Source organism: Panthera pardus, unplaced genomic scaffold (assembly GCF_024362965.1).
Source record: "Panthera pardus isolate Hobbes unplaced genomic scaffold, ASM2436296v1 HiC_scaffold_26, whole genome shotgun sequence".
In the NCBI taxonomy this organism is placed as follows: Eukaryota; Metazoa; Chordata; class Mammalia; order Carnivora; family Felidae; genus Panthera; species Panthera pardus.
In genome coordinates, this window is record NW_026526832.1 from 8,756,977 (window position 1) to 8,817,924 (window position 60,948).

The 60,948-nt window shown below is 40.0% G+C and overlaps 1 protein-coding gene across 4 annotated transcripts; it reads left to right on the forward strand.

Moving 5' to 3' along the window:
- The first annotated feature begins 17,650 nt into the window (after positions 1–17,650).
- THUMPD2 (THUMP domain containing 2) lies at positions 17,651–53,388 on the forward strand. 4 transcript variants are annotated; one of them, XM_019446628.2, is made up of 10 exons: positions 17,651–17,805; positions 26,285–26,420; positions 28,054–28,481; positions 29,637–29,714; positions 32,148–32,200; positions 33,984–34,071; positions 40,854–40,925; positions 41,435–41,549; positions 49,015–49,123; positions 52,092–53,388. In XM_019446628.2, exons 1-10 carry the CDS (start codon positions 17,680–17,682, stop codon positions 52,414–52,416), a joined length of 1,530 nt encoding a protein of 509 aa, XP_019302173.2. In that variant the 5' UTR covers positions 17,651–17,679; the 3' UTR covers positions 52,417–53,388. The 4 variants fall into 4 exon arrangements, with proteins under 4 accessions (XP_019302173.2, XP_019302183.2, XP_019302190.2 ...); XM_019446638.2 differs by having other exon boundaries at positions 28,054–28,463; XM_019446645.2 differs by lacking the exon at positions 29,637–29,714 and having other exon boundaries at positions 28,054–28,463.
- Positions 53,389–60,948: the final 7,560 nt, after the last annotated feature.

The window sequence follows — 60,948 nt, forward strand, 5'->3', positions numbered from 1 at the left end:
ATTAGGACAAAAACAGAGAGCAACAGGAGCAGATAGGAATGATTAGGAGAGATTGAGAAGAAGAATTGGTTAATATAAAATTTCAGATGAAATATAATTCCTCCAAGGCTGTATGTCTGTCTTAACCTACATCCCTTGAAAAATATCATTAGCACAGAAGCGCTTTTAAAGAAGGTGCATTTTTCAGCTAAAATTGGACAGCAGTTTCAATCAAAGGACTCAAACAGAGTTAGAAGAGATATCACCTCAATCCCTCCATCTTTAAAAATAACCCTAAACTAGACACCTCAAAAAGCTAAAAATGTACCCTATATGTAAAGACCTCCAGAGAAAGATTTTACACGCCATCTCGGTGATTAATTTTAGCACTTAACACAAATTCTTTTTTTCAACTAAATTATCATTCACAACTTGAACAGGAATTTCTTTGAAAAAGAAAACAAACCCAATTAATTTAACCTACATCTTAAATCTAATTACTTTTCCTCCAGGAAGATAAATATTGTATGAGTTCTATAAGGCTGGTGGTAAGATGCCCTGTGGAACTCTAAGGCAAACCTCCCCACAAGAAGACATAAAAGTAGAAAGCGGCACAAAAACGGAAAGAATCGCTCTTCATCCTTATTGCCTGACAGATCCGGTGTAGTCGCAGGATTTATAATGCTGAAGTGAATTGCTTGACTTTGTGGAAATCAATGAAAGTAAAATTCAATTTAAACTTTTTATTAAAATAACATAAATTTTAAGATGTGACTTTCCTGTCAAAGTAAATCATCAAGACGTAGTAAGGATTGCTAGAGGTAGAACCAGAGAACCATCGTTCGAGCACATGAATTATACCCTGAGGAGCAGAGTGTTGGCCCTTTCGGGCCTGTCACAAAAAAAAGAAGTTGGGTCAAGTCCATATACTCCAGGCACACCATTCTTTCCATGTCAGTAGTCTCTAGAGATAGTGATTGATATTGCCAAGTCCATTATACAGTAATCACCAGAAGATTAATTATTAAAATTACTGCAATTCCTAAAATCGCTGAAATTCGGGAAGGAGCCATGGTATACACCGTCCTTTTCAAGCACCGTGATAGAGCTTGAAAACCGGCAATGCTATAAAGAACTTACACTTGTAACATGACATTGAACTAGCCCAGGCTGCTGGCTCCCTCTCCTGAACCCTACCCTAAAGAAGCGAAAGTAAAACAAAGCAAAAAACAACCAAGAAGGAATCAGATGTACTTTCAAAAACTAACATAAAACTCCTAAGATACCCCTGGAGACACTGAAAATGATTATGACTGTGAGTGGACTGGAAACGGTAGTCTCACCAGAAGGTTTATAAACCAGGGCCTGAGCTTCAGACTCCTCTCCCTGGATACTCATGAAAAGCCCACGTAGCAAAGACCCCAGGCAATATAAGCTCGGAAGGAAAAATGGCATACGAAGAACATAAATGCTATAAAACAAAAGACAATGAACAATAGCAAACAGCAAACAGCGAATTAACGGAAGGAGCAGATTAAGAGTTTAAAGTAGGCAGAAGATCAGGTATTGGTGACGTGATGCAGAAATAAGAATCTTAAAGAACCAATGAAGAATCATGAAATGCAGTATATAGATGGAGTGGAAAACTAATTTAGTGAGCTGGAAGACCAAGACTAAGAACCAGTCTAGAAGGATTCAGGGATGGATTAACAGAATATATGTGGGATATTATGAGTGTATGTTAGAGATATGAAAATAAAGCATCACTCTCTGCTTAATAATATGATGGGAAAATAAACAGAAGGAAGCAAATATCTGAAGAATTAATGACTGATAGTTTCCCAGAATCAAAGATGAAAAGACTTCAGGTTAAGAAGGCATACAGAGTGCCAAGGGCCAAACGGGAGAGACAAAAGGAGAAGAAAATCCAAAATCCAGATATCAGTGGAGGAAAACCAAAGGACTTCAAAGTCTATGGGAAAATTCTAAAAGCTTCTAGAAAGAAAGAGTAATTCAACTACAAAGAATAAAATTCAGATTATTCATTCTCTCAACAGCTACACTAGAGAAAATGGAAAAATACTTTTAAAGTATTTCAAGAAAAGAACATTAAACTTAATATTTTAAGTCCAGTAAGTCACATTTAAATAGAAGGCAGTAAGAATATCCTTTACATACAAAGCCTCAGATGGTTTTTTTTTTAATTTTTTTTAATGTTTATTTATTTCTGAGACAGAGAGAGACAGACAGAGTATGAGTGGGAGAGGGACAGAGAGAGAGACACACACACAGAATCAGAAGCGGGCTGCAGGCTCTGAGCTGTCAGCACAGAGCCCGACACGGGGCTCGAACTCACAAACCGTGAGATCATGACCTGAAACGAAGTTAGTCGCTCAACCGACTGAGCCACCCAGGTGCCCCCCCTTTTTAAAATTTTTATTAATGTTTATTTCTGAGACAGAGAGAGATAGACAGAGCATGAGTGGGAGAGGGACAGAAAGAGAGGGAGGCAAAGCCTCAGAAGGTTTACCACACAAAGACCTGCTGTGAAAACATTCTTAGAAAGAATATTTTAACAGAAAGAAAAAATAAATAAAGCCAGATATAAAGGAAATCAGGGTGAGCAAATAACTTAATAAGGTTTATTTTGTCTAAAAAAGGAAGGGGGTATGTATATTATGTATATTAATACATAAAAATCCATAACTAAAACAGGATGATACTAAGTACCTTGCTTCAGAGAAGAGGGAAGTAGAGGTTGTAGTCAGAGAGAAGAAAGATTCCATTTTACAGATGAGGAAATGAGTCACAGAGAGGTTAAGAAACCTATACAAGGACACACAGCCAGTAAGAGGCAGTGCCAATCATTCAAAGTCAGGCCATCTGGGGTGCCTGGGTGGCTCAGTCAGTTGAGTGTCCGACTTCAACTCAGGTCATGATCTCACGACTCGTGAGTTTGAGCTCCATGTCAGGCTCTGTGCTGACAGCTCAGAGCCTGGATCCTGCTTCAGATTCTGTCTCCCTCCCTCTCTGCCTCTCCCCTGCTCATGCTCTGTCTCTCTTGCTCTCAAAAATAAATAAACGCGGGGCGCCTGGGTGGCGCAGTCGGTTAAGCGTCCGACTTCAGCCAGGTCACGATCTCGCGGTCCGTGAGTTCGAGCCCCGCGTCAGGCTCTGGGCTGATGGCTCGGAGCCTGGAGCCTGCTTCCGATTCTGTGTCTCCCTCTCTCTCTCTGCCCCTCCCCCGTTCATGCTCTGTCTCTCTCCCAAAAATAAATAAAAAACGTTGAAAAAAAAAATTTAAAAAAAAAAAAAATAAATAAATAAATAAACGCTACAAAAGCATTTTTTTTTAAGAAGTCAGACCATCTGATTCAGAGTACAGTCTTCAAGGGGGAAGACATAAGTATTGACAAAATCAAGAACTATAAAAGAAAAGATAAACATAAGAGAGGTCTTAGTAAGGTTTAAGTAACCATCAGATAATTAAAAATATAAAATGTAACTGTCTTATGTCCAGGGTAAGAATATTTGATTTACTTATTGGAAGGAAGGAGAAGAGAAATAAATTAACCATATAAAAGTATGATAAAGAAATAATTTTAATTAGATGGCCTCAGTACCTCTGAATATGACCATAACTAAAATAAATGTAAATGGTTAAAACTAATCAAGAGAAATAGAGTGTCAGATTGGCATAAAAATAAACAAAAAGTAATATGCAAAAACAAGTCATCTACAGAGATAAACTTAATACAGACAAGTTGAAAATGAAAAGGAGGAAACAGATATAATAGGCAAGTACGACAAAAAGAAAGCCAGAGAAGAAATTTTCATGTCAGATAAAAGTAAATTCAAGGCCAAAAATGGCAGGGAAAAACATGAATATGATACATGGATTAAAAGATATAAGCCAGGGGCTCCTGGGTGACTCAGTCAGTTAATTTCTGCTCATGTCATGATCTCGTGGTTCGTGGGATAGAGCTCCACACTAGCGCTGATAGTGTGAAGCCTGCTTGGGATTCTCTCTCTCCTTCTCTGCCTCCCCGCCACTCATGCTCTCTCTCTTTCTTGATACATACATACATACATACATACATACATACATACATACATACAAGCCAAAAATGTAAAATGATTATATCCCTTCATTTAGTGCTTATCATATTCCAAGCACTATTCTAAGACCTTTAGATGTATTAATTCAACTAATCCTTAACAACCCCACGGGATAAATATTATTATCATCCCCCATTTTGCAAAGAAGGGAGCTGAGGCACAGAGGGTTAAGACACAGAACATGCTAAGACTGTCTGATTCAGAGTTCACATTCTCAACCTCTATTTTCTGCTAATATTCTAGATTGTAAAGTAACAACTGACAGGTTTTAAAGGAGATATATCAAGAATAAATGATAAATTTGGAAATTTTAACATACCCTATGGAAATTGATAGGTCAGGTAGATAACAAAGTAATAGAACATGGGTCAGCAAATCATGGCTTACGGGCTGGCCACCTATTTTTGCAAATAAAATTTTATGGGAACACAGCTATGCTATCTATTTGCATATCATATACGACTGTTTTTGCATTACAAAAGCAGAGTTGAGTAGTTATGACAGAAATTGTATAGCGTGCCAAGCATTAAATACTTACTTTCTGTCCTTTAGGAAAGTTTGCTAGCACTTGCTATAGAAGATTTAAACAAAATTAACCCACTCAACCATTGATATAAAGAGCATTATACCCAAAGAAGAGACTCTGCACACCTTCCAAACAGTGCATTGGTTACCATAAAGCTCTAATTCTACCCTCCTTGCACAATAACACAGGTCTCCAAAATATAACCCTAATCACAATATTATAGAATAAACAAACATGAAGGCCAAATAAATAAGATGAAAACCACTGCCTTAAGAAAAGGCATTTGAATGTGACAGTGAAATGCACAGATCTTTGGGGCTAATTTAAATGAGCGTAGAGGTATGGACTAGTAAAACATCTCAATGCAACTGTGACTATTAGTCAATGAATTTTTAATAAGCATTTACTATACAGTTACTTGAAGTATCTACTGCACATCTCTTGAAAGAGAAAGCCAGTAAGAGCCTGGCATTGAGGTCAAGCAGCAAGAATTTTCTTCTCAGTTCTGCCCCTTAGCAGTCAGTGTATCTATGGAGAAGTCACTTAACCACTCTGTGCCTCAATTTCCTAATCTGTAAGATGAAGCTAATAATAACACCCACCTGATTACAGAGTTATTGGGAGTAATAACAAGATAATGTAAACGAAAGGGGACTAGTATAGTTCCCAACACACAGGAAGTTTTCTATGATACTATTGAATAATATCTACTGATAAATGGGATACCACTCAATTGATAATTGGGAAACCACCATGACTCCAGAAACAATGTGCTGTGAGATTACTTCCTTCTACTTTTTTTTAAATCTTTTTCCTGTTTTAGTCACTGAAGCAGCCATATTTTGAGAGACCAGTTTGCTGCTATCCACTATTTTCTCATTTAGTAAGAATATCCAAGCATAGAAGCAAAGAGGTTGTGGGAGAGGAGGCAGGGAAAGAGCCTGACATGTATAGTAAAGGGAGAATAGATTCAAAATGTAAGGAAATCCAAGTTTAAGAGGCTATCTTTTATTTAGTTCTGTGAATATCTCCTAATAATGACTGTCATAAATGATGGTCAAGGCAGAGATGTTTTTATGATCAATACCATAGAAAGCAAGATGTTTGTGGCAAGGTTCTCTCTGATAGGGAATCAATTTTAAGAACAGAAGTACAAAGAATATATTCTCTTAGCTCTAACCATGATGCTGTTGTTCAAAAAGCTCTAACTCATTCTGATCAGGGGTGAAGAGATATAGAAACAGGGTTATCAGACTTCACCACAATTTAGAGAATCCAATTCTTATTACACAGGCATCAAAAATAAAGGCAAAGCAAGAAAAACTGGCAAAGCTCACAACTCAAAGATTGGGTTTAAGAGCAGAACTTGGACCCAGAATAGGTCATTAAAGACGCTTGGGGGAAAGTTCAACTTTACATACCTCTTGAAAAACACTTTAATTTGTATACTCAAAAAATAACCATAACCTTTGTAATGAAGGAAGCCTAGGGAGGAAGATTAGAGTATGTCTATCATTTCAGATAAAACTTCTTCCAAGATTATGAATCTCTTTTGTAGGAAATTTCTAACTGCGAATATTATCCTTTATATAAATAGAACCAATGGATTCATGGCTGACATTGTGTATCATGGGTTTCATGTGATCTGAGACCCTTTATATAAAATGTGGGACCCTCATAAATGATCACTGGAAACCCTTAAGGCCTTCTTTTTTTCCAAAGCCATTTTTTTTCTCCTATGCCTGTAAGTCCTTGTAGGGCAGTATGCTGATTATCTCATCAAGGCTCAGCCATAAGGACCACAATTGGTCATTTTCATTGAGACTGTTTTTTAGAAATACCCAAAATAAACTCTGAAAAATCAATAGTTTGAGTTGTATCATTGTCATAAGGTTTCACTGGTAGAATTAAAATTTTTTATTTAAATAAATTAGTATCAACTCCAAAGGAAAAATAACTAGAACAAGTTTATAGACACTCCATCTACTGATGTGCCTCTTCCTAGAGTATATTGAAAAAAGATTTTTTTTTTGGTTTCTAAATATTTTTATTGAATGATGCCTAACCATACACAAAACATATAGCCTTGCTGATTTTCAAAGTCAAAGCAGCAACACTAAGCAACTTGGAATTTGATTCATTTTTCATTCTGACATTTATCTACTGAACTTGTTGAACAGTAAAAAAAAAAAAAAGAGAGAGAGGGAGAATAATGTCACTTCATAAAATCTCATTTCTATAGGCAGTGCTAGTGTTAATACAATCAAATAGCACAAACAGGAAAACACTTATAAAAAATTGTTTCCCGTGATGATTACTACTTTTTAAATTTGTTCCTCAGGTCATATCTTATCACACTTCTGTTTACACTTAATCCAGGATGCACATAGGATGATTTACCTCTGCCAGATATTGAAGCTTGGATAAAATAAACAGTTTTCATTTGGTGCCATAAAACTTGAGACCAGAAACAAGGCCATCACAATAACTCAGGGAGGCAAACAGAACAGCGCAGTCCAAACAGAACGTTGTTTTTCTCCTCTCACTTCATAAAACCGAACTGGGCTAAAACCATGCAGTCACAAGGCATCGGGCAGCCTAGACCACATCTCTTGAAGGCCCTGACCTCTAGAGACTTCTGTTTCTCCTGCAAAACTATTTTATGAGCAAAATTTTATGATTATCGGTTGCCCTAAAGAGAACATGAGGACTCCCATATAGTGCTACAGTTTGGCTAATGGTGAAGCTATCTCCCTTTTCATGGATATTTTTACAAAAAAAAAAAAAAAAAAAAAAAAAAAAGGCGTTCTTCCTGGTTTTTAGTGTTTGCTCTATTCCTTATCCCCCAAGTACATTTAAATGAGTACTCTTCTAGGGCGCCTGAATAGCTCAGTTGGTTAAGCGTCTCACTCTTTTTTTAAATTTCTTTAATGTTTATTTATTTTTGAGAGAGAATGAGAAAGAGAGAGCGTGAGCAGGGGAGGGGCACAGAGAGAGGGAGACAGAATCTGAAGCAGGCTCCAGGATCCCAGCTGTCAGCACAGAGCCTGATGCGGGGGTCGAACTCACAGACTGTGAAATCATGACCTGAGCCGAAGTTGGACGCTTAAACGACTGAGTCACCCATGCGCCCCAAGCATCTCACTCTTGATTTCAGCTCAGGTCATATACTCATGGTTCGTGAGATGGGGCCTTAGATCAGGCTCTGTGCTGATAGCACAGAGGTTGCTTGGGATTCTCTCTCTCTTCTCTCTCTGCCTTTCTCTCTCTCTGTGTCAAAATAAATAAACATTAAACATTACTTTTCTTTTAAAAAATAAGCCAAGGTGTAGCTAGTGAAGAATTTTCCCCACTGTGATCCCTACAAGAACCTCTATGTTTATTTATTTATTTATTTATTTATTTATTTATTTATTTTTAGAGATGGAGAAGGAGGGAGGCGCAGAGAGAGAGAGAAAGAGAGATGCATGAAGTTTGACGCAGGGCTCAATCCCATGACCCTGGCTGGCATCACGACCTGAGCCTAAAGCAAGAGTCAGATGCTTAACGGAGTCACCCAGGCACCCCAGCCTCTTCTAGAACTTCCCACCTTCTGATATACTACATAGCTTCTTTATTATGATAATGGTTTCTTTGCTTGCCTCCCTCACCCCCTAACTAGAATGTAAGTGCCACAGAGGTATTTTTAAAGACAAAGACACTTGTTTTGTTCATTGGTGTTTCCTTCCCATGTGCTTAGCTAAAATCATGCCTGGCACAGGGCTGACTGATACTCAGGAAGATTTTTTTGTTCAATGAATGGATATTATTTTTTAAAAGTAGATATGCCATTCTACCACGCTTATGTTAATGACTAGAAATATAAAAACATAAATGTTAAACTGAGTAAGAATTATACCAGCCATGGTCTGTTTTTGATCATTTTATCCCAATATATTTTATGGGAAATATCATGAGCTTTTGTGATAGCTGTTACACATTTAGACAAATTGTTTTAGAGTTTTAGCCAGGTTTTCTGAAAATCATTTCATCCTGGGGATTTATTTGCATGTAGTTTGAGTTTGGTCTAGGATACCCTTTGTTTCAGTTCAGGATGCTTTTGTAAGCAGATAATTAAGGAGAGAGCCACTGTTAGGGAGATTGAACCATAAAGGCATTTATTGTTTACTTAACAAGAAAAGTAGGTAGTCCAAGAGTTCAACAATGTTATTCCGGATCCAGATTCTTTCCAACGTTCTGCTTCCCCATGATTAACTTGTTGGGTTTTTGTTCTTAATACTTGCCTCGTGGTTGCAAGATGGCTACCAAAGCATGAGGCATCATATCTGCATTCAAGACAGAAAAGGGGAAGAGGCTACACCATTGAGTTCTCTGGTATCTGTTTCTTTTATCAGGAAGGCAACAAGTTTTCCAGAAGACCCAGCAGAATTCTACTGGCCAGAACTAGGTCACATGGCCATCCTCAGGGAATAAAAAGCTGGGAAAAGCAAATAGCTAGCAAAGAAGAACAGGATAGCCTTATAATGGTTCTCTATCCTAGGAGACTTTTAAACTCCTAGTGCCTCGGCCCCACTTCAAACCAATTAAATCAGGATCACCGAGCGGGGGGAGCAGGAACCTGTATACGCAGGTAGGGATGAGAGCCACATACTGGATCATTCAAGGGTCTAGGATGAGGCAGCTAGTCATCACAAGGGAAATCTGGGTTTTGTCAAAAAGAGAAGAAATAAAGAGGATAGGTTAGGAAAGGAAATAACAGTGCCAGCCACAACCTTTTACTATTAGTCCCATAACTCTACCTGAAAAGACTCATTCTGATGTTCTTTCTGACCTTCATTAGCAGACATTTATTAAGCTCCTCCTAAGTGATGGCCCCTGGAAACAAAATATGAATAAGTTCCATAATTTAGAGACTAGTGAAGGGGGCAACCATGTAAGGAAAAAAATAATCTATCAAAACCCAACATGCCAGGGGCTGGGGGAAGAAGGAAATGGGAAGTTGTTCAGTTTTGCAAGATGAAAAAGTTCTAGAGATCTGTTGCACAACAATGTGACTACAGTCAACACAGCTGAACCACACAATTAAAAATGGTAAATTTTATGCGAGGTGGTTTTTACCACAATTAAAAAAACAGAAACGTAGCAAAAAAAACCATTCTGGTAAATAAATCCAAATAGAGGGATAAAGCTAAAGAGCTAATGGGAGAAGAATGACTTTTTTTCATTCATCAACATCTTTGCAAGTGGGTAATGATCCAGCTACCTTTTTCAGCAACTGTCTCTGCCCTGTGATTTCAGGCTTTGTGATCTGATCTGACACCTACCTTGCTTAGAAAGGGATCAACAGAGATAAACGTCAGTCGCTGCCCTCTGGGACACCCAGAAACACCATAATGGGAAAGGAATCGGCAGGCCAGACAGCCAGAACATCAGACCATGGCATGTACGAGTTCCAAAAATCTTTAAAGGATTGAGCCTGCACCATTTTTCAGTCCTCTTTATAAATAAGCCAGTATCTCACTGATGATTCCATTCATATATTTGAAGATACTGAAGGCTTTTCTTAACCTTCCTTCATTTCAGCAAGCTAAACAATTTTAATTCCTTTTAAGCTTTCATGTAAGATTTATTTTCCTTAGCTCCTTCTTTAATTTTTCTCCCTGAACTTCTCCACTTTCATATCCATGTCAAAACGAAATGATTATAATAGTCTGAAAACTACCATGCTAAATCATAGTTAATAAATATAAAATTTGTGGTTAGCTTATAGTCTACTTTAGCAGTTAGGCTTATAACAGCTAGATTTGGATTAAACTTGTGCCCACTCTTTCTCCATATTTTTTCCTTGAATTTGCTCCCATCAGATTTATCTTATTATAAAGACATTCTTTTCTCAAATATTTGAATATCACTGAGAGTACCTGGGTACAAGGCGAACCATAATTTTTGGGACACCTGGGTGGCTCAGTCAGTTAAGCATCAAACTCTTGATTTCAGTTGGGGTCATGATCTCATGGTCGTGAGATCGAGCCCTGCATTGGGCGTTGTGCTGAGCATGGAGCCTGCTTGGTCTTCCCTCTCTTCCTCGCCCCACCCCCCATTCTCTCTCTTTCCCTCTCGCTCTCAAAATAAACAAATAAACTTTTTTAAAAAGAGATTTCTTGGGGCACCTGGGTGGCTCAGTCAGTTAAGCATCTACTTCGCCTCAGGTCATGATCTCACATTTCATGGGTTCAAGCCCCACATCCGGCTCTGTGCTGACAGAGGAGGGGCGGAAGGCTAACCATAATTTAAAGAAGAGAGAAGAGCAAGAAATTTCTAAATCAAGTTATCACCTAATGCAGTTTTCAACAAAAGTTATGTGTAGGAATATTTTTAATTCTGTGTATGGCCAGTCTGAAAGAGCAAATGTGTATCACATTGCTCCGGAATTATTTGGATTAATGATGGTTTTGAATTATTTGTTATAAGTGCTCTACCTTCTGAGGAAATCAAACCCTTTAGAAATGTCACTGCTATTCTTAGTCCACAGACAAAGAGCCTCTAAGTTTGTAACAGCATTTCCCCCCCTCCTCCAACACACACACTCTTTCACAACTTTAGAAACTCATCATTTAAAAGAAGCCAAACTCACTACCACAGTGAGGAGAATGCTGCCAACTTAGAGAGCATGTGTGTTCAGCCTAAAGTCTGGGAAATCCACACTAGCATCTAACATCCAATGCAGACAACCAATATAACATCCAGCACAAACTATGTACAAGGTCCGGATAACGGCTTTACACAAGTCTGATTAATGTGATTAATCTATGTGCTAGTGCAAAGCTAGTACTATTTGAAATTTTATAGAAAAACTAGCAGAAAGTGAAAATCCAAAAATATAAAATTGAGAATGTTAGGCTCAACCCCTGATCATAATCCCCCTTAGTTAACCTGCCCTGGGTTGCCCCAAGATTGCAATGTCTACCCATGCTTAAATATTAGACACTTGGTTTATATCAAATTTATTGTTCCAGGTGAGGGACAAATTCAGCTGCACCCAGCTGTCAACAGCATTTTCATTATTTGCCATTGGCCTGCAGCACCCCTCTCTGCACATTCCTTGTTAATAGACCCACACACTTAGGTTTCTCTTGGCAGCTCTGCTCTGAGTTTCTGATTCTGCTGAATTTTCTGACCAAAGTCAACCAGGGTCCATGTAAAGGGTGCTGCCTCTTTTCCATATCACAACACCCTGACACTATGAATCCTAAAATACCTCAGGCAAAAAGCTATGTTTTGTCTATTTGTTTTACTGAAATTTGGGGTCACTGAAGACAGTTCATGGCAGCACCAGAAACAAATTTCAATTGAGTATTGAACATCCTTAGAAGTCCTTCAGGTACCATACTATAGGCCATCTCTCATTGGTTGTTTAACCCCACCGGCCTCAGTTTCCCACACTGTTGCCCCATATGTCCCCTTTCCTTATCAGGTCTTTCCCCCTCAGGACATTCCCTATCTTCTGTTGACTTTAATGCAGAACAGTTTGATAATTTCTATATTTCTCCGCTTGGTGACTTGAAGCCTTGCTGAATTTCATCAAGGATATTTCTTAAAGATGATTTGGTACCTAAGATGAATTCTGAGGCCAGCTTTTAATATTTTTCCCAACTTGGCTACATTTAGATCTTTTGAACTGTGTGAGGCAGATAATCTGTATCGTTTAAGTTGACCAAAGTGACATGGCAATAAAACAACACGTCTTGATTAAAGATGTGAGTATTACCTGCCTATAGTCTAGGCACTCAGCTAGTACCAAATAATTTCCAGCATCATGCCCTACTCTGAAGGTATTTCATGGAGGAACCAAATGATAGCCTAACCCTATACTGCAGGTTGCATGCTTTTATATTGTATCTATACTGTTTTTCTGGTTAGCCAAGTAATTCATATTATAAAAAATTATAACATTAAATATTAATATATTCTTAATTATTAAATTTCAAACTTTTTTTTTTTATTTTAGAGAAAGAGAGTGCACGAGAGGGGGAGAGGGGCAGAGGGAGAGAGAAGTAATCGTAAGCAGGCTCCACACTCAGCATGGAGCCCAACGTGGGGCCCGATACCACAACCCTGGGATCATGACCTGAGCCTGTATCAAAAGTCAGATAGATGCTCAACGGACTAAGCCACCCAGGCACCCCATAATCAAACGTTTTGAGAGACAATTGTTGAAAGGCAAGCCTGATTATATTTTTCTGGTATGTATCAGAAAAAAATTTTCAAGGGTGCTAAAATCTATTTTTCAAAATAGCACAAAATGTTCACGGGCAGTGAAAAATTATTGCCCCTCAACAACAACAACAACAAAAATACAGAGTTGAAAACATAATAAGCTTGCTTGCTCCACAGTCCATTCTCAACAATCATGCCAACAATAGAAGGAAAGTTGACTGAATTAGGCCAAAATTCTAATAAAATCTTCAGATTCTATTCTGCCAAATACCATTCACATTAAAACAAGGTACTCTGTCTGTATTTCTGAAGAAATAGAATCTGTACCTTGGTTGTTTTTGTTTATTTGTAGATCACATTTGCTTGAGTTTTAAGGTGATTCTGTTTAAATTGCACTGATAAAACAGGCAAAATAAATGACCATCTACTAGAAAGGAGGGAGTCTTACCAGAAAATGAGAGAAATTTCAAAATATGGGAATCCTAGCTGGTTTGGGATATTTGAGGGGCTTTCCTCATACTAAGAAATAGGATGATTGTTAATAACAAGCCTCTAATGGAAAAGAATCCATAGTAAATATACACATAAATGCAGTACAAGAAAAGGAATATTAAAACAACAGTCTGAGTGAGGTGAACATAACTGCAAGAAAATGGCTTTATTTTATTTAGGCAATATAGTTCATCCAAGTAAATTAAAGAAAATTGTATATTCAGTCATTTGTTCAGTCAGAAAATGTATCAAAGAAATAACTTCCATACCCCCTTCCAGATGGGATGTTATAAAGGTCTATCAGATGTGAATACAGTTTTATGAGCTCAAAATATATTTAAACAAATAAAATCACATCGAAACCCCTAGTGTTTTGAAATATGCGTTAAATGCATGTCGCATTTTTCCAAAAAAGCACTGGATACCTAGACTCTATTTGTACATCAAAATAATAATGAAATAATAAGTTCATGCACTGCATAACTAAAGCAAGATAATACATATAAAGGAATTTTCCCTCTAGATCACAACACGGAGATTACACTTTTTGAATTTTGATGTTACATTAAAACTACAGCGACGTAAAGCTAATGAATAAATAATGCTCCACAGGCAGTATTGATATACACAAGGCATTAATGTTCTGCTAAATTTTCTCTTTTCTGACTATGTATCTCAAGGAAGCACCACTCCAGGTGGTTACCGTGTACACGTAAGTGACTACTCTACGGCCCATAGCTTGTTCTCAAACTGCGTTTGCAGTTGCAGCCGTAAAAATATGTTGTTTCCTTCTTTCACAGTCCGCACTGACTTGGTTGGAATGTGTGTGTCCAACAGACTTCTGTGCCTGTACCTGAGGTTTTGCCACAATGCCACAACTCCATTGACTTCTAAAAAAATTGTAAGATCCTAAAGTTACTACGCTGGGTTGTGTGAGCAAAATCCACTGTATCTCCACCGTATGCACAAACCTTGGGCCTCGGGAGCTTCAGAAGACAGAGAATGTCCTGATTTGGCAAAGATGCTCAGAGGGAGATGAGAAACCACAAACATAACAAATGTTCACTGGTCTTCAGGATAAGTTCACTTATTCAACTTCATTTACTTACTAAGTACCTACCATGTGCCAGGCTCAGCTGCTTTCTTTTCCTCACCATATATCACATTTTATTGTCATTCTTTGTATGTCTCTCTCAGCAATCCAGCACCATCACCATTACCACCCATTAAACCGAACGTTTCTCACAGGCTGGAACCTTGTCGTATTAACAGACATACTAACATGGAATCAATAAATATTTATGAATGAATAAATAATAAAGGTATAAAATATTATGTAAATGGAAGCATGCTAGAAAGGCAGGAGAGAGCATTCTGGAAGAAGTGGCATTCTGCCTCAGCCTTAAAGAAAATAAATGGAAGAGAGAATTCTAGACAAAGGGAGCAGTGGAAGCAAAAGCCTGGGAGGAGGGAAAGAGTGGGTGTTTCAAAGAAGTTGGCAATCGAATCCATTTGGGATACAGCAATGGTTCCTGTTCTCCTTAGGAGAGGGGCCTGGCTCAACACCAACCCCACTCAACCGTACCAGAATACAGGGTGGGGGGCAAACATGACATCGAAAAGACCCCTAAGGTCACTCTGACAAGTATTCCTTGTTAAGTGATATTATTTATAAATTGTGTGGGGAGGGATAGAGAGAACGGGGTCCCTCTATTCCCTCAGTGCCCTCCATTGGCCTTCGTCCTCCACCCTTATCCCCATATTGCACGCACAAAGACCCCTGCTGGTGTGGTGGTTATTGCAATCCCTGCCGGCTGAAGAGGACGTCTTTAGTGAGTGGGTTTCCAACTAGTTACATTCCATCCAATTCAGCACACATTGATGGAGAGCCTACCATAGGCAAGCCAGTGTGCTCTTTATGGATGCCTAGATCAATGAGATCATCCCATCCTCAAGGATCTCACAACCTAAAGCATTTGCATTTTAATACCTAAGTACACGCATCAAACGCTTTTAAGAATGAAAGGAAATGCCAATTGCACCAAAACATGGAGATCTTGAAGCAAATAATCAAGCCCTAAATTCCTTAAACACTCCCACTTAAAAGTATATCTGTTGTAAAATTGTTTCTGCCAACCACCAGCTTCCTACCCGTTGAATATGTGATATTGAAACTGCAAAGCTCAGCTGGATATGCAAAGCGTCTATAGGGATCAGTGGTTCTTTTCCAGTAGAGACATTTTTTTAATGAGAAGCAGAAATGATGGAGGAAAGAGTATTTGAGTCACACAGAGAGAATTCCAGGCAACTCTCCTCTCAGGGAACCAATTATTTTCTCCCTAAAGAGGCAAAACTCCACCTATTTCCTCTCATCTCCAATACTGTATGATGAAAGGCATTCCCAGAAGCGCTGTGCTATATAGCAAGGCCCAAAGATGAGCAAATGCACTTGACTCCCCGACCCCAACTGAAACAAGAGTAGCTCCAGACTGATAGTGCTGACCAAAGGTTCTGGGTGGCGGAAAGACCACAGAAGAAGAGAAAAGAGGATATAAGGGGAAGATTGGCTCTGCAGGACTGAGCCTCAGCTCAGCAGTGGTTTGGCAGGAGAGCATGTTGCTAGCCAGCCCTACACTGGAGAAGTCATTTCTTCATCCACCATGGGCAGTGTTACCATAACATTAGCCCTACCACCTGTATACCTTGATCTCCATCAACTTCCCAACTCATGTAATTATGCTCTAATAGCACCTAACTGCTGATGAGGCCTTCCTGTCTGCCCCACCCCGCCCCCCACACACACACTCAAATAATCACTCACATTTGCATCTGAGTCTGGCAGAGAGTGGGTATCCAGTATTTGTTGAACTATATGTCTGGGTGCTTACTATCTTGGGTACAGAATGTAGGAAGTACTAAGGAGGTTTCCTGGGTGTCCCCAGACATACTAGAGTACCAGGAATCACAAAGCATAAAGCTAAGTCAACTGCCAAAAGAATGAAAACATAAATATGGAGGCAAAAAAAAAGAATGAAGGAAACTAAAGAATTTGCCAACATGAAAGGTTCTGAAAAGAAGTTTGAGGACTGAAACTTTGATACAGTCATGTTACATGATTCCATAAGAATTTTCATAATACTGTCCAAGTAGACCATGAGCTGGGGTGAGGTGGGGAGGAAGAGAGGTAGTATCTGCCATTCACCTAGGTATCCCATTGAACCACATGAGAGGCACTTGCCAGAAAGATAGCCAGCCATTCATTTAATAGTTTCTATATACTGTCTCTTCATATAACTACATGTCGACTTCTATACAACAACAGAGCTTATGTAATGCTGTCCACTTTGTCATATGGATTCTATTCCTCCCAAGTAATATTTTCATTGCCAATTCAAAATTCAAAATTGGGCACCTGGGTGGCTTAGTTGGTTAAGCATCCCAATCTTGACTTGGGCTCAGGTCATGATCTTGCGGTTTGTGAGATTGAGCCCCAAATAGGGCTCTTTGCTGCCAGGGCAGAATCTACTTTGGATTCTTTCTCCCTCTCTCTCTCTCTCTCTGCCCCTCCCCTGCTCTTTCTATCAAAATAAATAAACATTAAAAAGAAAGAAAGAAAATTCAAAATTAGAGTAGTCCCTTCAAATACTGTTAAGACAGCCAATTAAACCAGGTGGCCCAAACTAGACAGTGCATTCATCATTACCTTCATGGTGAATGAACTTAGAAGTGCAAGAAATGTGAACATAAAAGCATTCCACTGGAGAGTGAGAATTTCTGCTCTTGGTCCTGAGGATTCCCAACTTTGGCCCAATTCTTGGTGAAGACAGAATAGGGCTCCTTATGTCAGGAGAGTAATGGCGAGTGATAAAGAAGAGGGGAGGAGAAATTTGGGAGAAATAGAAGCTCGTTATACTGGCTATCAAGACCAACCTCAGCTCTATGCCACCTGTCCCTTGGCCTGTTTAGGGATCAGCTTCCTCAATCTCAAAAATAAGGCAAATGGATTAGATGATATATACCGTTTATATAGATTCCAATTACAGATCCCAACTGTATGCCTTCCATATGTGACTCCAAATAGTTCCAAATACCTAATCAGGGAAATTCCGAGCAGTTAACCAAGGAGCCCCACAGCCACCCCTCCGAGCTGACCCGCTCCCCCGCCCCCCCCACCGGCCCCACCGGCTCCCACCGGCCCCCACCGTCACCCCGGGTCTCCCTGACAACCCTAGCCTCTGACTCCACCCTGCCCCGCGGCCCCAGTGCCCGCCTCCGGGAGAGCCGGGACTCGCCGCGCGCGCCCCAGGCCACGTGACCCCGAGCGGCGGGCCCGCGCCCGAGCCGCAATGGCGGCGGTTCCTACAGATTCCGGTTCGCTGCCTGCAGCGGGCGCCCGGTTTTTCTGCACCGCGGGCCGCGGCCTGGAGCCCTTCCTGATGCGGGAGGTGCGGGCGCGGCTGGCGGCCACGCAGGTGAGTCGGCCTCGCTGCGCGCCCGGGCGGGAAGGAGGGCGGCCCTGCCCCCGTCCGCGCCGGGTCTCCCTCCCCGCCAGGGTCCGTGTAGACTCTGGAAAGCAAGAGCCTCGAGCCCCCCAGCTCTCAAGCCCCAGACCTCGGAGTTCTGACACGTCCTTTAATTACTGCAGGAAAGAATCGCCAGTCGTTCTCCCTTCCACATTACCGCGTATCTCTCATGCCTGTATTTTTTTTTAAGGCGGGAAGGAGTTTGAGGCAAGGTATTTCCTAGATTCTTTACAAGAAGGTACTTGATAGTGCCAATAGTTAGACCCGTCACAGAAGCCTTTCTCCAGCCTTTAAATACAAGTACAGCCTTCAGGTTGTTACTGGACTTGTCTGTTTCCTGACAATGATGGTATTTACCCCATGGGATTGATACAAGGTGCGTAAAGTACACCTTAAACACCGAGTAAATAGTAGCTAAAAAAATAATAGTCTTGGAGGCTTCGCAGTCCAGCTTCTGGAGGGAAATAACAATTGCTGGTGTTAATTTCAATGACATGAACAAGGTTTTAAACTTGAGTTTAGGTTCTAGAACATGCTGAGCTGGCTTCTTGAAAGCAGAGGGAAAAGATGTAATAGAAACAGACTCCACTGACTTGATGGGCTGTATATGACAGTGTGAATCATGTGTTTTTGGAAAAGGAAAGCTTACTAAATGAAATTGACCAGTCAGTCTTGCAGCCCCTATAGTGTTAGAAGCCACAAAAGGATTTTCTGCAATGAGGGAGTTGGGGGCATGGGGGATAGAGGGGGTCACGAAAAATGACATCAGCTTTATTAGATTACCAGCCACTTGTGGTTTTGGTCGCAGAATTTAATAGAGCGCTGAATACGGCTAATCTAAAAAAGCAACAATGTAAGAATTGCCCACATTGATTAAGCATGTTCTTAGGTCCTCAATCTGTACTCACCTGCTTAATTTTCACAACACTGTGAGGTAGGCTCTACATGTAACAGAAAAGGAAAATGAAGCACAGGTTAAGTCCAAGAAATTATTCAAGTCATGTAAAACGGCAGACCTGGGATTCAAACCCAAGCTGTGAAATCAGGCATGAGTATATAATCATGTTTAACCCAGGCAGGCCAGTACCCAGGTCCAGTTCCTTCCATTACATCATGCTGCACTGGTTTTTTGTTTTTGTTTTTGTTTTTTAATATTAACTTAGAGCTCTTAGTATGAAAAATAGAAGCCTTCACCCAACTGCAATACGTCGAATTACCAAAATTATCTTCTCTGCTTGTCCTCCATCTTCTCTAAAGACAAAATGAGATGTGAGGGGAGGGGGTCTCCTCACAGCAAAAAAGTTCAATTAATTATAGGGACAAACTTCTTGGCAATGAGAGGAATCAACCACAAGATTTGGGGATTCCCATATTTTGATTGTGCCTGTTTTAAGGACAGATATGCTTGGAAATGGGATCTGAACAAATAACTTCTGAAATGTCATCTCTAGTTCGCTAACTCTCAAAGTTAAAGCAATCCCGAAAGAACAATGATAGCATCTAACATTTATAAAGCACTTAAAACGTGTCCGACACTTTTATGTACATGATATGATTTAATCCACAGAAGAATCCTATGGGAGACGTCATTTCCCCCCTCTGTTTTACGAAGAAATAAAGAGAAAACTGATGCTCTGTGGTGGAGCTGGGACTTGTATCTGGATCTTTATTGCTTTGAAGCCCAGGTGCTTTACTAGTACACTAAATTATAGTGGGAAACTTCCCCGAAGCTTGTAAGTTATTTCTGTGACAGCGTGGAAAAGAGTATATGTAGGGGCGTCTGGGTGGCTTGGTCGGCTAAGCGTCCGACTTCGGCTCAGGTCATGATCTCACGGTCCGTGAGTTCGAGCCCCGCGTCGGGCTCTGTGCTAACTGCTCAGAGCCTGGAGCCTGTTTCAGATTCTGTGTCTCCCTCTCTCTCTGCCCTTCCCCTGTTCACCCTCTCTCTCTGTCTCAAAAATAAATAAAAACGTTAAAAAAAAAATTTTTAAAAAAAGTATATGTAGATCTCAGAGGCAAAAAAACATGTGTTCAAATTTTAATCTTCCTTTCATAGATTTTTGAATTTGGGGTAAATACTCAAATTTCTGAGCCTCACTTTCCTTGGATAGAAAATGGAGAAGATTATACCTACTTTAAAGGATTAGAGCAAACCTTGAGATAAAAATTGATAGCACGTGTAGCACAATGTCTTGCAATTAGTAGGTGATCAATGAATGTTCCCAAAGAATGAGTTGCACAGGAATACTTAAAACCATTCGTGCAGTAATAAGAGTGTTAGAAACTTTGATTTGCTTCAAGAAAAGTAATATTGTGAAGTCCGCGTTTATAAAATGAATTTAGAAGTGATTGTTTCCTTTTACAGATTAGTCACGCCTTTCTAATCGGTGTTTTAGTGGACCTAAGAATCACGCAGGGAGCTTGTTGAAAATGTGTGTCCCTAGTTGCCACCCCCCAAAACTTTTCTTTTGGTAGGAATGTACATAGCTCAATCGTTTGCATTTTAACTTGCAAACTCTCCCTCCTTGGAGGACTGATGCAGGTGCTTCCTCCAACATGCAGCTTGCAAGAGAAAGTGTCCTGTGTATTCTGTTCAGCTTTTTATCACGGAGAATTTCAAACATACACGAAGTAGAATAGTGTGGTGAATCTCACGTGCTCACCGACCCGCTGCAACACCGATCCCACGGTGAATTCTGCTCCATTAATGCCCCTCCCGCTCCACCCATGTTATTTTGAGGCAAGGCCAAGATATCACTTCATCTGTAAATGTTTGCCTATATAGTAGTCGTCCTTATCCATGGGAGATACATATTCCAGGACCCCCAGTGGATGCCTGAGAGCATAGATAGTACCAACCCTATATATACTGTGTTTTGCTATATATACATACCCATAATAAAGTTTAATTTTTAAATTAAGCACAGTAAGAGGTTAACAATAACTGAATAGGACATTATAAAAATATACGGTCATAAAACTTACGTGAACAAACATGTTTTCTTGCTCACTCTCCCTCTGCCCCTCCCTCCCTCTCAAAATATCTTATTTGTACTGTACTCACCCTTCTTGTGATGATGTGAGATGACAAAATGATGAGACGAAGCGTGGCGCATGACGTTAGGCTACTATTGACTTTCTGACGATACTTGATACTTCGGAAGGAGAATTGTGCTTGACGTAGCCTTAGGCTGTTGATCTTAGGTCAGAGTGGGGGGGGGCGGGGTCATCTGCTTGGGAACCACGCAGTTAAATGCAGTGACTGGTTAAACGCAGTGACGGCAGGAGGCTATACTGTGGATAAGGGGACTACTGTATATCTATAATGAGAGGACGCACAGCATAATATATATAGTATAATATAGAAGACATCATACAATGGCTCTTTTTAAAAATATAGACCACAGGGGCGCCTGGGTGGCTCAGGCTCACAGCGCGCCGAGCCTGCTTCAGATCCTCTGTCTCCCTCTCTGTGCCTCTCTCCCGCGCTTGCGCGCGCGCGTGTGGATGCGTGTGCGCGCGCTTGCGCGCTCTCTCCCTCTCTCAAAAAAATTTAAATTAAAAAAAATATAAACCACAATATGATCACATCTAAAAATAATTCCTTATCAAATATCTAGTAAGTGTTTAAATCCCAACTTTCTCATAAATGTCACTTTTCTTTTTAAGTTTGTGTATTTGAATGAGGATTCAAATAAGGACCATGTATTGTGATTGATATTCTTTTAAATCTCGTTTGTTATAAAAAAAATTTTAAGTCTCTTTTAATCTGTAGATTTCCCCTCCATCTCTCCCCCGCCGCCCCACCACCACCACCAGCAATTTATTATTTGTTAAAGAAGCAGGGTTGTTTATCCCATAGTCTAGAGCAGGGGTTGGCCAATTTTTTCTCTAAAGATCCAGATTGGGGTGCTTAGGTGGCTCAGTCGGTTAAGCTTCCGACTCTTAATCTCGGCTCCACTCTTGATCTCAAGGTGTGAGTTTGAGTCCCATGTTGGGCTCTGCACTGTGCATGGAGTCTTCGTGTAAAATAAAGGCCAGATAAATATTTTATGCTTTGTAGTTCACATATGTGGATCACTTGTTGTTCTTCTTTATTGTTATTGTTTGTTTTTACATCCCTTTAAAAATGTAAAAACCATTCTTAGCTCACCAGGCCTCATTCTCTGAGTCCTAGTCTAGAGCTGTGGTGTCCAATAGGGTATGGTGGCTATTTTAATTAAAATATATGACAAAAAAATTCACTTTCTTAGGCACATTAGTCACATTTCAAGTGCTCAGAAGCCGTATGTGCTAGTGGTGACTGCATTGGACAGCACAGGTTATGGAATATTCTCATCATCACTGAAAGTTGTTGGACAGCACTGCTAGAAGTTCCCCTGATCTAAATATTGCTAATTGCATCTCCATGGTGTAGTTTAACATGTTTCTCTGTCCTCTCTATCTCCTATCAGTTGGAATCTTGTAAGTTGTATCTAGAGTTTGGTCAGAGTCAGATTAGATTTTTTTTCCACTTGGTGGTAGGGCAAACTTATTTATAGGTTCCTGGGTATTTTTAAATATTCAGTTTATATTGTATAATTACGTATTTTTATATGTATAAAATATTTTATATACATATGTTTATTTTACCTAGATTACTTTAAAATTAAGAAAAATTAAGCTATAACAATGTATAATGTATTAAATACTGCTATTATAAACAATAATAGCAAGAACAGTTATTTTTAAGATAAAATTCAGTATAATAGAGGTGTGCCTAATACCAGCTAGCCAGAAAGGCCCTGTCAATGGATTAATTGGTCTTTATAAACCCACATAGCAAAGACTTTTAACCCAGGACCTGAACTTGAATAAGCCAACCAATTTTTAATTTTTTAGTAGGGTCATGGTGATAGAAGGTAGTGGGGTAGAGCTAACCAGATAATTGGATTATTTCATAATTATTTTATTTAAAGGAGTAATTGTGTAGGTTGATATTTTTTAATATCCTATGCATTTCTTGCAGATTGAATGCTTTTTTAAAAATTAATTAAAATATATTTTGAATCCTTTCTTCTAAAATGAACCAAAAAACCTCATGTACCACCTCAGCTCTTCACTTAGCAATGTATAATTAATTCTAAAACTAAATGGCATTTGTAGAATTAGGAGAACTTTGGTATCTCCGTATCTTCCTATGCATTTTGCCAAGACTTAAACTTTTAATTTTTGGGTTAGACTTGAATGCCTGAATTTTAAAAGAAAGGCAAAAATGCTAACTGCTTAGATATTCTAGCTGATAACAGAAGTGTTTTTACTTTAATAAAGGCTGTTATTTCATCTTCGAAAGTGTTAGACATAAAACCAGCTGGTTTTAGACACTTCGTTATGATTTCATTCCAAATGGAAAAAACAGATTGTATATATAAATAAATTTTCAAGTAACAAATATTAGGATGAAGTATTCTAAAATGCCACATTTCTCCCCTAAGTATTATAATTGAATATTATCAGTTACAAGCAACAAAGAAAAAGGTTAACACCAGCTTCAGCAGTTTTTGAAGTCATAAGCACCAAAATTCATTCTCCCCACTGCTTTAAGATATCATACTTCATCTTCACAAAGGGTACAACATTATAGTGCTTTCGTGTATATGATTATTTGATTCTCATAGTGACTGTTTAGCAATTTAGTAAACTACTTTTGATTACATGCTTATTACTTGTAAAAGGAATGTAGGCCTTACATTACTTTTTAAAGAAAGAAAATAATGTTGCTTTTGGTTTTGAGAATATATTTAGCATTTTAATGCTTCAAGACATTATTCTTATGATTTGATTCCCCCAATAAATTAAACCTTTTAGGCCCTCTCAATTAACTTGATTTTCAATCATGTTCTTTATTTGTTCTTCCCACCACCCCAAAACGATGATATTTTTAAAGGAAGTTTGCTGTGTAAATTGTTTCCCTTCATATTTCAAATAAGTAAGAAAAGATCTTTGTACAGTTAAATAACTATAAATTAATATCTAGATCACTGACTACTTAGATTAAAATCACTGGTCCAGATGTTTGCATCAGTTTGTTTATAGGACTTGAATCTTAAAACCATACATCTTCAGTAAAATACTTATTTCAATTACCCCATAATCTTGGCAACGTATTTCATGTCTGTTAACTTGTTTTGTGATGACTTTAATATCAGCTATATTTTTATGTCAGGTAACATAAAATCTAAATTTTTTAAAAGTTACTTTTTAAGGGGAGCCTGGGTGGCTCAGTTGGGTAAGTGGCCAGCTTCGGCCCAGGTCATGATCTTGCGGTTCACAAGTTCAAGCCCCATGTCAGGCTCTGTGCTGTCAGCTCAGAGCCTGGAGCCTGCTTCAAAATCTGTCTCCCTCTCTCTCTGCCTGCTCTCATTCTGTCTGTCTATCTGTCTGCCTGTCTCTCTCTCTCTCTCAGAGTAAACATTGAAAAAAAAATTTTTAATAAAAGTTACTTTTGAATATTTTGTTTTCAAGTTCTAAGCATTTTGAGGTATATACTTAGTTTTGACTTCATGGGAAAACATCACCTTTGTAATGAGAAAGAAGTAAATTCTAGAAGCCAAAAGTTCTTATTTTAGTTACTTCCTTATGACCTTAAATATTGATTCCTAAACATTCTTCTCATTCCCTGCTTTCTCCATCTATCTTGGTCAGATGCATTGCTGGGGTTTTTATTTTTATTTGTTTCTCTGGCGTTACTGAGATATAATTGACATATACCATTATGTAAGTTTAAGGTGTACAACATGTTGATTTCATACATTTATAAATTGCAAATGCTTACCACCAGAGCATTAACTAACACCCCTATCCAGTCACGTAATTACCATTTACTTTTTTGTGGTAAAAACATTTAAGATCTATTAGTAGCTTTCAATTATATAATATAGTATGAGCTATAATCACCATGCTGTACATTAGATCCCCAAAACTTGTTACTTATAATGAAGTATTTGGGCTTTAATTGGTGTCAACCTAGGGCTTCCTCTGCAGATTCTTCTTCATCAAGCTAGAATGGTAACCCCAGAAATTACCATCCCCAGAGCTTAATTAGACCATGTCAGATCAAAAGTACAAAAACACTTGGAGTTCAAGTTCCCATTGGACGGGAGCTGCCTAAACACATGGGAAACCCCAAATTCCCCATTACCTCAGTTCTAGGAGATAACTTAGAACCATATTAATCAGCTGATGGCCACTGCTAAAAGGAAAACTTTAAGGCATTCCACATCCATCCTGAGCTTGAGAGGGTTGGGTTGACTCCAAAAGTTTTAGGACTCCATTGGTATTGAGATCCATTTCCCATACCTCACTAGACTCTATAGTTAGTGCATTTTTCATTTTCTTTCTTCTCTGGCTTTTACCACATATCCATCTTGCCTCCAAAACCTCTTTCTGGTGATGCATATTTCTTGCTGTTATCCCTTTTCCAGTTCCACAGCCAAGTTTCATTATTTCTACCTTGGTAGTCTCCTTCTTCCTCTGACATCACATTCTACACTCAGTACTTTATGCCTCTTCCAAAGTAATTTTTTCTGCTAGCTAATTCAGTGCTGTCATAGCTTTCATCAAAAGTCTATAATGGTTGACCATTACCATCTGGGGTACTCAAATTTTCACGACCATTTATCAAGCTGGTCTGAGCTACACCATCCATCCACCTGACACTATCAATCAGTGTAAACAGCAAATTTTGCCATGCTGACTTACACTTTACTTCAGCCAGGCTGTCACTCCCACCTCTGCGTCTTGCCCTTTGTTCTTCTGTTAGAATCTCTCTTCTCAAATCTTGCAGAGTTCTTTCCCAAGACTTTTACTAATGATGGTTCCATATTCAGTGCTACTTATTGTACATACAGCTTATCAATGCATTTACATATTAACTTTTTTATTTGGGGTTTAATTCAAGTTATTTGCTTGTAAATATTATATTTTAATTTGTATGTCAATATGTACGTGTTACATTATTATTCATCTTTAGGATTTATGTTGCATGTTTCCTGGTAGACCACAAGGTAGGTGTTTAATAAATCCCTACTGATGATGTTAACCTTGGACTAGACGCCTGATTTGTCCTAGAAGTGTACTTTACAAATGGTAACATGGCACAGATTATGATCTTGGTCACTGTGTGACTTCATACCGGTTATTTAACCTATCCAAGCCTCAGTTTCATAATCTGAGAAATGGGGGTGATAAAATCTACCATAGAAGTTTGTTATAAGGATGAGGGGGAAAATGTATTCTGAGTGCCTAGGAGCATGTCTGACAAGTAGTACATCTTTCAGAAATGATTGTTTATTGTTAATCTAGATGCTATGTTTTAATTCGTTTAGAGGGGAAAAGGGAAATGATTCTTACTCTGACACAGGACTACATTAATCTTTTCTGTCTCTAGGTTGAATATATTTCAGGAAAAGTTTTCTTCACCACCTGTTCTGACTTAAATATGCTGAAAAAATTAAAATCTGCAGAAAGATTATTTTTGCTGATTAAAAAGCAGTTTCCACTTAATGTTTCTTCTGTAAGTAAAGGTACAGTATATGCCTATTGCTTTTACCCACATGATATATTGTACTCCAAAGTTTCCTGCTTGATAATTAATTTGTATCCATTTCATATTTTTAAGATTCATTCATAGCTGTGGAATCACCAATTATGTATTTTTCTGTATTTCCTGAATACTATCACCATATTAATCATATTATCACCTAATTGTGTCTCTTTGCAACCTGCTACCTATTTTCTGAGTCACATTTCTTCTGTTTTAATTATGATCAGACACCTTCTCTAAAGATACATGTGATCAGTTGCTTCTGTTTAGATTTAGAAGTGTATAATAACCCGGAATGCATGGTTTTAATAAGTTGATCAAAACTATCACTTTGTACTTTTTAACTGATGAATTATATAATTGGAAAAAATACTATGTTATAAAATTTCCTATTTGGGTGACCTTAAATTTAAAGTTTTGAATAAACTTACGCCCATTAATAAAGCATTACAGCTAAAGGGAGTTAAGAGATTCCCTCTTCGCTCTCTAATTTTACACACATGCTGCTAAAATAATTTAAGGATCTTAATAGAAGCACCAAAAATAGTCAGATACTGCTAGACTAAACATTGCCTTAAACTTCATTTTAATTGCTGATCGTGCACAAGAGATCATGTAATATTACAGTCTGCACTAAACTGTGTCAGTAAAGATATAAATGGCAAGAAATCAAGACAGGGCAGAAATGTGGTTTTAAAGCAAATCCTAAGGTGTTATACCATGGGGTCGATATAATTTCATCCCAACATTCTACATTCTCATCTTTAGAGAACACTGTAATTATTGTTGGGTCATCTCGATGACCCTTCTTCATCGAAAAAAGATTACATTGTGTTGCGCATGCTGACAGTCCCTAACTTATGAATGGGTTGTGTATCTGAAGTGTTGCTTTATGAAAACTCATTTTATGATGTATGCTAGTAGTGTATGGTTTAAGATAGTCTCAAGATTCATTTGCTCTTGTTTCAAAGCTTTGTTGTGCAATTTATTCTGTTTTTTAACTTAGTTTTTATAGGCAAGATCTGCATTATTTCAAAGATCAATACATACTCTAGGCCTATGCTTATATTGAAGATATAGATATATATTATCATAGGACAAATGATCTTGCTAAAATACATGATAATTCTATAGGATTTTAAAATAATTTGATATTAATTATGAAATATAAGAATGAACTTTAGTGCCGCCTGGGTGGCTTGGTCGGTTAAGCGTCCGACTCTTGGTTTCGGCTCAGGTCATGATCTCACAGTTTGTGATTTGGAGCCCCACGTCGGGCTCTGTGCTGCCAGTGCTGGGCTCTGTGCTGCTGGTGTGGAGTCTGCTTGTGATTCTCTCTCTCCCCCTCTCTCTCTGCCCCTCCCCCCTCACGCGCTGACTTGTTCTCTCTCAAAATAATAAACTTTGTTTAAAAATAAAGAATGAACTTTATCCTGCACAATATTTTTATGTTAAATTATATAAACTCCAGGTGAAGGTGAATTCACTATTCATGTAGCAGTTTAATAAAACTGATTTTAAAGAAATAAAGGTAATGGAATTTGGGGGTGATGGATGTAATAGACTGTCTTTAAAGCTTCAATAGAGGATTAACTGACATCTTACTTATTTAGGAAAAATATTAAGTGAGATACAGAGACTTATAAATGATGATCCAGAAAGTTGGTTGAATGCCATCTCAACTTGGAAAAATCTTCTTGAACTTGATGCAAAAAAGGACAAACTTTTTCAAAGAGCTGCTAACCCGCCAAAAAGAAAAGTGGAGGAAAATGACATCATCAGTGCTAAGAAATTAAAAACAGAACAATCGCAAGAGTTACAAGAGAGTGGGGAATGCCTGCTGGAAAAGCAAACGGAAGAAGAAACACAGGAGCAAGGAGATTTTTTCACTGAAAGAGAAAAATCTCAAGAAGCATTTCAGAACGATGTAGTAAAAGCAGCTGATGCCAAAAACCAGAAGGACTTGACGTTCAGAGTTTCCTGTCGCTGCAGTGGAGCTATTGCAAAGACCTTTACTGCACAGGTACACTTACCTCCCAAGGTGGGGTTCCATTTTCTCAAAGAATTAACTACTCCTTAGCTTTAAAATGAGATGACAGCCTTTCACGGAACAGTTAAGTAGGCCGAGGCACATCACTAGGCCTAATGTCATATAATTAAATCTCTTTAAAAAATGCATTCTTTTTTTTTTTAATTTTTAATGTTTATTTATTTATTTTGAGAGCGCGGGAAAGGGGCAGAGAGAGAGAGACAGGGAGAATGCTAAGCAGGCTCTACGCTGCCAACACAGAACCCGGTGCAGCGTTCAAGCTCACAGAAGGTGAAGTCGTGACCTGAGCCGAGATCACGAGTCAGACACTTAACCGACTGAGCCACCCAGGCGCCTCTAAAAATGCATTTGCCTTTTTAACTTCACCTCAGATGCTTTAAGAGTAATAGTATGCCATTCCATGTAATCACCTCCGTTTTTTCCTTTCTCACTCAAAGTTTCCCTTAAACTCATAGGTATTCTTGACGTTTGGAAATCCCGTGTTATTGTCCTAACCTTTTGGGTTTTCTCTTCAGTTCAGTCCTGTGTTTATTAAATGGCTGCTCTGCGCTCTGCCTTGTGTGCATGATTGTCACCAGGACCCAGACTGCAAATACACAAATGCACAAGACACTCGAGGTCTCCGTGGGAGCGAATACCACGGTTTCCTTCAAAACGCTTTATTACTCGGCCCTTACAAAGTTCAGTGATGTCAGGGGGCAAAGGTCTGAGTCCTTTCACCAGCCTTAAAATCAGATAAACCCTAAAGTTTGAGTCTAATGCTACTGTTCTGGTAATTTGTAAACATATAGGATTGTAGTTGCTAAAATAGTTCATCTTTCACTTTGCATTTGTTTGCTAAAACCCACAATGACCATTTTTATCGATTCACGATCTGGTTATTTCAGCTCTCTCAAGTTACAAGAAGACAGATTACACATGAGGAAGCATCAGTGCCATAAGATATTTTGGGGGGTTGAAGAGGTCAAATGCAGCCTGTTTGCCTTGAACAGAAAATGCTTTAGTGTCATATTCTTATATTGCAGCCCTAAGTTACCATCAAATAGTGTGACCTGATTTTTCTGCATGCTCTCTTAGTTTTTGCCTACATTTAAACATAAAATTTTCAGTTTTAGTGCTCCTTTCTGTAACTTTCTGCTTTTCCAGGAGGTAGGAAGAATAACTGGAATTGCTCTTATGAAACAGTTTGGATGGAAAGCAGATTTGAGGAATCCAAATTTAGAGGTACTGAATGTTCATTTTATCCTCTGTGCCTATAACCTAATTGTTTAAAGACCACGTCAGCTATCCTTATTGTACTTTTCAGTTTTGCTTCAGAGTTTTTAAAAAGCATGTCTGCATGGATCCAGCAGTCTCTTTTCTCTTTAATAGTGGAGTAGTGCAAATAATTTTCCTACTATTTTTCACTGTAAAAATGTCTTATCCAAATAAGATGTTTGGGGGTGGAATTATTTTGCCACAGTTGAATTTTAGAGATGACCTCTACAATCACTAGAATATGTAACAAATCTCTAAAATAGAAAATTCTATAAATAAATAAATAAATAAATAAATCTAGCTAATGTTAAAAAAAAAAGGAAAATGAATAGAAAACAAAAATGCCCACTCAAAATTCAATAGTATGTTAATATGGCTTTGTTAGGATTCTGGGATTATGTTTTTCTTTTTTTTCTCTATTTTCAAAATTAATTTAATTAGGTTTCACTGTTTTTCATTGGAACAAAGTAAAACACTTATATGGGCAAACCAATGCTAGCCATAGAAAATATTCTTCACTTTTTTGAAAGCCATCTGATAAATTTGACAGGTGGTTTAGTCCTTTTCATAATTCATTGATTCATAAATTTATTCTTATATAGCTTTAAATAGAATAATAGCTGGCCATATTAGAACATTTTGTGTTATTTCATTTTTTAATGTTTCTATTTGGTATTTTCACTTTTACAAAGTAATGCCTGGTGTATGTCCTTCATTACTATCATGAAAAATATTTTGACCCCAAGAATGTTGTAACATGAGGGGGTCCTCCTCCCAGTTCCCCTCTCTAGTTCCCTTATCTTGTGCTTTGCCAGTTTCAGTCTCCCCATTTCCCCTTGGCCCCATCTCACTGTCTGAGAATTAGTTTCCTCATAGTTTTAGCTCCTAAATAAATATAGCTAATTTAATTCCTATCAGTATTTAATGTAATTAATAATAGCTATTATTGGTAGAAATAACACAGAGCAAAATTGACAACAGTAAAATCACACAGTAAAATTTGTGAACAAAATTAACAGAAGAATCAAATCTTAACAGATTTTATCTGATAAAATTAATAGAAAAATTATAGTGGGAGAAGCTATTCTCAATAATATTTGTATATAAAAATATTAGTGTATCTTATCTTTAGAATCAATTTTAAATAGAAAAGAATCCTAATAAATACCTTTGCTAAAATGAATAATGCAAAACATTGGAAAGTTTACTTTGCTGATCAAGGATTTAATGGACTAACTGGAGTCCATTCCAGATCATTCGGTATGTAATAAAAATTTGTCAATATTGGAGTAATTCTGATTAAACTATAGAGTAAAAATAACTTTAGGGTGAAAGTATCAGGGATCAAATGCTCTTGAGATCAAACAACGAAGTTAGAATATTCCATAAACTTCATCAAACTATACAAAAGTAAGATTCTAACTTTTAAAATTTAATTGGGCTACTAATTATAACTTGAGACATTTAAATCCTCTTTGTGGCCTGACAGAAGAAGGGTAATGGAGAGAAAGAAACTCACCCATGGATAACGGAGAGAGAAAACATTACCCTTGCTATAATATCTTTGGCCTGAAGAAAATTTTGTTACCCTGGAAATATGTGTAGCCTATGATGATCCTGTGTGACCTCAACTCTCAATTTGAAGTTAAAATTAAGGTGGGAAGAATTAAGGTTAGAAAGTCTTCTCTAACCCCAAATGCTGAAAAGTCTGACCCAGTCATAATTCAGAGAACCCCAGGGAGGAAAGAACCCAAGATGTCTTCAGAACATGATTCTCCATATATAATACCTCGTATAATGAACTATCCTCAGAATCTTCCTATGGAATGTACTGAAAATTTACTTTGCCTCTGCCCAAGAAAAAATATTATAGTGGGGCACCTGGATGGCTCAGTTGGTTAAGGATCTGACTTCGGCTCAGGTCACGATCTCACAGTTTGTGAGTTTGAGCCCCGCATCAGTCTCTGCATTGGCAATGCGGAGCCTGCTTGGAATTCTCTCTCCCTCTTTCTCTCTGCCCGTCCCCGACTTGTGCTCTCTCTCTTAGAATGAATGAAAAAATTAAAAAATTAAAAAATAAAATAAAATAAAATAAAATAAAATAAAATAAAATAAAATAAATATATATGTATTTGGACATTTTTTATTTATTTTATTTTTTATTTATTTATTTTTACATTTATTTGTTTATTACATTTTATTTATTTACATATGGACATTTTTCCATATATTTAAACAAGGCCTTAGAATTTTTTTAATATAGATTATTTAAAAAATTAAAAGTAAAATAAAAGATAAAATTTAGATTATATACAGCTTCAGAATAGAAGTTTTCAAATTGTCAGTGCATTAGGTAATGCATTTCCTGTTCTGTTCTAACTTCTCTATTTGTTCTTTCAGATCTTCATACATCTAAATGACATTTACTCTGTGGTGGGAATCCCTGTGTTCAGGTAGATACTGTTCTGTAAGCTTCTGGTTTGTCCCTTAGAGTTTGTGAAAGTAAGAATTTTATGCTCTTATTTATAGTATAAGACATCGATGTAACAGAGCGAGGCTAAGGACAAAGCATCGGAGTTCTCTACTTGAGCCAGTGAAGTGTTTTTTTAGTACATAACGCATATGATTTAATCTGGCCAGTTAGAGCTCTAAAAGATTTGATTATAATCATGCACTGATTACATGATTCGTACTGAAAAATTATATCTAATTATTTCTATTATTAAATGATTTTCACAGGCCCTTAGTCTGTTGGCATCTGGAATTTTTATTAAAATAGGAAATACAGCACATTTCTTAAAATTCACGTTTACACATTCTACAAATTTTATTGCCATTATTCTTTTATCGTGGGAGAGTATTTCCAACTTTTATTTTTATTTTTTAATTATTTTTTTAATGTTTATTTTTGAGAGAGAGAGAGAGAGAGAGACAGTGTGAGCGGGGGAGGGGCAGAGAGAGAGGGAGACACAGAATCTGAAGCAGGCTCCAGGCTCCGAGCTGTCAGCACAGAGCCCGATGTGGGGCTCGAACTCATGAACTGTCAGATCGTGACCTGAGCAAAGTCAGATGCTTAACCAGCTGAGCCACCCAGGCACCCCTATTTCCAGTTTTTAAAATCTACTTCAGGTATCTCTCTAATCTTGCAGGGTACTATATAATAATAAATGCAAATGATTCATTTCCTTATTTCAAAATATCTGTTGAACACTTACATAACAGGTATTTTTCTAGATGCTTTAGGAAGAGAGAGCTAGTTGGATGAAAACAGTGATTTCCAGTTCCTTGGAAGCATGTAGGTATTGTTGGCATCTTAATGAAAAACATTTTGTATGCACATCCCTGTTTACATAGTATAATGTGATTTAGATACCCTTTTTCTAGATTCTAGGCATGGAATATTTTCAAAGATTATAAAAATTCTATAGGAATACCCCATTTTCCCTAAGCTCACATTTATGCATCTGTAAGCCCAAAGCAGGGTGTAAAAAAAGAATGCTTAAGGTTATTGTAATAGCTTTTATCAAGCTTGCTTTTTCATTACATTGGAAAGATAGAAATAATATTTTGAAAACCTCCATCAAATCTGGAAACATTGATAGTAGCAGTAATGAAGCAAAGGATAAAGTATGCGGTGGTACATAATGGAGGCCAGTGAACTCATCTGGGAGATGTCTGCTTCAGCCCTTCATTCCATAAATTATTTTAGACAATGCAATGTCATGCTTCATTTCATCTTTTGAGAAAAGATGCAAATGAGCAAAAAGCAAACTTACAAAAGGGATTTTTTTCTAGAAAACAGATTTCAAGGGTTAGCATCCATTCAGCCCTACTTGCCATACCGCATCTCTATCACAGTATGTTCCTCTTGATGACTCCAGCAAGAAAAGGTCTATTCCACATGGGAAGACAGGGAAGTATATTAACACTTGAGAAATACTTCCCTCATATGTGATTAGATTTTTCTAAGTTAAATACCTAAGAGTTTAAATTTCAGGTGTCTTACAAATGTACCTTTCTGAAATACCACACTGGCTGGTCAGACGAGGTGCCAATGAAAAAAGGGATTTTTGTCATAAGGTTAAAATATTCTGTAACTTAGGGGAACTTAGTGTATGTTAGATGAATATATAAAGAGGAGGTCACAGATACGACAGGTTAATCAGTTTGTTTATATCACACTTTTCTTTAACATACAGTAATGTTGGGTACGTCATCAGGTTCTTTTCTTTGTAGGATTCCTTTGGCCAGCCGAGCTTACATCAAGACAGCAGGCCTGAGGTCTACCATAGCATGGGCACTGGCCTCTCTGGCTGAAATTCAGGTGAGGAAGTGTTTTCATCTTACGATAGCAAGGTCCTTTCCGTAATCAACTGATTGATGGGCATCTTGGTTGCTTGTTTGTTTTTCCCTTCTTTTCATTTCTCTTTTTCTTCTACCCTTCTCTTTCTCTTGCCATTACACTTCTGAACTGCTACAGCGATATTTTTATATATCGTTGAACTTCTGAGAGTGTTCTGGCTATGAAAATGCTGAGTCCAAAGATAGCTGCGTTTTTATGATTTCTAATCTTTCATGGCACAATCATGTGATCTGTAAATCCTCCACTTCTTAAAATTTAAGTTTTTCTCTGTGACTAAGATCTTGATAATTTTTGTGAATGTTCTGTGGACATAAGAAAGTAATTTTATTTTTTAGTCAACAAATGTCTGCTATATTAATGTTTTACTATCTGCACAATTCTGAAAGAGGTATTTCAAAATCTCATCATGTTACCGTATTTGCATTTTTGCTAGTCGTCAGCTGTGGTCTAGTTTGGTATATGCACATTTATGACTTACTGCTTCATCAGGAATGGTGCCTTTTCATTGTCACATAAAGTTCTCTTTATCTTGATTAGTGAGTTTAAACTTAAATTTCATTGTGTCTTATTAATGGTTTTTTAGTCCTTTCTTTTTCTTTGCATTTGCTGCATTTCTTTGCCATTGCTTTATTTTCAGCTTTGCTGTCAGTATGTTTTTTTATTTGTTTGTTTGTTTTTTGTTTTGTTTTTTATACGAATACCCAGCTCTGTTTTTATCCCATTCGATGGTCCTTGTCCTCCAGGGAGGGAATTCAGTGTTTATGACACACACTTGATTGTGTTCCTCCTATTTTACTCTGTTTACAACTTCTGACACTGTTTGTTTTTACTGGTTTGATCAAGTTACTTGATAATCACTTCATTGCTCTCCTTGAGGTTGGAAATTATACTTTATTGTTCTGTTCCACTAATGGTTCAGGTTGCCAGCTCTCTTAATTAGACACGTGGGACTCTGCTGTTGCTTTAAAACAAGATATCAACTCTTTCCTGTGTCAGGACACTGTTTTTACCACCCAAATACTCTAAGCTTACCCTCTTCCCTAGCACAGTATGAGGCCTCTCGAGTACTTTTCTTCTCTTCTCCTGACCCCCCTTTACTCCTCCCTACAATGAGACCTTTGAAACGTTTTTGCACCCTTCCACTATCAGCCCCCAACTACTAGATTGTAGTAAATTATTTATCACATGTAAGAATTTCCCTTGCAATACACCCCTTGTGTTTCAAAAGTTCTTATTTAGCACTTACATTACACAGCCTGTCCTTAGTCATTAAGGTATCACTGTGCACACACACACACACACACACACTTTTTCGTATAAGCAAAGACGTGTTCCAAGGTGTATCATTCTTCCCCACTGTTCTTCCCTGTTTGAGGTCTCTGCTCTGGTTTATTTGTCACTTGGTCAAAGTCTTTTCTTAGGCAATTTCTTCAAGTGTGGTGTCCAAGTAATACATAGTCAGAAATTCCTATACAGCCTCAAATTTGTTTTTCATCCTGGGGTACAGACCCATCTTGGCTGGCTTTAAGAGTTGTGTCAGTCCCCTGCCCTCAGAGGTCTGTAGACGCTGTCCCCTTGTCATTTAGTTTCCTGTGTTCCAGGTGAGTGGTATGTGCCAGTAGGATTTCCTTTTCCTTTAGAGCTGCTTAGGGGCTTGTAAGACTTTTCTCTTTAATCCTCCAAAGTTTGGGAATATTAGCAGGATATACTTAACATATGTGTGTTTTCTATTCAGCCCAAGCTGAGTTCTAATTCTGGTTACACCACTTCCTAGAAAACTTTGGGCAAGATATTTATATTTAACATCTGCGTGCCTCAGTTTCTCATTTGCGAGATGAAAATAACAACCTCCTAGGATCATGTGAGGATTAAGTGAATTAGCATGGATTAAATGGTTAGAACAGTGTGTGATATATAGGAGGTGTTTAAGTATTCGCTGCTGCTATGCCAGTAGTAACTGTAATAATTACAAAAGTTATTGTTACTATTTCTCTGGCTCAGGCACTCTTTCTTTCATTATTTAATTATTATTGTCCCGGCTGTTTTGCTTTAGTGGCTTTTACCTTAAACTACTTTCTTTTCCTGCTTCCGAGATTATAAACACGTTAAGCCTCCTGGAGCTAGTCTCCCAAGTTGCCTATCCTCTCTCCAGAACATGGTTTCCGTCTTTCCGTAGTTTGAGTCTACGTTTTGACTTATTCTTGAATGTTATCTTCCAGGCTATAACAGGAGTCATAGAATCATGTTCTCCTTTATTCATTGGAATGTTTTAGCTTAGAAATCATTGTTTTTTAGCTTTGAAAAGTTGTGTGTGTACTACATCTGAATATCTCCAGAAGCCCTTACCTCTTTTCTTCAGATACTTCCTGTCTCCTCCAGGAGTTCTGTTTCATTAGATGTATGTTCAGATTGTTCTGCCCGTTTACTCTCTCACTACTGGTGGACCCCTACCCTTTAGATTTACCTTTTTTTTTTTTTTTTTTTTTTTTGGCTCACTGGGAGTCAATTGTGGTTACTAAAATATTTGAAATGGCTAAAATCCTAAAAGTGCTACAAGGCAAGTGGATCTGTGGCACTACCGGGCTTGGCAGTGGAAGGAGAATCTGTCAGCCGTGCTGAAAACTTTTTCTAGGTGAACACTTTTCTGTTCACTGGTCTCCCGGCACATCTGTAGATCTCTGAAGACCAGGTTCTCCCCGGTTGCAGTGACTTCCCCGTCTGGGCTCCAGTGCTCCTCTCTAATCCCGCATCCAGCCTTGGCAAAGAGGCCCCATGGAGTTCCTTCTTCCAGGACCCAAACCAAGCCCAGGGCTTCTCTTGGCATTAGTTGCCTCCAGGTCTGAGCATCACTTGGGCTCAGGGGAAGTAAAGAGCTTGGAGGTGAGAGAAAAGAAGAAAGCTGCTTTAAGATTATCATGTTCCCAGAATCCATGATTTTCTTTGTTATTTGATTTTAATCTTTAGTCCAAATCTCTTTTAGTCTAAGGAGAGAGTTACCAAAACGCCAGTGATCTCACCACAGTTTATATAACAACATGTATATATGTGTGTGTGTGTGTGTATTATATAAATATAAATTTATATAACCACGTACAAATTTGAAATGTTACCTTTATCTTGATATAAACATCCATTTGTCCGAAAAGTAGAAAAGTAAATTAAATATATCCAAAGATGATGCTTGTTAAAATTTTCCCTTACTGTCAGTTTGCCTTGCCAGAACCGAGAGTAAGGAATGTTTCTCTAAATGTGACCACCAGCATCGGAATGTTAAAGCATGTAAGAAGTAGCACAGCACAGTTGTTTTGGAGGAGTTTAGTAAAGACCCACAGTGTGAACGATCCCAGTACTCAGCCTTGATCCAGTCCCCTCTAGGGAGCATGGTACCCAGAGCAGTGCGTAGGCAGTTCAACCTTGGGTAAGCCAATGCTATTAGCACTGACATCTAAACATGAGCATGTTAGATATTTTTCATGTTTACCACACACTGTTCTCCTTCCTACATATCCTCAAAAGGAAGGGGCCCCTGGGTGGCTCAGTCAATTAAGCGTCCAACTCTTGATTTCAGCTCAGGTCATGATCTCGTGGTTTGTGGGTTTAAGCCCCACATCAGGCTCTGAGCTGGCAGTGTAGAGCCTGCTTGGGATTCCCTCTCTCTCGCTGCCCCTTCCCCACTTGTGCTCTCTCTAAATAAATAAATAAAACAAAAAAAAAATCCTAATAAGGGAAACCAAGTTCTGTAAGTTTTAGTTATTAATATAAGCATACAGAAATACTTGTCTGTTTCTGCCTGTGTACCCAAATGTCACAGCAAGACAAGGTCCTATGATAACGTAAAGACATTTATAGATACTAAGGTCAGGTTACCTCATTCAGCGAGGACCATGTTGGAGAGAGGAAGAGCACAGTGTTTGACACATATCAAGATCTTCATAAAAATTAGTTCTCATACCATTGTTATTTTTGACTAAATTTTAACTAAATTCTTTCTACTTGCCGCCCCTTCGTGGGGGCATCCGTAGGATACTCTCCTTAGAATTTCCTGCTGGAGCTTTCCCTCTCCTGAAGGGCATTGTGTTTCTTTCCATTAGGTGTCCTCTGGCTCTGACCGAAACCTGGCTGTCCATTGAGGGCTCTGCTTCCTCTATAGACCTATCAAGGGACCAAGGGCCTGGAGGTGGTAGGTGTCAGCTTGAGCCTCTCTGCTCTTCTGCCCAGAACCTCTCTGTGCCTTTGAAGCACGTGCCGGGAAGTTATCCCAGTCGTAGGCAAACCTCTCTTCTATCATTTCTAACAGAGTATAGGCCACTATGCCTGTCATAGTTCTTTATGATGTCAGAATCCGCTCTGTAACCTGACCCTTTAGTGTCTTGGCTTCCCTACCTCTGACGATCTGCCCTGCTCAGATCCTGTACCTCATCATGCCCAGAGGCTGAATCTCAATTTCAAGAACCCTGCTCTTAGCCCCTTCCTCCTTCCCGTTCAGCTCCTCTGGCGCCCTGCCACACAGTTCCTTAGCCCCCGCAGGGGGTTAGTCATTTGCCCTCACCACCCTCCATCGCTCCTCACCCGTCCTCATCGCTGCTTCACGGCTTGGATTCTACGTTCTACCATGACAGTCATTTCCTTGCCCACGCTTTTCACTCTCCTGCTCCTTATTTGACTTAAATACTGGAATCAGCAGAGAACGTCAGCGGGTTCTCCTCACCGAATCTACCAGCATGCTGGAACCTGCACCCACATGCTTTGCCTCATCGCCATCACAACAAGGGAGCTGTCCTTGTTTCACTCCAGTGCTTGGGGACCGGACTCCATCGCCTCGTGCCCACTCGAGGACTTTCTCTCTGCTGCGCATGCCCATCAGCACATATACTTGATTTAGTATCTTGTAATTTAAGAAAATAGCCCTTTCCTGAACCCACATGCTCCTTCTCTGCTTCCCCTTACAGAAAAACTCTTAAAAATAGTTGTCCATATTTGGTGTCGCCACTTCCTCCCGTCCCCTGTCTCCTGTGCCCGCTTCCGTCAGGCTGTCATCACCAACACGCCACTGACACTGCTCATCGCACTTACCTGTTAGCACTTTGATACTGTCATCACTCTCCTTGTTGAAACATGTTTCTCCACTTTTTTTGGAACACCGCTCTGGTTCTCCTCCTACATCAGTATGTGCTGCTGTCAGTATGCAAGGCTGAATCTTCATCTACCAACATCTATACTTAGGAGATCACCAGGGTCCAACCCATAGACTTTTCTTTTTTAACTTCTCTCACATTCTCGATGACTCATGCAGTTCTGATGCTTTAAATATCGTTTATGACTAACACTGAGTGTTCCCAACTTCATGTCTGTAGCCTGAACCTCTCCCCTGAACTCCAGACCCATATGTTCAACAAATCACTTGACATCCATACTTGCTCTAAGAGGCGTCTCAAAATTTAACCTGTCCAGAACCGTACTCCCGTCTCCTTCAAAGCTTCTCCTCCCCATCTCTTCCCATCTCAGTAACAGGGAAGTCCATTCTTCCCGTTGCTCAGGTCAAAACCTTTAGTCATTTCCAACTATTGTCATTCTTTAACATTCCACATCCAGTCCATCCCATTGGCTCCACCTTTAAAATATATCTAGAATGTAACCACTTCTCATCACTTATACCAATACCACTCTTAATTCAAGTCACCATCATCTCTTGCCGGTGTCCCCTAACTAGCCTCCCTTTTAACACTCTTACCCTTCTCTGGTCCATTCTCAGCAGAGCAGCCAGAGTGAGACCTTTGAAGTGTAATGTCCTGTTACTCCTCTGCTCAGATCCTTCCAGTCGTTTCCCATTCTTCAGAAGGCAACCAGAATCCTTACTGTACCTACAAGATGTGATGTAATGAGACATCCCTCCCCCATAACGGGAAAAATTAGTTTTTTCTCCAAATTTCCTGTTTTCCCAGGCACAAGTAGGATTACACTTTCTTTGCCCCTTCAAACTGCGTGTGTCATGTGACTGACATGCTTTAGCCAGTTAAATGTTGGTGGAAGTAATGTGTCTCATTTCTAGATGGCACCTTTAGGAAAGTATACGATTTGTCATGCTTCTTTTTCCCCTCTGATGGCAGGGCTCTGGATGGTGACCACTTCATGAGTTTGGCTTCCAGAAGCCCCAGATGTCCTTCTGTGGAGATGTAGCATTAGCTATGTGTTGTTTTCAACCTCTGAGATTTGGGGATTGTTACTACATGCAGCATAACCCAGTCCATCTTTTTTTTATATATATATTTATTTATTTATTTTTGAGAGAGAGAGAGACAGAATGTGAGTGGGGCAGGGGCAGAGAGAGAGACACACACAGAATCCGAATCAGGCTCCAGTCTCTGAGCCTTCTGCACAGAGCCTGACACAGGGCTCAAACCTACAGACCGCAAGATCATGACCTGAGCTGAAGTCGGAACGCTTAAACGACTGAGCCACCCGGGCGCCCCATAACCCAGTGCATCTTGACGGAATAGCCTATCTCTAATGTGAACACCACATTTTCCATCTCACTCACTGTGCTTTGGCCACACCAGTGACCTTCCTAATCTTCATACATGTGGAGCATACACTTATCTTGTGGCTTTGACCACCTGAAATTCCTAATAAAGTGTAAAAAGGAATCTCTGCTCTTGAAATGTTGATTCCTCAAGTTTTAGGTTTCTTTTATAATATATATTATGATAGACTGAATAATAACAAATCAGTATTTCTGTCTGCAGGCTGGTGCATTTGTTTTAGATCCAATGTGTGGACTCGGAACAATACTTTTGGAAGCTGCTAAAGAATGGCCCGTAAGTACTCACGTTTGGTAAATCAAGCAGTATGTTTAATCATTATATGTATTTTCACTGACCAGTTATTTAGAAGTAGATTGTCTATTCAGGAGTATTAGTTTTGACTACATGAGTTGCTATGTACTGTTGTCAAAATGGATTATGAAGGGTTAATTAAATCACTGTTTCATTTCTTAAACAACTATTTAGGAAATCGTATTTTAGGGAATTTAGGAAAATGTGAGCAATTTCAATAACTAGTCATGGCAGATTATGATAATCCCCAAATTCTTTAGGCATTTGTTACTGGAAAATATACTAATAGTTTCTAAAAATTAACAAAAACTTCTAATTTTTTACTACTGAATATCATTTTAAAGAAATACTACAAATTTGTTTTAACCTGAATTAAGAAATCTATTAAATTCATTTTCATTTATTTGAGAAAAAGCAAGTAGGTTTTCTTAACTATGTAAAATGTCTGATAGTCTTATTTATACTTAAAATATGAATTTCTTTCCTCATAGGATGTATATTATGTGGGTGCTGATGTCAGTGACTCACAGTTACTAGGTGCATATGACAATCTGAAAGCTGCAGGCCTTAAGAATAAAATTGAGTTACTTCAAGTTTCTGTTATAGGTAAGATATAAAAAATGCAAACATTTGGGAAAATGAACATATGTAAGTATACTTAGAATCATAATATTAAACAAAATTCACTTTCCGTATGTAAATGTTTCCATATGTTGAATTCTTTGGAGCTAATACTTGGTTAATTTCCAATACTATAATTATAACTTATTTTTCAAAAGGTTATTAGTACCAACATTTATATAGTATCCCTAAGCATTTAAGTGAAAGGCCCATTTTTTTTTTAATGTTTAGTTGATTTTGAGAGAAAGAGAGACAGAGTGTGATCAGAGGAAGGGCAGAGAGAGAGGGAGACACAGAATCCAAAGCAGGCTCCAGGCTCTGAGCCATCAGCACAGAGCCCAATGCAGGGATTCAAACCACAAACCACAGGATCATGACCTGAGCCAGAGTTGGACACTTAACCAGGTGGCCCACAAGTGCCTTTTTAAGATGTGTTTGTTGTATGTGAACTGTTCTCATATCATAACCACAGACCACTTAATATAGGGATAAAATAAAGAGGACAGAATCATCATCATCATCATCACCTTCTTTGGATTTCTTTCAGATAAACTGAAATGTTCTGAATTATCTTATCTTTCTCTTGCCTCACATTGGACAGTAGTCCTGTGGTATATAGGAATGAGGTTACCAGCCATCCCTGTCTGCTAAACCAATACTTCCAGGGCTAAAACTAGGCAAGTCTGGGGCAAACCAGGATAGTTGGTCACCCTGTGAGGTAGAGGGAAACCTGCTGGGGAATCAGCAGTGACAAACAGACTAGGAATCAACTCTACTGAGTCCAATCAAAATAATATTTCCCTAAGACCCATCCATCTAAAATGGTGTTTAGACCATTTTAGACAAGTCTTACATTCCTTAGTTTCTCTCCTTCCCCTAGTACATCTTTCTCCCTTAGAAACGAGCACATTTAATTCCCAACTAAGAAAATGGCATTCTCTTAGTAGATGGTCCCAGTGTTAAACCTATAATCTGGAGGAACAAAATAATTGTTTAGAAATTTTTTAACGTGGGGGTGCCTGGGTGGCTCAGTCGCTTGAGCATCCGACTTCGGCTCAGGTCATGATCTTGTGTTCTGTGAGTTCAAGCTGCACGTCAGGCTCTGTGATGACGGCTCAGAGCCTGGAGCCTGCTTCTGATTCTGTGTCTCCCTCTCTCTCTGCCCCTCCCCCACTCATGCTCTCTCTCTGTCTCAGAAATAAATAAACATTAAAAAAATTTTTTTAAAGAAATTTTTTAATGTAGTGGAGGAATAATAGAGTATCAAGAAGAAGATATTAGGGTAACTATGGGTAAAAACATAGTAAAGCAGCCCCAGAGGAGAAGGTGTATTGGGGTTTTGGTTTTTGTTTTTTGTTTTTTTTTAATTTTTTAAAATATAATTTATTGTCAAATTGGCTGACATACAATGTGTACAGTGTGCTCTTGGTTTTGGGGGTGGATTCCGGTGATTCATTGCTTACATACAACACCCAATGCTCATCTCAACAAGATGGTATATTGTCGATTGAGATCTCAGAGTCGTTTGCTGCCAACGACTGTTTTTTCAACCTTTCTGTCGAGGTTTTTAATGGGATAAGACGCAGGTTTCCAGAGGAAACTAAGGGGTGATGAGGCCGAAATCAGCTTTCATGAACTCTAATTTCTTTCAGAAAGCTATTTGGGGGAGGGGGCTACTTGCAAGAGGACTGGACTGGCTTCATCAGCTGTTGCAGCGCGGTGGTTTTTCAAAGCCTTTACTATCTCCTGAGCCTCGGGCGCGTTGGGAAGGAAGTACTGAGCTGTCCATCTGACCTCCACCACAACTCCATTTTTATCTGTTTTCATGTGGGGGGCTTTTCCCACAAGATTTCACTTTAAAAACAAGCAAAAGGCACAGTTGTCTTAAAAATAATAATAATAAAAGTGTTAAAAACAACGTTCTCTATGGCACCAAGGAGTCAAATAAATTGTAGTTTTTGGAAGGATCAGTCTAACTGCCATGTCAAGAATAGACTACAGCAGGGAGGATGGAAAACGGGAAACAAAGAAACTAAGTACAGGATGGAAACAGGAAACAAAGAAACTAAGTACAGGCTAGTGTGATAATCTGGTAAGAAATGATGGTGGTTTGGCCCAAAGTGCTATTCGTGGGGGTGTTGAGAAGAGGTCAGGTACATAATTTTTGAAGGTGAAGTGAGCAGGATGTGTTGTTGGATTGAATGTGGCATGTGAAAGAACAAGAGTGACGACCTAAGCAGCTGGAGGGTGGGGTGGCCACCCTCGGAGTTGGGGCAAACTGCTGGGGAACCAGTTGGAGTTTTGGAACCTGTTAAATTCCACGTGATCAGTAGGCACCAAGTGGAAAAGATGTCAGGTTAGTAGCCCCACCCCCAGATCTGGAGTTTAGGGGAGAGGTGAGGCAGCATCAGCATAGATAACGTTTAAATCCAGGAGATCACCTCGGGAATGAGGATAAATAGAGAAGGGAAAGCACTTGGGAATAGAAGTCGGGCGTGGTTTCTCCACGCCAGCTGCTGCTGTAAGTGCACGTTTCCCTAAACCATTGTCAAGACGAGATATTATCATTTTATTGCAGTTTTTTTAAACTGCAAATTTGATACATTTTTCAGACTTACTTTTCCTTAATTCCTAGTGAGATAAAACATTTTTCACATTACGTCATTTGTAGATTTTTCTTTTGCAAATTAATTGTTTTCAGGGTAACACTCTGGAGGAAAGAATAAACCATCTATTTTAAATTGTTTCATCATCCTAACCTTTTAATGTTAAATTTCAGTCTAGAGGGAACCATATATATCTTGTGTGCAAAGGGGCCGATATGAACTAATAATTCGCCCTTCATGACACATCTCTCTGCTTGAGAGGTGGAATTGTAGCTGGATCCAAGTGTTTATTTTTCTTCGCTAATTTGGTTTTACGTTTCAAAGCTTTAATCATAAACACAACTTAGAGTGGGGAGACCCATGAATTGTTCGACGTTCACAGGTGTGAGGATTTCACATCTTTTTACTATAGTAAGTAAGAGCATGTAAAGACTTCAGAATCAAACAGACCAAGTATAAATCCTGGCTCCACCATTGTTTCATTACTCTGTGGCCTTCAGCAATACCCTGGACCTCTGTATTTTATCATCTAGAGTCTGAAGGTAATCCCTGCTTCATAGAGCCTGTGCTGAGGATTTATCACATAAGCACACAGAGCACATTGCCTAACACGCAGCATGATTAAGGACCTCTGTAAACATGGAGATGTCTGGGAAGTTAGTAATATTCCCGTTGTGATTTGTTTCTGCAGAATCACCATCTTTGTTCTCTTTGTGAGCTTTAATGACTATATCTTTTCTACCTTTTTAGTAACTTTCACCTTACAACTTTCTACTAGTATAAAAAGAGATGATCCTTTAATATGCAGGAATTGCATGTGTTTATTCCTAAGTTTTACTTAAGAAAATTTGGAACCAAATGAGTATTATGTTACAGGCTATCTTAGGAACTAATTAGTCATTGGCTAGGCTTTGTTTTCTGTTAATCTACAGATACATATACATTCCTAGGATAAGATGGAGAGCTGTAATATATACAAATTTGAGCAAAAGAAACACATATATAAATTAATTAAAATGACAAAATTGTTGACAGGTGAGAAAAGGAATGTTTTCACTCCTTTCAATTAGACATTCTATAGCCTGTCACACATTACTTCAGTGAGAATTTATAACAAGCTTATTGCCAACAACTGTGCTTTGTTCTTAGGTGTTATTCATTTCCACCCTTGTAGGAATAAGGCGTGCTTTTTCAGTACACCCACAAGCTGCCCGTAATGTAGTGGCTGCATTTTCTTTCGTATCAGTGTGTTTTTCTCTAATTCCTATCCTGCCCTTGCTGGCCTGGGCCCTGGTGTTCCATCCACATGTCTTGTGACCTGTGCCGAATTTTGCAAGATTCATGAGGCTGCCAGGCTCCGTGTTTGGGAAATCAGAAGGAAATGTGGGAAGTGATGGGTTAGGTGTATGTAAAGTATGTGGAAATAGGGGATAAGAAGCCTACCATATTGAGAGTTTTCTTTGGTACAGTGGCCTTACAGTTTATTGTATGGTATCCTTTCTTATTGTTTGGCAACACTTGTATTCTGAAACAAACTTTTTCAGCATTAATAAGTTCTTAAAAGCATACATCTAATGAAAAAGTGAATACAGAGTTGCCATTTTGTAAGAAAGCTGATGAACACATATCTTAAGTAAAATGTTTGTTGACATTTATCATCCGCTGGGAGGGCCATGGTGGTATCACTGACCAAATGAAATAGATCTGTGTATAGAAGTGTGTAGCATTTATTTCAAAACACTGCAGGTATTTTAAGGGGACAGAGCCCAAAGACAGCCATTTATCAAATGCAGCTAAAGAAAACGCATTTAACTATCACTCTGTAAAGCATGACTTTTCATTTAGATCAAATGACTATTCTAAATTAATTTTGCTCATCTTCAATACCAAGTATTCTTATGTACATAAACAAAATGAAGCTATAGCTATTAATTTGTTGGTTCCATTAGTAGAAGACCTTTGCAGACAGTTAAACGTTGCCAGTTTTGTTTCAGGGTTATCAGATGCTTCGAAAAGATGCTTCCATAGGGGTACCTGGGTGGCTCAGTTGGTTAAGCATCCGACTTTGGCTCGGATCGGGCTCTCTGCTGTCAGCGCAGAGCCTGCTTCGGATCCTCTGTCTCCCTGCCTCTCTCTCTGCCCCTTCTCTGTGCACGTTTGCTGTCTCTCAAAATAAACATTTAAAAATAAATAAATAGGGGCACCTGGGTGGCTCAGTCGGTTAAGCATCCAGCTCTTGGTTTCGGCTCAGGTCACAATCTCATGGTCTCATGAGTTCAGGCCTCATGTCGGGCTCCACATAAGGCTTTGCACTGGCTGTGTATAGCCTGCTTGGGATTCTCTCTCTCCCTCTCTTTTAGCCCCTCTCCCATTCACACTGTCTTTGTCTTTCTCAAAACATATAAATAAATAAACTTTAAAATAAATGAATGCACAAAAAGATATCCTGAAGGCTCTTAAAACCTATTGGAAGAAAATATATTAGAGCCATAATTCTGAGTTTTAAGCAGTTCTTACCCATTTTTCTTCTGGCAAGAGGGAGAAATAGAGCAGTTCTTTTGTTCAAGATACACCAGTATTTTACATTTTTTTCATGTTCTTGAGTCATCCTGCAGAGTCGTACAAAAGGGATGAGTTTTATATATTTGTTTTGAGCTATGTTTCTATTTCAGAATCTTATCTCCTTAGCTACAAGCAAACTCTTTGTTCACAGGCCGTTCAAGGCATTTAATAATTGAAAAGATTTAATGTGTTGAAAATTATGGATCAGGTGTTCATGATTTCAGGAGTTTCCTCATCATAAACTCAGGAGGTAGGGCCAACGGTCTGTGTTCTACCAACCCTCCGGTCAGTTCTGATACGCACTACATAGTAGGTTTGGGATGAAGGGAGCGCGACTTTGCACTTATGGTTCCCAGGAGATTCTGATGCTGCCGGTGTCTCCTGGGGATGCTGCACAGGAGGGATGGCTGCAGCCTTGAGAACCGCTGCTGGAGGAAGAGCAGGAATGAGGCCCACCTGGAAGCGGTGGCCCTGCTGGGCATTTGAGGAGCCGTGAGAAGGATTCTGCAGAGCTGCTTTGAAGGATTCTGGCCCGCCTGTCTCCACCTGGCCGTCATCTGCCTGTACACCCAGAGAGGACATTGTACATAATCACCACAGTCATCGAGTGCTCACTGGGTGCCAGGCACTGTCCTGAGTGCTTTCCATAAGTGACCTCACTTGTTAGGACCCTGAGATAGGTACCCTTACCTCACTTTACAGACGAGGAAACTAAAGCAGTCATTTCCCGAAGTCCCACTGCTGGTTAGTGGCAGAGCCAGATGCAATAGCAGGGCCTGCCCGCGCTCTCAGACACATCAGCAAAAACTTGTTTCATGCTCTGTTGTAAGATAGCATTGCTTAGTTCTAGAACTTTTTGAAAAAAAAAATTATTCCATTTAAGTTTATTCCTTCAACTTCTAAAATTATTTAAAGCAGTTTAGCAAATTATATAATACAGAGTAGGAAAGTTGCAAATAAAAATAGAGACTGACAAGAAAAAAAAAATGTTACCAAACCTGACCAAACTGGGCAGCTTGTGTGTGTGTGTGTGTGTGTGTGTGTGTGTGTGTGTGTGTATGAATGCAAAAGAAAGATGTGGACTCAAACTCTAGAGTCAACTACTGCATGGTTTCTCCGGTATAAAACATCTGATAACCATGATTGCCTTCACGGTACATTTACCTTGAGTAGCCCTGCATAAAGTATAGAAACGCTATTTAAATGTACGTGTCCTGTAGCAACATCCTAAAACTAAGTGCATGAAGCTAAAATGTGACCTGGAAAAAAAAAAGAATTCATGTCTAGCTTTAAAAGAATATTATCCTGAGCCTTTTTTTCTGACAACCTATTATTTTTTTCTACTAATCTCAAGTAAGGGTTAGAACTAGGAAAGATCTTCAAGTGTTCCTTAGACTTTCCCCGATAATGGGATTTTTTGTTTTGTTTTCAAATTTCCAGCCAACAAAAATGTATGTGGTATTTAGAAGAGCAGAGGTTATTTAAATTGTATTCTGTTCTTACAGAGTTAAATGCTATTCAAAAAACGAAAATTGGGACATCTACCTTATGAATATACAACTAATTTACATGATGGGTGGGAAGTAAAATAAGTAGAAAGTGAAAAGTACACTCAGAAAGTGTGGAAGTTAAGATTATGTGTATGACCTTCTGGGAAGCTAATTTCTGAGAAATGTAAAGATGAGAAAAAAATTCAGATTCAGTAATCAAATACTACATTTAATTTTGTTTAGTAATGATGTTCATTTTGTTGATTTGTTTTTTAGCCTTTTCTCTAGCCTTAGGATTTATGTCAATGTTCTTAACCTTTGGGTCTCCTTTAAAATTTCAGTGAAAGCTAAGATCATCTCCCTTTTAAAAACACATAGATATACACATGCAAAATTTTATATGTAAGTATGAAGAAGGAAATGAAAGAGCATATAATTTGTAAAAGTTTTTTGTAGACAATTTAATGTGTTTCTTCTTGGGTCTGGCAACTTTGTATTCATGTAATATGTTTAGAGAATTCAATTTTCTGATTAATTTAAGATTTTGCTTAACTTATGTCATATTTTATCATAACAGAAAAACCAATTTTCAAAGAACAGAATCTAATAACTTTATCATTTATTTTTTAGTTGAAAAGCCTTTCAGGAACTTATAATTTCTTGGAGACAATGTTAGCAACCCTAAATTGTACTTAATATGCAAAAATAATTCTCCATACTTCAGTTTTCTCATAGTTAGGTTGTAAATATTTGAACTTAATGTAACGGGTTTCTCTGGTTTTTGTGTTTCAGACTTGCCATTGCCTTCAGAGAGTGTCGATATTATTATTTCTGACATTCCATTTGGGAAAAAGTTTAAGTTAGGGGAAGACATCAAAAGCATTCTACAAGAAATGGAGAGGTAAGTTTTGAGTTTATTTTCATGATTTTTGAGTTATTGGTCATTTAACTGAAATATATCCTAGTTCTTCAGCTAAGATTTGATTGCATTTTAGTAACTTCCCAGAGTTTTTATACTTAAATTTTCTAAGGTTTCAAATCAGAGGGTTATCATTGAAATAGTTATTCCGTATCATCTTACACTATATTACGTTTTTTTCCAAGAAAGGTACTGAGTTTTCATTATTGGCTAAAATTTGAGTATCTGGATTAGTGACCTATATTTTAATCACTGAGGTAGGTAATTTACATATTATAAACCTCACCAAAACCCTGCCTCCTAATGTGTTAATCGGCCACATTTTACAGATGAGAAACTGGGACCTGGAAAGATGAAGTTTCTCAAGATCACAGCTACTAAGCCCCACAACAAAATTCACATAAGGAGCATTCAGTATCCTAGAGAGGCTACAACACTGCTGATTGTAAAATGAAAATTTAGAGGTGTCGTCATTCATGTCAGGGTGTCTAAGGTTGGCCTCAGGGAATATAATTCAAGGAAAGTATTTCTTTGAGAAGTTCAAACAGTGAAGCCTGAATATATATTTTTCTGATCATTTAAGCTGGTAAAGGAGAGAACCTAGAACACATGGAGGAATAAATAGATATGACCAAGAAGTCAATTCATTAAATTGTCTCAGTTGGACATTTGATAAAGCAAGACAACGTAAATGGTCAAGAACCTGTATATAAATAATGTCACCGATAGAAAAAATGAGCCATGGGTTTTGGATGGAGAAAATTCAGTGTCAAGGCTGACATTCTGTAGGGAAAATTAAAGACTTAACTTTATATGAAGACTTGACATGAAGTCTAAGTCCAACTAAGAACCGTCTCACCTCCATCTTGTGAACTGGATGCTCCACACTTTTTTTGGATTATCTTATTTCTAAGCAACTTCCCCTGTCACACAGTTACCTAACCTGAGATCTCTTTCTGGGCACCACCTATAATTCAGGCCTGCACTCCCTTCTGCCTGATAACACCTTCCCCTCAAGCAGATTTTGCAACCCTGACTTCATATTAAAATCATTTCAGGGGCTTTTGAAAAACAGTGATGCTCATTCTCCACCCCTCCAGTTTAATGGGTCTAGAGTAGAACGTGGGTGTATTTCTTAACCACTCCCAAGGTGATTCTGTCCTGCAGCCTGTGTTAATAACCGCAGCCTTTGTGCCCAGTAGGTAATTCACCAGCCACACTATTAAGCCAACTCATAGTGAAATACTAATATGTGTGAGCAGTGACTTATATTTAACCTGAAACTTCCCAGAAGATATTCAAGATTCCCCCCATAATTTCAATGGCTCGGTAGGATCGGTTGAAAAGTGTATGTATTTGAACATAAGGAACTCCTATGACCGCGCTTCCTTGACACCTGCCCACAGCCTTTATGGTTTGATTTTTCACTTTTTATAGTTGGAAGTTTTATATAGGCAGTGGAGCCTGATATAGTGGAGTTCGGAGACAAACTTGTCTTGATTCACTGATTTTTTAGATGAGGGAAAGCTACTTAAACTCCTGATATCTTTGTTGGGTGTGGGGGAGATTCCCTTTAACTCTTGACCCTCTAGCTGTCACCTTGTCTCCGTACCTATACAACCAAACTTACTGAAAGAAGAGTCTACACTTGACATCTCTGCTTCCTCACCTTCCAGTCCCCCTTCGATTCTGGCAGACCAGCATTTTCTCGTGTCCTCAACTAGGATTGCTGTCCCCAGGTTCACTGAGGACCTCTTGTAATCCTAGTCACCTGTTCGTCCTGTAGCATTAGACACTGTGGAGACCATTCCTGTCCTGAAAGTGTGCACCTTTCGCTTCCATGCCATCACTGTTGTCCAGACTTTCTCCCGGGATTTTGTTCCATGGCCCGTCCCTCCTCTCTCCTTCCTTAACTGTGAAACCTCTGTTCCTGGGCCCTTTTTCTCTTCTCACGCTAACCTGCCTCCCCAGGTGATGTCATTCACCATCACAGCTATATCTACCGTGTGCTATTGACAGCTCCGAAATCTCTACCTGGAGCCCTGGTCTCTTCGCCTCCAGGCTGTATATCCAACTGTGGATTGGAGCTCACGTTGGCCTGTCCCTGAGGTCCCTCAGCATATTCCAGACAGCCCTCTTTTCCTCCCTCCTCCTCCCACCCCTCTGATTCACCCTCACGCTGAATTTCTTTCAGTGCCTCCTCCTCCTCACTTCTTCCTTTCTGCTGCTTTTCTGCCTCCAGCTCCCTGCCTCGCTCCAGCCCCTCTCTGTCACTTGGCCTGACTTGGTCCCGCTTGTCCTTAACTCATGGTGCACGTTTGGGACCCAGCTCATGTGTTCCCAGGGGACCTCGTACTTGCCTGGAGGGTGGCATCGCCAGCCTCTGTAACTCTCCACTCGCCTCTCTCCCGCTTTCAGTAATCTCTTTAGCAACTCCGAGGACTGTGGTTGGGCATCACTTTTTCCACACAGAAGTGCTCTGCAGAATTTGGTCAAGTGATTGAACAATTCTCCTCAACAGGCTGACATTCCGAGGCCTCCCCTTTTCCCTTTCTGAGCTTCCCCGTTGTCATTCCTTTGTCCACGTCCTCAGTCTTTCCGGTGCTTTTCTTCTGCCATCAGCCTAGTGTATGCTGATTCTATAGGATTCTTTCATCCGCCTTTTCCTTTGTACAATCACTTATTAGAATGTGACTATGAATTACTTTGAGGCTTGCCTTTTAAGTAGAGTAAAAATAGATAATTAAAGCAGATTTGTGCTCATGATTCCATAATTACTATAATGAATATGCATTATGGAAGATACTACCTAATTATCAAAATCCTTGTGTTTAAATAGATAAAATTAAATTTCAAATTAAAAACCCCAAATATTTTAAATAAAGTGGGATTGTTTGTTGTCTAAAAAGAAAGAAGTACTCATACCAATTACCATTTTTTTTTGTCACAGGGTGCTTCACGTTGGCGGAGCCATTGTATTGTTGCTTAGCGAAGAGCACCACAGGCGCCTTAAAGATGGCGAACAGAGCAGCATCCCTTTGAATTCCAAGGACAGCCACACAGGTGAACCTTCAATCAAAAAGTGCTTGAAGCCTGGAGGAAAAACTGGCACATCAGAGACAGTGTCATCTTCATTGGAAGCCAGTAGCCAGGAGTGCTTAGACAAAACACCACCCTTTGGCTCTTTAGTGCCAGTGGAATGCCACAAAGTTAGCCTTGGGAGAACAGATGCATTCATATGCAAATATAGGAAGTTGCCCTCTTTGGGACTCTAGCAGCCTCGCTACTGCAAGCCGGTTCGAGTCCTAGCCGCAGTGTCAGCCAGCCGTACAGCCGCGAAGGTAGTTGTCATAGGATCTTGATGGGGCCACAGAGTTCCAGGGAAGCAGACTCCCCTGGGGTCAGGAGGCATGGCTGCTGGACGAGTTCCAGCTTCATCCTGGAAAGAGCTGAAAGTTGCCAAAGACCAGTGAATGAATATTCCTACTAAAGAACTCTCAAACTTTGAATTCTGTTGGAATGTGAGGAGTTGTGCCCCGCCTGCAGTTTCTGAGAAGGAGCTGCAACTCGGAACACAAATTTTCAGAGGTTCACATAAAGTATATTGCACTCATCACAAGGTTGATGATATTTTAACTATCAGAGTTTTTAAAAAAAATTTTTTTTTTAACATTTCTATTTATTTTTGAGGGACAGAGAGCGAGGGAGACACAGAATCCAAAGCAGGCTCCAGGCTCTGAGCTGACAGCACGGAGCCCGATGCGGGGCACTCACCAACTGTGAGATCATGACCTGAGCCGAAGTCGGATGCCTAACTGCCTGAGCCACTCAGGCGCCCCCAACTATCAAAGTTTTTTAAATGTGGAAACTTTGATGTGTTACTTCTTTTGATATTAAACTTGATTTTTAAGCCGATAATTTTCTTCTCCATTGGAATGAAAATAATTTTTATTTGCAATACCTTTTATATGTCCCATATGTCCCTTTTATATGTCCCATTTTATAATGTAAAACATTAATGGGAATAATAGCAATAAGAATCCAGCCAGTATCCTCCAACATGATAGAAAATAAAGTTTGCTCTTTTTCTAAAAACATTAATAAATGTTTTTAAATGTCACCTCTCTCTTATTTAAATGAAATGCATTCCTTGTGTTTACAACTTGAGAAGAAAATCTTCTTAATAGAAAGTTGATGCAAATATGGTTTTCATTTTTTTTTTTTTTTCAATAAAGTAGTGACTTGGGTTCTTGGCTGCTTTAGTACTGTGTGAACAACCTTTCCATGTTTAGGCAATTTCTCACCTTGTGAATCCCACCTCTCCAAAGCAGAAGCAGAAAACTTATTTTCCAGCTAGGGTGTGGCATGTAACCTTGGCCCAGTATCAAGCTAGGCCCACCAATCAGTCTGGGGCTAGTGGAGCACCTGTGATAAATGAAATTTACTTAGTTACTACCTTACTGATCTGAAAGCAATTCACAGTAACCCCAGCAGGACCTAGCCTATCACATACTCATACAACAAATATTTATTGCACAGCTATTATCTGCCAAGGCATTGTTCACATCTGTGAACCAGAGATACTTGCCCTCAGAGGACAACACTCTAGTAGGGGAGACAGGTAAGAAACAGTAGACATAATGAATAATTTATTTGATGGCTTAGAAGGTGATATGTGTGGGTTTGGGGGAATGAAAGTAGAGCAAAGGTTTGGGAAACACAGGAGGATGGGGATAGAAGTGCCTTCCATTTTTAAATAGATCAAGCCTCGTTGAGAATATGGGAGTTGAGCAAATACTTGAAGGACGTGGAAGAGTGTACCAGGCACATGGAACAGCCAGTTGCAAAGGCCGTAAAACAAGAGCCTGCCTGATGTATTTGAGGAGCGGCAGAGAGGAAATTTAGCCCGAGCAGAGTGAATGAGGGGGAGAAGGAGAGGTTGGAGATACGTGAGTGGCAGGTGGTGGTGGCTGGTTAGACCAAAGGGGGTCTTAAAGGCTTCTAGGAGGACTGACTTTGACTTAAAACTATTGGAGGGGTTTGAACAAGTAGAAATCTAACCTACATTTTACAGAATCACTGTGACAACTGTATTGTGGACAGGCAAAGGTGAAAGTAGACCCATTGGGAGTTTTTTGCAATAATCCAGACAAGAGAAAATGGTCACTTGCCCCAGGGCAGTGGCAGTAGACGCGGTAAGAGACAGCTAGATACTGAATATATTTTGGTTCTTAAACCAGCAGGATCTGCGGATGTGTTTGATGTGTGGTGTGATAGGTGGAGAGGAGACAGGAGTGGCTCTAAGATATTTGGCCAAGCAACCTGAACAGTGCAGTTTCCATCAACTGATGGGGAAAGGCTGCAGAGGGGGCAGGTTGGGTGTGAGAAGGCAGAAGCTCATTTTTAGACTTGCTGACTTTTGAGATGCGCATTAAATATCCCAGTGGGGGTGTTGAGTAGGCAATTGAATACAAGAGTCCAAAGTTCTTAAAGTTCTGCCCTGGAGATATAAATTTGGGGATTTTCAGCATATTGGTGCCATGAAACTGGATGGGATCGCTGAAGGACTAAATGGAGGAGAAGGAAGAACAGGGGTTCCTCCAACACTAAGAGGTCAGGAGAAGGGAAGGGGTCTGCAAGGGAGACTGACAAGGAATAACCAGTGAGGCAGGAGGAAAAGGAGTGGTTGCCTGGAAGGCAAATGAGCAAAGGGTCTGGAGGAGGAAGTGACCTATTAAGTACTGCTAGATAAGATACTGGAAATTGACCCTTGGATTTAGCAATGGGAGTTTTGGTGGAGTGTGGAAGGAGCAAAGTCACCCTGGGTTGGAATTAAGAGAAAATAGGGGAAGAGCTGAAGGTAATGAGTACAAACAACTCTTGCAACTAGTTTGCTGAAAAGGGAGCGAAGAATGGAGTTAGTAGGTGGGTTAGGGATGTGGAATCAAGACTGTTTTTTGGTTTTTTTTTTAAGATGGGAGAAGCAGCAACATGTTTTTCATATTGAAGAAACTGCTCCGAGAAAGGCAAAAAATTCATGAGGTAGGAAAAGGATAAATGCTGGAGCAGTGTCCTTGAAAAGGGGGTTGGAATACATTCCACACATGGGGGAATTAGCGTTCGATAAGAGCATGAATAATTTCTCCATGGTTACGAGTGGGAAGGCGGCACACAGGCATTTCTGCAATAACGTGATAAATGTGCTCCTGAAAATTTCTTATTCTCAAATTCATGCACTAAAAATAACAGAATTCACGGAAGAAATATGGGGCAGACCATTTCAAACCTGTCCGACTTTGGAAATTGAATACCAACAAAAACACCAATTAACATAGTTTAAAAGAACATGTTGCATTCCTAATAAAGTTGACCCTTGAACAACACAGGGGTTAGGGGGCCCTGACCCACACCCAGTCAAAAATCCACATATAATTTCTTCCAAGTCCTCCACAACTTAACTACTATTAGTCTACTGTTGAACTGAAGCCTTACCGAAAACATAAATAACTGATTACCATATATTTTTTTGGTGTGCATTATACACTGGATTCGTATATGAATGTAAGCTAGAGAGAAGAAACGTTATTCAGAAAGTCATAAGAGAAAACGCATTTGCAGCACTGTAGGTGTGTTTATTGAAAACAAAAGTATAGGCTGGTTGGGTGAGCAGGTCAAGTGCAGTGGCAGCAGAGGGTCGAAGCCTGGTGGCCTTGGCTCAGCAGCAGCAGCCAGAGGGCAGACCTGTGGGTAGTGACATTGGCCAAGTACGGTACAGCTGCCCCGTCTCCCTGCAGGTGTCCTCCACCCTGTGACCGTCCCGCAGGGAGGGGTCTGCACCTGGCCCAGCAGAGGCCCCAGTCCTGGAGCCAGGAGCCAGGAGGACCAAGGTGAGACTTCCCAGGCTAAGCTCCTGCAGCATTCTCCCCGCCTTCCGGGAATGGTCTTCTGCTTCAGCCCAGCCTCCTGCCCACCAGCCGGGGCCCTTTGCCCAGCCACCCTGTCAGCACACGGGGGACGGCAGCCTTGCCTGGTCCTGGGCCCCTGGGGTCTGCTGATGGCCTCGATGGCCTCACCAAATACTCAGAGGGCAGCAGCCATGACCTCTGTACCCTTCGCTTTTGATTTGCTCCCAAGGAGACCAAGGTGGGCAGTTGTAAATAAATGCCTTGTGGCTTTTGCCGGCACATAAAAGTGGACCCCTGCTGTTCGAACCCCTGTTGTTCAAGGGTCGACTGTACATCAGTAAATAAAGGATTTCGCCTTTCCAAGAAGAAGGCAAAGGCAGCTTGATAGAATTTGGCAGAAGGAAGGGTAGAAGCAGATATGTACACAGTAAGCACTTCCAAGACGGAACCTGTAGCCCAACGGCCCCAATAAGAAGATGCAGTGAAAAGGGCTCACGTAAAGTACCTGATTTCTTCGGCAGTTTGCTCATTCAGCTCATTCCACTGGTGTCTCCACATTCAGCTGCTCTTATCTGATGGCACAAAATATTAATGGGGGAAACATCACTTAGGAACCGACCCAATTTCCCCATTATAGTGACATCATCCCCCACCTAGCAATAATATTTGAGTTAATGCCTATTACAGAAGCACGCATTGTAGAACAGACTGTAAGTGGGAGCAGATGCTGGGAGGGGGGCGGATGTGGCGGTGGTAGGGCTGTGGAAGTTCTCTTCTGCCTGCTTCAGTTTTCCCAGTGAGAAATTATGTGGTAATTTCCTCAGATCCTGCCTCTGTACCTGGAACGGTGCCCTCAGCAAATGCAGCAACCCCACAATGGCTTCCACAGCATGGGGGTAAGCATGGCGTCTGTTAATGGAGGGCCAAGATGCCATCCTCCCGGGGCTCCCCCTTCCTGCCAAAATGGCCAAACAAAAGCAATAGTTCTTCCTTTGTAGGAACTGCAACGATTCGTGCCATTAAGGACAAAGAAGCACGGAGGCCTCGCGGAATTCCTTGGCAACAGAAGGCAATCGATGTCACCCTCGGGTTTGCTGCTCTGACTCATTTACTTTTAATGGAGCCTCGCGCAAGGGAGGGAGCTCTCCAGCTGGCCCAGGCCCCCTGCGAGCAGCTCTGCATACTTGTCCTTATGACCCCGTGCTCAGAAAGCCTGTGACCCACCTGGCCGCTGTGCAGAGCCTGCAGCAAGTCCTAATAGGGGAAGCATAGCTGTCGCCTCTTAGCTTTTGGAGCAAAGCCAAGCTCTCCCGTGCAAGTAATTATTCTCCTTTCAGAAAGAACTCTTGGCTGGCCCCTGAGGGCTTGACCACGGGGCACTAGGTGACCCTGGGACCTAAACTGCCCATGTTGAACTCAGAGTAATTTTTTTTTTTAATGTGTATTTTGATTTGGGGGAGAGAGAGTGAGAGAGCACGGGTGGGGGAGGGGCAGAGAGAGAGGAGACAGAGGACCCGAAGCGGGCTCTGGGCCAACAGCAGAGAGCCCAACGTGGGGCCTCGAACTCACGAACCGTGAGGTCATGACCCGAGCCAAAGTCGGACGCTTACCCGACGGAGCCACCCAGGCGCCTCTAACTGAGAGTGATTTGACCCGCCACACCAGAGTTCGGTGAGCCCAGCCCACCAGCACGTTTGCATCAGATGGAAGGGGTGTATACGAGCACCATGGCTGATGGGCCTCATGAGCCACAGGAACAGTCGGCGCCTTATCCTGCCATGTGCCTCCTGACTTCTGCGCCGCTCCCCTCCCTCACCGCCGTGTTCCCGTGGGGGAATCCACACCGAGCCGTTCGCCAAAGAGGAAAAAAGTCACATCTGGTTTGCGGACGGTCCTGCAAATTTTGCTGGAACCTACTGGAATTTAACTGCGGGGGCTCTCCAGCCCCACTGGGGCTGAGAGACAATGGGGAAAGGAAATGTTCTCAGGGAGCCGAACTTGGAGCAGTCCACCTGGTACACTTTTCCTGAAAAGGAGAGAGAGCCTGAGAGGCAGATGCTAACCATGTCGTGGTAGTGACTCCCAGGTTGAAAGGACGGTCAGCGTCACGAAAGAAGGTCTGGGAAAAAAGAACAGGATGGACGTCTCCGAGCTGGGCCCGGTCTATGGGAGAATATTTGTGTCACACTGGAATGGCCACAAAAGCTACCACCGTGGAGGAGGTTCTGAGTACGCAGGTGGGAGATCGCCTGTCCTGTGCCTTCCCTTTTTCCCTGGCCACCCACCCTTGCTCAGCGGCTTCATGGACAAAGTAGCTGTTGTTTCAGGCATAGAGAGAGTTCAGTGGCCCACCAAGGACTTCTCCTCACCAAGCGTCTGCTGCCCACTGCTGATTCACTTTCAGGAGCAGTGACCAGCCCTGAGATTTGCTGTAATACCACACTCAGCAGGAAGATTACAGTGGAGACCCCTTCCATTGTGGAGAGGGCAATAACTTGTCCTCACTGGAATAACAATGCATTTGGGGTTTGGATTCTCCAGGCCGGCAGCACGTCGCATGGACTTAGCCAAACTATCTTCTTCAGCATCGTTTATTTCCGGGCAGCAATGCTTCTCACCAGAGTTCAGTTACAGCGATGGGAGGGAGACGATAAGCCTATGCTCAGAGGATTTCTCACCGTGTCCCCCACCACCTAAAACAGAAGGTCTCATGGCATGGTGGTACAGCCTACCGAACGCTCCATTACTGTGCTGGCAGAGATTATTCCTTGAGAGGGGGCAATGCCTCCCTGCAGGATGCTGTGTGTGCTCTGATCCAGTGACCAATAGATGGTGCTCTTTCTCCCAAAATCAGAAGACAGAGACCAATGGGTGAAAGTGGGAGGGGTGTCTGTTACCATATCACCTCTTACTCAGCAAGCACCAAAATGGAGCCCACTTTCTGGAAGGGTGGTAAAATAAGCATCTGGTCCCAAGGGTCAGCAGGGACAGAGGGCAGCATTCAGGGCCCAACATCAGTGGTGCAAGCCGTGGTGTGGGTGCTCAGCGGAGGTGTCAGCGGTAACAATCCCATCATACAGTTTGGATGGTGTTCCCAGTTGTAGAGCCAGCCGGACAGGTTTTCTGGCCCTCTTAAACACCTTAATATATTTTAAAATAAACTTTTCTTCTAAGTCACCTAACGTAGACTCTGTTGATGGCAGCGGGGAGCTCTGTCCCACACACCTCGGTCACTAAGCACATTCCTGTCGTGCGGGCGCGGCCTGTCCCAGTCTCACTGGAGTGCTTCCGTATGGTTTGCGTTTGCCCTGTGGCCATATTTTCCAGGTCTCGATTTTCTGTTTTGCGGCCCCTCCCCAAATTACTTTCATAATGTTTTGGCCTCCTAAAGATTTTGAAAAATACAGTCTTTTTTATTCTGTGTCTAAGCCTTATTTTCATCTTGAGGAGAAAAAAAAAATACATGTGGGGGTGGACATCTTTGTGTGTGTAACCAAGAGGCAGCAAATGACAGAGAGAAAAATGTGTTTCTTCATTGACTTGAATGACAGCAGCGGAGATCATTGGAGGCAGTGGTTCTAATGACCTTAGTGTATTTCACAGAATTAAATCATGGTTTCAGGTTCTGCTAAAGCATCTTTAATATCAAATGCATAAGGTAATAAAGCCTTTTGAGGATTTTCCAAAATTTGAAAATTATCTTCTAGTTGGGAATATTCTGTAGTATTTTTTCCCCTTTGGCACAGGGCATAGCACATAAGAACACTTAATATTTCTTGGAACTACATTGCACTGGCTCCTGTTAGAGGGGAACAGATAAATACTCGTGGATCTGAGGACAGTGAAGGGACATTCAGAAAGCCATGCAAGAGATAGACAGCTGTCAGGGGGATACCTACTTCCTATAGAATCTAGGAAGCTAAGTCTCATCAGGGATTCAAGATATATTGATTTTCAAGAGGAACCACTCACTTAGATATAAGGTAAATATGATTGTTCAAACCACTGTGCAAGAAAGCCTTTGGACTAAAATTAGGTGAGATGTAAACTCTTCACAGAGAAATCCTGGTCATTATGAAATCTCAAGTGTGGGGCACCTGGGTGGCTCAGTCAGTTAAGCATCTGACTCTTGATTTCGGCTCAGGTCTGATCTCACGGTTCATGGGCTTGAACCCCAAGTTGGGTTCTGTGCTTCTGGTGTGGAGCCTGCTTGAGATCCTCTCCTTCTTTCTGCCCCTCCCCAGTTCCCTCTCTCTCTCTCTCTCTCTCTCTCTCCTTTTCTCTCTCTCAAAATAAATACATTTTTTTTAAAAAGAAAGAAATCTCAAGTGAGTATTTTTATACATGTTATACCAACACTATTTCCTACAGTGTATGTAGCTTCTTCTATTCTCCTATTCTTTTCTCACTTATTTACTCCTTTTTTCACTGAGCTATCAAGTACTTGCTATGTGTCAAGCTCCAGGGATGCTCCTTGGTAGACTGGCCTTGCCTGAAATGCTGCCATGACAGCTCTGTAGAAAGAAAGGCAGGTGGGGAGGGAGGTGGGGTGCCAGCTGGAAGTCTGAGTATATAAGAGAAAAGATTATCCCCAACTTCTGGAAATGGAGGGATGAAACCACTCAGAAAAAGCTTGACCAAGAAAGAGGAACAAAGTCCAGGAAATGTTTGAATGACAAGCAATGGATTTGTTGGGAGTTTAAAGAAACAACTGAAAACATGCCTAGATATAAGAAGAGCTTAGCTTTCTTTGTCTTTCAGTTAATTTCCATGAATCCATTATGTTCAAAAGAATCCGGAGATTTGAAGTATAATTTTGCCATCTGAATGCGACAATCATTTAATATTGTCAGTTTTCATCAAGTTCCTTCAACGAGTAACTGCCTTCTCGAGGGTGTAACA

Bases quoted from the DNA above. Each gene is read 5' to 3' on its own strand.
- THUMPD2 (XM_019446628.2), top strand. From the start codon at position 17,680: ATGGCGGCGGTTCCTACAGATTCCGGTTCGCTGCCTGCAGCGGGCGCC. The intron at 40,926-41,434 runs GTAAGTACTCAC...CTTTCCTCATAG, and splicing joins AAGCTGCTAAAGAATGGCCC to GATGTATATTATGTGGGTGC. The intron at 41,550-49,014 runs GTAAGATATAAA...TTTGTGTTTCAG, and splicing joins ACTTCAAGTTTCTGTTATAG to ACTTGCCATTGCCTTCAGAG.